This window comes from Cyclopterus lumpus, chromosome 1, assembly GCF_009769545.1.
Source record: "Cyclopterus lumpus isolate fCycLum1 chromosome 1, fCycLum1.pri, whole genome shotgun sequence".
Classification (NCBI taxonomy): domain Eukaryota; kingdom Metazoa; phylum Chordata; class Actinopteri; order Perciformes; family Cyclopteridae; genus Cyclopterus; species Cyclopterus lumpus.
The window spans coordinates 1,652,794-1,713,741 of NC_046966.1; the positions used below are offsets into that span (position 1 = coordinate 1,652,794).

General features: G+C 43.1%; 4 protein-coding genes across 10 annotated transcripts; 1 reads left to right on the forward strand and 3 right to left on the reverse strand.

Annotated features, from left to right (window-relative positions):
- Positions 1 to 1,813: 1,813 nt before the first annotated feature.
- Positions 1,814 to 4,169, reverse strand: LOC117738717 (GTPase IMAP family member 9-like). Its single transcript, XM_034544786.1, has 2 exons — positions 4,046 to 4,169; positions 1,814 to 3,362 (listed from the first exon to the last, which is right to left on the reverse strand). The coding sequence occupies exons 1-2, from the start codon at positions 4,059 to 4,061 to the stop codon at positions 2,266 to 2,268; spliced, it is 1,113 nt and encodes a 370-aa protein (XP_034400677.1). The 5' UTR covers positions 4,062 to 4,169; the 3' UTR covers positions 1,814 to 2,265.
- Positions 4,170 to 7,266: 3,097 nt separating this feature from the next.
- Positions 7,267 to 25,130, reverse strand: LOC117737521 (dual specificity testis-specific protein kinase 2-like). Its single transcript, XM_034543559.1, has 11 exons — positions 24,977 to 25,130; positions 23,739 to 24,448; positions 16,663 to 16,784; positions 16,262 to 16,310; positions 15,646 to 15,792; positions 14,213 to 14,295; positions 13,327 to 13,417; positions 12,696 to 12,779; positions 12,270 to 12,356; positions 11,977 to 12,070; positions 7,267 to 9,741 (listed from the first exon to the last, which is right to left on the reverse strand). The coding sequence occupies exons 2-11, from the start codon at positions 23,943 to 23,945 to the stop codon at positions 8,528 to 8,530; spliced, it is 2,178 nt and encodes a 725-aa protein (XP_034399450.1). The 5' UTR covers positions 23,946 to 24,448; positions 24,977 to 25,130; the 3' UTR covers positions 7,267 to 8,527.
- Positions 25,131 to 29,449: 4,319 nt separating this feature from the next.
- tmx2b (thioredoxin-related transmembrane protein 2b) lies at positions 29,450 to 34,746 on the forward strand. The gene is made up of 8 exons (XM_034541270.1): positions 29,450 to 29,765; positions 30,501 to 30,561; positions 30,866 to 30,979; positions 31,652 to 31,728; positions 31,817 to 31,923; positions 31,994 to 32,059; positions 32,151 to 32,280; positions 32,952 to 34,746. Exons 1-8 carry the CDS (start codon positions 29,577 to 29,579, stop codon positions 33,129 to 33,131), a joined length of 924 nt encoding a protein of 307 aa, XP_034397161.1. The 5' UTR covers positions 29,450 to 29,576; the 3' UTR covers positions 33,132 to 34,746.
- A 1,622-nt stretch (positions 34,747 to 36,368) lies between these two features.
- On the reverse strand, positions 36,369 to 60,553 carry zdhhc5a (zinc finger DHHC-type palmitoyltransferase 5a). Of its 7 annotated transcripts, XR_004610029.1 has the most exons (16): positions 59,996 to 60,553; positions 55,481 to 56,017; positions 55,332 to 55,403; positions 53,904 to 54,106; positions 51,880 to 52,001; positions 51,327 to 51,484; positions 48,873 to 49,045; positions 48,117 to 48,219; positions 47,552 to 47,643; positions 46,811 to 46,937; positions 44,345 to 44,453; positions 44,093 to 44,202; positions 39,775 to 40,895; positions 38,393 to 38,523; positions 38,036 to 38,079; positions 37,787 to 37,899 (listed from the first exon to the last, which is right to left on the reverse strand). XR_004610029.1 is itself a non-coding variant. In XM_034542825.1 (15 exons), exons 3-15 carry the CDS (start codon positions 55,499 to 55,501, stop codon positions 37,671 to 37,673), a joined length of 2,640 nt encoding a protein of 879 aa, XP_034398716.1. In that variant the 5' UTR covers positions 55,502 to 56,017; positions 59,316 to 59,621; positions 59,996 to 60,553. The 7 variants fall into 7 exon arrangements, 5 of the variants coding, with proteins under 5 accessions (XP_034398882.1, XP_034399053.1, XP_034399142.1 ...); XM_034542825.1 differs by lacking the exons at positions 38,036 to 38,079; positions 38,393 to 38,523 and adding an exon at positions 59,316 to 59,621 and having other exon boundaries at positions 37,671 to 37,899; XR_004610028.1 differs by lacking the exon at positions 38,036 to 38,079 and having other exon boundaries at positions 37,789 to 37,899.
- Positions 60,554 to 60,948: the final 395 nt, after the last annotated feature.

Consider the following 60,948-nt stretch of genomic DNA (forward strand, 5'->3'; position numbering starts at 1 on the left):
TGGTGGAACGAGCTCCCCATTGACATCAGCAGAAAGTCTATTTCCTGCAGTCTGCTGCCATTTCTTGTAAATGGTGGAGGGGGGGGGGGGAGCAACGGGGGAGGTGTGGAGTTCTGCAGGGGGAGAGGATAGAGCAGCTCAAGTCTGACAACAGACTCTTTTGAAAATTACTTTCATTATTATTAAATCTGGTAATTAAAAACAGGGAATAAATTCTAGTTCTGTGGATGAAATCATTTTGACCTCCTAATTGCATCAGATAAAGGACTCATCTCTGTACTGGTCTTGTTAGACCTGGATCGTGGTCCACGCCTACTAATTATTAATACATTTCTGTCATATTCATTGATTGTGTTGTAACTCTGTAACTCTGTTCATTCTGTACACATGACATCTATTGCTTCTGTCCATCCGGGGAGACAAATCCTCCTCTGTTGCTCTCCTGAAGGTTTCTTCCCTTTTTTCCCTGTGAAAGGTTATTTTTGGGGAGTTTTTCCTGATCCGATGTGAGGTCCTGGGACAGGGAAGTTGTATGTGTACAGATTATAAAGCCCTCTGAGGCAAATTTGTAATTTGTGATATTGGGCTATACAAAATAAACTGAATTGAATCAAATTTTTATTTTATATATTCATGTGAGTGGGAGCTTCTGGAGGCTTCCTCTGTATTTCAGATGCCGGAGACAATCAGAGTATAAACAAGCTCCCAATTGCTCTTCCTAATTGTTTGATTCATTTAACTACCGCTTTTTCACTTACTTAACAACTGCTTCTCCAGCTTGTATCGTCTCTGGCCTCATCTTCATGCTTTGACTGCACCTTTTCTATTCCTTCTCTAAGTTCTGTTTGATGTTGTTCCTTGATTGTATTCATCACGTTTACCATCTCCTTTTCTTTCTCCTCTCCCTCTTCTTTCCCTTTCACTTTGTAGTTTAACACTTTGGTAGCACTTAAGTGCCATTTAAGTGCTACTAAAGTGCTAAACTACAAAGTGCTATCGGTAAGGGACATTTAAGTGCTACTAGAGTGCTACTACGGCTCTACCTTCCCTATTCAATGTATAGTCGAAAAAGATGTGTTTTTAGTTTGCGACGGAAGATGTAGAGACTTTCTGCTGTCCTGATGTCAATGGGGAGCTCGTTCCACCAATGAGGAGCCAGCACAGCAAACAGTCGTGATTTTGTTGAGTGTTTAGCTCGAAGTGAAGGAGCTACAAGCCGATTGGCAGAAGCCGAGCGAAGTGAACGAGGTGGGGTGTACGGTTTGACTATGTCCTGGATGTAGACCGGACCCGATCTGTTCGCAGCACGGTACGCAAGTACCAATAATTTGAAGCGGATGCGGGCGGCCAACGGTAACCAGTGAAGGTTGCGGAGGAGCGGAGTAGTGTGGGTACATTTCGGGAGGTTGAAGACTAGTCGAGCAGCTGCATTCTGGATGAGCTGTAGAGGTCGAATGGCATTAGCAGGTAGACCTGCCAGGAGGGAGTTGCAATAGTCTAGCCGGGAGATGACCAGAGCCTGGACCAGAACCTGTGCCGCCTTCTGAGTGAGAAGAGGTCGTATTCTCCTGATGTTGCACAGCATGTACCTACAGGAGCGTGTTATTGCGGTAATGTTGTATATAGAATATAAATGTCTCCCTTTTGTTTTTTGGTTCTTATATATAAAGCAGAACAGAGAGAAGGTAATTTTCAAAACACATATGTGTGTGTAAAGAACTACTGTTTCATATAAAGTAATCAGTGAAACTTTAGATGAAGACTTGTGACTTTGAACTCTTGGTTGAACAGTTAATTATGACTCTGAAAAGGGTTCTGGTGTTAATATCACATGTTTATTACTAATTCAGTTTAGCATATGAACACATACAGCATTACATAACTTGTGGAAATAATGCTTTGATGACTAACTGTAATGTTGATTAAATGTTAATGAAATCATATAATATAATAATGAACATGTACTATTTTAAAATGTTAACTTACATACTAAACTAAACTAAACTTACTTACTAAACCTCTTTAGGCCTTATTAAAAGTAAATATAACAAATATATATCAATCATCATATCAATTATATGTGAGAGTATAATATGATGCATGATGACTCAATAGTCTCTAGCTCTACTTCAGCAGAATTACTGTCATTGTCATTATTCCTGGTAATTAAAAACAGGAAAATATTATAGTTCTGTTAATGAAATCATTTGTATTTCATATATTCCTTGGTGAGAGCTTCTGGAGACTTGCTCTGTATTTAGACAATCAAAAGAATTTCCCAAACAAGCCCCCAATTGCTCTTCCTAGTTGTTTGATTCCTTTAACTACCACTTCTCCAGCTTTTACCAGAGGATATAATGGATTAAACTCCTCAGCTTCGTTTCTGGCCTCATCTTCATACTTTGACTGCACCTTTTCTCTTCCTTCTCTCAGTTCCCTTTGATGTTGTTCCTTGATTGTATTCATCACTTTTACCATCTCCTTTTCTTTCTCCTCTCTATCTCTCTTCCTTTCTGCTTCTCTCGCGTCCCTCTCCCTCTTCATCTCCTCATTCATACACTCCCTCTCCCTCTTCATTTCCTCCTGTCTCTCTTTCTTCTCCCTCTCTCTCTCAGCCTGGAGTTGGTCATTCATTTTCTTCATCTGTTTTTCATATTGTTGTTGTAGTTTCCTCTCCATTTTCTCTTTCTCTTTGCATATTTGCTCTTCTTTCTCTTTCAGGATGCGTTGTTTCTTCTCTTCGATGATACTCTCTGCCTCTTGGAACATATCAGTAGTGTAGTGGCTTCCTCCGTTCCTCTGGACTACATCTCTGATCTTCTGGAGCAGCTCAGTGACCTGAGAGCGATCGTCCAGCTTATTATTGAAGACATGGTACTGGCCATTACATCTGTCCACAAGTTGCTTCAGGTCTGAGCAACCCTGCAAGAAGTCCTCAATGGTGTCTTCAAGAAGGTCACCATGGGTAAAGAGGACCATGCTGTATCTGTCTGCCGCTTGGCCAAAGAGTTCTTGAATTCTCTGCACTGTCTGCTTTTCCTCTTCAGTGTATCTGCCCAGCCTGATGACCACCAGGAACACATGGGGTCCCGGAGAAATATAAGAGATGCACTGGGTCACATCTTTAGTTGTTTTATCCATGCCAAACCTGGTGTCAAACAGGCCCGGGGTGTCGATAACAGCAACCTTTTGCCCGTCCACCGTACCTCTGCCTTTGGAACAGTCTACAGTCATCGACGTTCCACTGAACTTTGATTCAAAGCACTGTCGTCCCAGAATGGTGTTTCCAGTGGCACTCTTCCCAATCCCAGTCTTCCCCACCATCACTATCCTCAGCTCCTCATCATTGTATCTGCTGCTTCCTGTGTAGAAGAATGAGTGACACTGAATAAGAATCTACATCAGGTTGTACACACATTGTAATCAGTGCAACTTGTACAGATATAAAAGTAAAGAAGCATCTTTCTGTCCGTGATCTAATGTGGCTTCCATATATACTGTTCAGTTCACCACTTACAGGAAAAGGCAGCAGGGCTTTTAAACTACCCCCTCCCAACCTGACCACCTATACACACTGACACATTTATTTAAGGGGGTCTCACATTTTAACAATGAACATTTTTCTTGATCAAATAAAAATGTTAATAATAAATCTGATGTGTCACTTAATACATCAAAGACAAGGTTCAACTGAACCTCCCAAATAACAATACAATGACAAAAACAGAACAAATCAACTTTTGACTCACATTCGTAAGAACCAAAACTACATTCATCTGACTCAACTATGCATCTTTTACATTAAAAAGAAATATTTTAGTGATCAACAAATTATGAGTGTTTCAGAATTTGTAATCAGGTTATAATCCTGGTACAGTCAGAAACACTAGATAATGTATTAGCAGTGTGACCCAGTAAGTCTAATAAAGTATTAGTTTATTGAAGGTACAGAGGAACATCTCGTGAAACTAGATACAGCAGTGAGCACTGCTATATCACCAAACAATAACTATATTTTAAAACATGAATACAGATTCCGACATACCTGAGTTTCTGGCCATGTTTGGGTTAAAGAGTGGAGAAGAGCTGCAGCTGAAGTTCAGACGGTTCAGAGTGTCTCCTGCAGCTCTGGTAGAACCACCCTATATGCACTAAACCACGCCCACAAATAGAAAGTGAAACTAAAGCTTTATGATGGTTTCTGTTGTGGAATGATTTTTTTTGTGTATAGCCTAGTACAAGTGAGAATCTACACACAATACAATATACAGTCTTGAATCATTTTGGATAAGTATACGCACGTAGTTGAACAAAGAAAGCAGGAGACATTAGTTATTCTAGATGAATTAATCAAGATAGTATTATTATTAGCTCAAACATATCACACAAGCTTTGACACATATCACATTCAGTTATTACTAGAGGTTTAGTGTAATATACATTTTTAAGAACACTTTCAAATGTTTGTTTCAAAACTTGAGCCCTTTCGAAAACCAGTACATGACCTCAGGTTGAAAATACTGATACAAAAGACAATCCTCTGCATACAGTCATGATAATGACTAGTATATGATAAATATGAAACTTGTGGAGAAAGGTTTTTCTCGATGACCACATGCTGGTTTATTTGTCTCAGTGTTTTCTAAAACCAATCTTTCCTTTTTAAGTTCCCATATTGTCTGAATTCATTCTTTTAAAAAGGGTTATTCAGCATCACAGTTTGTGTCTTGTTCATCTGACTTGTGTATCCGGCCCAGCTGTATTTTACAGAAAGTCCCTGTTACACCTTGAACATTGGTCGCCCCTCCCTCCACCATTTACAAGAAATGGCAGCACTTCTTCAGAGCAGCACACAGCTCCATTTTAATGTATTCATTAAACATATTTACTACAATGCTTTCAAGATTTTACAAATGTCATATGTATATTTGTCTTAGATAAGACTGTTGGTAGATTTTAATGTCAGCCACAAATCAATTATCAATCAGAGTAATTTGTTAAAGCAGCAACTATTTAGTATTTGCTGCTTTAACAGCAACTACTAAAAGGGGTTACAAAAGGGGGTTAGAACTGCAAAAGTGTGTCAGACTTGAGCTGCTATATCCTCTAACCTGCAGAACTCCACACTTCACCCGCTGCTCACCCCTCCCTCCACCATTTATAAATGGCAGCACTTCTTCAGAGCAGCACACAGGTATATTTCTATCGGATAAGAGTGTTAGTATATTTTTACCTTAGCCACAAATCAATTATTAAATCTGAGTAATTTGCCAAAGCAGCAACTATTTTCAAAAACAGACTGTTATTTTAGGGTAACATAGCCACAAGAAAAAAACTCTAAATAACAAAGCTCAATAAAAACGGTAGTTACTGTGTCTCTACATTTTTATTTTAGGGTAACGCCTCTTTAGATTCAAGTGTTAATATGTTGTACATTTGGGATAACAGTGTAAATACTAGGGACAAAAGGGGGTAACAACTCTGCATTTGGAAAACACCTCAAAAGGGTAATCAGAGCTCCAGAGATGGTTTGTGCACATATGAGGTTTATTAAAAGACAGATTCATAGCAGAACGGTATATTGTCACATTAATATAATAATAGGAGTAAAATCATATAGAATATAAATGCCTCCCTTTGGTTTTTTAGTTCTTATATACGGTGGAAAAAGTAGACCATTAAAACAAGTTATAATAAATAACTCTGTAAGATAATTAACCTGAAAGTAAATTAGTTTATTTCGTGGTTAAATTAGATGATTTAGTCTAAATAAGGTAGGCAGTAACTAGTTAAAGTGATGTAAATAAACAATCCTAAACCATATCGCAGGTACAATTAAAAGCAATGTGTTAAATGGAGTTATAAGCATAAGTGATAGATTTCTGAATTAATGAAATAATTAGTTTACTTTTATGAAAATAAGGCAGGCATAATCCACCATTTGGCAGCAAAAGGGTCTGCTGTTTATCAGACTTGAGCTGCTATATCCTCGGTGTGACACTCGACAGTCAACTCTCCCTGACTGGCAACATTACCGCAATAACACGCTCCTGTAGGTACATGCTGTGCAACATCAGGAGAATACGACCTCTTCTCACTCAGAAGGCGGCACAGGTTCTGGTCCAGGCTCTGGTCATCTCACGGCTAGACTATTGCAACTCCCTCTTGGCAGGTCTACCTGCTAATGCCATTCGGCCTCTACAGCTCATCCAGAATGCAGCTGCTCGACTAGTCTTCAACCTCCCGAAATGTACCCACACTACTCTGCTCCTCCGCGACCTTCACTGGTTACCTGTGGCCGCCCGCATCCGCTTCTAAACATTGGTACTTGCGTACCGTGCTGCGAACAGATCGTGTCCGGTCTACATCCAGGACATGGTCAAACCGTACACCCCACATCGTTCACTTCGCTCGGCTTCTGCCAATCGGCTTGTAGCTCCGTCACTTCGAGCTAAACACTCAACAAAGTCACGACTGTTTGCTGTGCTGGCTCCTCATTGGTGGAACGAGCTCCCCATTGAAATCAGGACAGCAGAAAGTCTATTTCCTGCAGTCTGCTGCCATTTCTTGTAAATGGTGGAGGGGGGGAGGGGGGGGAGGGTGGGGGGGGGGGGGAGCAACGGGGGAGGTGTGGAGTTCTGCAGGGGGAGAGGATAGAGCAGCTCAAGTCTGACAACAGACTCTTTTGAAAATTACGTAAATTAGTACTAATTAAGTAAATTAGTTTATTTCGTGGTTAAATTAGATGATTTAGTCTAAATAAGGTAGGCAGTAACTAGTTAAAGTTATGTAAATAAACCATCCTAAACCATATCGCAGGTACAATTAAAAGCAATGTGTTAAATGAAGTTATAAGCATAAGTGATAGATTTCTGAATTAATGAAATAATTAGTTTACTTTTATGAAAATAAGGCAGGCATAATGCAAAAGTGTGCAAGGGGGGTGAAAGGGGCCTAAAGATAGATTCAGGTTGTGTCATTGGATGACATTTTTTAAATATCTATATCTATATATATAGACATATATATATATATATATATATATATATATATCTTTTTAATTAGTATCTTTCATGCTTTTACCTGAAACCGATCAAAGAAATCTTTTATTGACACATTTATCCACCTTGTGAGTGACAGTGCAGGTGTTGTGATTATTGGTAGATATGTGGCAGGGTTGAGAATTTTTACTTTTGTTTCTCAACACCTCCTGTTCACATTTAACTATTTAGTCAATGTTTGAGAATAAAATACAAACACCATAGAAGTTTGTGCACAACCATATTTCTTTATTACCAGATTATTGCACGCAGATTTATGGCTGTATAGAAGAAGAAAAGAACATAAAGCGAGAACCGGTTTAACATCAAAATGACGGGATGAAAAAGTAATCCTGCAAGAATCTGTCACTCTACTCTCCGTTCAAAAGCACTTACACACACAGTGTGTGGAATGATCTGTACAATACATATGCATACCGGCTTCACATATCACATTTAAGTTAAATCGGTGTAATAAAAATGCACATGTAAACACACAAGATACATGTGAGGGGGAGTGGATGTCAAAGAATGAACGGTGTGTATAGTTGGGCCAGAAGCACACACACAGACACACACGCATTACAAACATCGGTAGCAGATTTAAATAAAGCATCGTCAAGTAAAAGCCTGGTGTCTTACTGCAAAGTACCCCAAAGCAACAGATATTAGCTTGTTCTCTCTCTCTCTCTCTCACACAAACACACACACACACACACGGGCAGGTCAACTGCTATAAAAATGTAGGATATAAATCATCTTTATTAATTTTATAAATATTGCCCCTGTAGCTACTGTCAATTACATATAATCACAAACAGTGTTTAGGGACCAGCAGTGATGAGTGTAGTTGACCTTGACTGTTCAGTGTTCAGTTTGTAGCCCGGCTCAGCCCATTGTATTAGAACCCTGGTAGGTTCAGCACTGCTTTACCTCTTTAGGCATCTCAGCATTGGCTTCACAAAGTTAGCACAGCAACATTTAGTGTTGCTTAGCCCGAGCGCTAATATTTAGTGCTGGTGCGTGTCACGTGTTCAAAATCTGCAGGCTCAAAGAGGAACAGCACAATTAAGTCCCGCCCCCACCGGAGAAGTAAACAGTTGATGACTCTCCATCAACTTTGTACTGTGTATTTTGACAGTTTGCAACTCATGTCATTGTGGAATGTGGATACATCAGAAAGCAATGCCCTATTACGTTTGCCTTAGCGTTGCTACAGCAACTTGCAGAAACATAGATAACATTAGCTTGCTGACAGCTAACTTGTTCCATCAACATTTTAGTTATGAGCTACACCCCTGGTAGACATAGGTTGATAAAAGCATCCTCTGATATGCTGAAATCTATCATTTTAGCTAGTTCCTAGCATTTTGTTAGCCCTTCAGACCTTGGTTTCATATTGTGTTGCCGATTGTTTTCCCCTTTAATGGGCGTGGTTTTCACAACATGATGCGTTGCATTCCAACATGACGCGTTGCACTCCACCTCTATGTCTGGGCCTCGGGCAGGGACCGGCCGGGTTCACATGGCACCGAGGCCCCCCCAACTACTAGTCCATTTGTGCTGCGACACAGTAGAGCTTTGGCTGCTGTGGAGGCCGTTGTTGACAAGGAAGTGCTGCCACCAGTTATGGTACCGTTGAGGTTGCGGTAGGGTCGCTGCCGTGGTAACGAAGCCCTTCGGCGGGGGGCAGGTAGAGCAGCTGAACCACGGAGGCACAGAGAGGGAAAACTGAGACCTACCAGACAGCAGCCTGGACAGGAAATGACCTCATCCTGCTCAGAGTGGCCACTAGGGTCAAAGGACTGGACCTGGGCTCCGCTGTAACCGTTAGCACGCCCTCCTCCACCCCACTGTACCTGCTGGCCAATTACAAGGGACGAGCCGTTGTTGTTGTCCAATCGTGGCAGAGCAGGCAAAGAGGGCGGTCCGTTGGAAATGGGAAGTCGCCAGCCATTGGTCTGTAAGGAGGAACAAGCGGAGCTGAGCAGGGGTCTTCTAGGTGTGGAGTCCATGACTCCATTGGCTGGCTCTGGAGATTTGGTACAGTCCATGGGTTCTGTTAGACATACACCCTCCTCTTCCTCCACCTCCTGTAGCTGTTTCAGAGACACCATCTCCAGCTCCACAGGAAGCCCTGAATCCTCTCCCATCCCATCCTCCTCCTTCAACAACTCTCTCTTCTCAGTTATCTTCATTTGCTTGACCTGCAACCTTTCACCTGTCTTCTCTGACAGCCCTGTCTCCTTCCTCATGTCGTCCTCCACTGTCCCTCTTCTAAGCGCCGCTCTGACATCATCCTCCTTTTCCTCCTCCTTCCCCTCAGTCTCTCGTGGCAAGGCTACAGTCCGGCTGAGCTCTGGAGTACAGGGGAGCGACTGGCATCTCCTCGGCAGAGCTTGCGTCCCAGGCATCCCTCTGAGAAGTTGAGGGGAGGAACACGGGTCGCGAAGCGCAGGGAGGGTAAAGGTCAGGGAGATGACGGACTTGCTAGGAGTGTCTAAAAGTTTACAACGCCCCCCATTTAGGTCCTGTCTGAGAGAGAAGGGGTTGACTCGCACGGGGGTCCCGAGGAGAGGAGGAGTCAGGGTGGCCGGGGGTAACATGTCTGACTGGCTCCTCGCCAAGCCTTGCCGTTGCTGGCTTCGGTCACAAGGAGAGCTGCAGCGCCGATACGGGCTAGCTTCTACCGCCACTGGGTCTGAGACAGGGAGCGAGGAAGACATGTAAGTGGAAAAGTCACAGAATGTGACAGAGAAATCTAGAAAATACAGATAACACAGGGAAGATTTGTGTGGTGTATGATATGGTCCTATTTTCTAGAACAATTCCCTTTCAATATACACTACTAAAAAAACTATCCAACACGGTTTCAGCCTCTTATTTATCATATGCGCTTCGCAGTGTTAATCATACGCCCATGGTTTTAATTGTATGCCACTGTTAATGAGGTTTGGTAAAGGTACATTCTTGGTTCCGGCATGTATTTCTATCGGTAAAAGAAGGTTGATTCTGGGTAGAATTTCCAGGCAATACAAGGATCTCATTACACGGGATTCAACCCATGTTTGTTTGTGAATCGGCCTTGAAGTAAGCTTGGGCAGTTGTTCAAACATCTCTGAATTAATTTTCGATTTGGCTATGGCTGTAGTGTTTTGACAGCTAAAGGTAATTCCGTATGAATGACCAGCTGAACAGTTAATCAAAGGAAATGCCCACCCTCTGGTTAAGCTATCCATCTAAAATGTCAGAGACACAGCCCACATTTTGTATCATACACATTTTGTAACTGATAGTATGGTTTTTTAAGTGTATAAGTACAAATGAGAATATACACAAAATACAATATACAGTCTTGAATCATTTTGGAGTATACGCACGTAGTTGAACAAAGAAAGCAAGAGACATTAGTGAGACATTAGTTATTCTAGATGAATTAATGAAGATAGTATTATTATTAGCTCAAACATGTCACACAAACTTTGACACATTCAGTTATTACTAGAGGTTTAGTGTAATATACATTTTTAAGAATACTTTCAAATGTTTCAAAACTTGAGCCCTTTCGAAAACCAGTACATGACCTCAGGTTGAAAATACTGATACAAAAGACAATCATGTAACTCTGCATACAGTCATGATAATGACTAGTATATGATAAATATGAAACTTGTGGAGAAAGGTTTTTCTCGATGACCACATGCTGGTTCATTTGTCTGTGTTTCCTAAAACCAATCTTTCCTTTGTAAGTTCCCATGTTGTTTGAATTCATTCTTTTAAAAAGGGTTATTCAGCATCATAGTTTGTGTCCTGATTATCTGACTTGTGTATCCGGCCCAGCTGTATTTTACAGAAAGTCCCTGTTACATGTACACCTTGAACATTGGTCGCCCCTCCCTCCACCATTCACAAGAAATGGCAGCAGTTCTAGATTGTTTGATGCTCTGCTGGTTTATTATGTTAGGTGTTGCATAAGATCACAGGGCTTCAACATAGTTAAAGTATGTGTTTTTAGTGAACATTAGGGGTAAGATAGGGATCTAGTTGATAGGGCCAGGATCCAGAAACTGCCCCACATAATCCAGCAGGTTCCCAACCGACCCAGGGTTCCTCTTCCAGTGATGGCCCTTTAAACAGGATTACATTCGCATTCTGTTGCTATCCGGCTATCGGGGAGACCGGCGTGAAAGGCCTGAAAGAAGTGATACAACTTCTTTGTTTCATGGATTGTGGAGGTCTAGATCGTGGTCCATGCCTACTACTCATTATTCATAATTTCTGTCATATTCATTGAATGTGTTTATGTAACTCTGTAACGCTGTTCATATGTACACATGACATCCATTGCTTCTGTTCATCCGGGGAGAAGGATCCTCCTCTGTTGCCCTCCTGAAGGTTTCTTCCCTTTTTTTTCCTGAAAGGGTTTTTTCTGTTTTTTTGGGGAGTTTTTCCTTATCCGATGTGAGGTCCTGGGACAGGGATGTCGTATGTGTACGGATTGTAAAGCCATCTGAGGGGATTTTGTAATTTGTGATATTGGGCTATATAAAATAAACTGAATTGAATTGAATTGAATTGAATACAACGGCGGCTAATGTTTTAAGCTAAGCTAAAATTCCCTAAACAGGCTCGGGGGGTCTGTATGAGGACGTTCAATACCAGGTCAGAGATTACAAATAGCCATCTTCCAGTGCCTTACTCACATTAGGAGGGGGCATCGGTTGAACAGAAAAGCTGTACACCATCAGAATGTTGTCCTTCTATGCTATTTTATATCCATTTCCATTAGCACTAGAATAACTAAGACAGGGGACAGATCAGAGTATTCAGGGGGAAAGCCATGCAGACTTGTGGGATCATCCACAGACAGTGCTGTAAAAAAACACATTTTACATTTGAAGACGTAAGACAATGTGATCTATTTAATCTGTTTTACCGAGTGCAATGGCCGTCTCTCTCTCTTCTTCTCTCTCCATGCCCTCCAATGTGAAGACAATGTCAAAGAATGAGGGACGCCTCTCTGCACTCATCTGAAAACAACACAAGGACAAAAGATCCACAGACAAACAATGAGTTAACATCAATAACACATTCACTTTGGGAACGTAGTAACATGCTGTCAACAAAGACACAGTAGCTCAGTGAGGTCAAACTGTCCAAGGTGGTGTCAGACGAGTGAAACTGACCAATGAGACGTGTGTGTGTGTGTGTGTGTGTGTGAGCACTTACATTACAGCAGGTGACAGCGAGGCTTAAGAATGCAGCTGGACAATCCCCAACCATGTTCTCAAACGCATCCACGTCCAGACCAAAGTCCTACACACACACACACACACACACACACACACACACACACACACACACATAGCCCAAAATCACAAATGACAAATTTGCCTCTTTGGCTTTACAATCTGCACACATACGACATAATAATTATGAATTGATTCCTCCACATCTTGTTTCAAATGTGTTGTAAATGTCAAACTGCAATGAGTTTCCATGGCTCTCTCCAAAGCGGTTTGGAACATTGACATAGACAATATTGTTCTTCCCACCATGAAATATAAAAGTAGCGACATGTTTCTGTCTGTGAAGGAGATACACACTCCTTTACGTTACTACACCACCCAACGAGATCACAGGCATCGAGGCTACCTCTGTCCTGGGTAAGAAGTCAGGGTCGGCTTCAATCCGAGCGATGATCTCACACAGGATGATGCCGTACGCAAACACGTCCACCTGAGCAGAGGAGTGAACTGCATGTTAGTTCTGACCATGCACACACAGACACACAGTGAGGAATGGAAACCTCAGTTTCTGATAATGAAATCATTAAAAAAGTCTCCGATTGAGTTTTAGTGCTCGATGTTGCATCCAAATCTCCCCCAAGCTCACTGTTGATGTGTAAAACAAAGATTACGGTATTTTAAAAGTGTTTTACCTACTTGAATTTGCAAATTACACATTAACAACAAGTCTTTTTGACTGGACCAATGGGCTACCTGACTGAAATGGTTATCCTGGTACTGTGTGTTAAATATTGTTTAATTTCCTAATAAAACCATTGGAATGTTCATCAGACTGCTATAACATAGCATGAAGTAGCACCAGAGAGTGGGAGCCAGTAACACATATCTGTAGCTAACATTAGGTGAATGTAGCCACTGATCCTACCAGAGTGTACTGAAATGTCCAACGGGTGGGTTTTATTGTCAACTTTTCATTCATAAGAGGATGATCGTGTTGTGCTTTAATAGTGCTCTGTAGTGCAGCTGTGCAGCTTTACCTTCTCATCGTACAGCTCCCCTCTCAGAACTTCAGGGGCCATCCAGTAGGGGGAGCCCACGATGGCCAGAGGCTGCTTCCCTACTCCATCACTGCAAAGAAAGCAGGCACTCATTCAGTCACCACACAAGTCTGAATTAGCTGTGAGCTGGTGCTACCATTTTATCTGTTACATTTGGTATGTACCAGCCGCAGCCCTGCAACATGTCTTTATTGAGCTTGTAATGCTCAGTTGTGGTTCTTTTCAACACTTTGTTGTTGTGTTGGTTCATATTATATTGATTTGTTCCCATCATTGTTCCAACGAAGAACAAAATATTAGCAACATTTCTGTACCAAGAATCACCAACTAAGCATGTCGTCATCTCCGGAGTCGGATGAAGACCTGGATCTGCACAAGGAATCATTCATTGGCATAAATAAACTCTGATAATGACAGATTGATATTGGGCCCTCAATGGACACAGATGTGTTGGTTGAAATAAATCAGCTGTCAGCTCCCAACACTGGAACCTAAAATAACGATTTATGAGTCATCTTTTGGCAGCTGTGGTTGCACATACAGCTATGCTCACCAGCTAGCTAAGAATGACATCAGACTATATTGCTGACTATTTATTATTTATTTATTTATTCATTTATTTTGCAGGGACAATGCACACCAATCAACAGTTGGACTGTAAGTGAGCCAGAGTTAGCCAGAGAGGCTAATTTCCATCTGCTGTCCCTGGCCAGATGTTTTTAAGGCAGCCTTGCAGACTACAATCATTTCAATTCAATTCAGTTTATTTGGTATAGCCCAAAATCACAAATTACAAATTGAAGGGTTTGTTGTTAGACTGCAGCAGGAAGAAAAAACTCTAGATTCTGGATTTCCCTTCACTGACCTGTAATCAGGGATCTTCTCTGCTAGGCCGAAGTCTCCCACCACAGCAGTAAACATGCCGTTATCACAGCGAACCAGACAGTTCTGCACAGGGAAAGTGAAATTAGCCTATTAATCAATGAAAATGTAGTACAATGACCCTCTAGTCTAGCCATGCAGATAGTTTGGGTTTTATTTATCCAGGCTGTGTTGAAATAACTCCTGTGTAACATGAGCCCTCTGTTCTGTAAACCTCCGGTTACACCTGCAGCATCATCTAAACATGGACCTGTTTACAAGAGGAGATCAGTACCAAGGACCGCACCTGAATGTTGACAACTGTGTGTGTCTCAAGCACCCAACTCTTGTGCTGCTTTGCTTCTCCTCATTGTGCCTGCCCGACAGGAAGTGGAGGAACTGTCTAGGTGGAGCTAAGGCAGGTGTTTAGGCTATCAGATGCGGGACGATCCCATCTGTTTCTCAGATCAAATCTTTAGGACTGACTGTACACACTGTTATGGGATCTGAGACCAGCATGGGATGGGTTTCTTCGTAGCTACACTGGTGACGCGGCTCTCCAATGCGGGAGCACCTTCAGTTCATCCTGAACAATCTCCCTTTCTAGTCGGTATGAATTGTGATGTTGCCTGCTGAAATCATGGCGGGCTTCACTGTGCAGGAAGAGATGTGGTGCCTTCCGCAAAGTACTAACTGGTGTCGGACATGTAGTCCTTGCAATGCAAAAGACACTTTGAAATTCAGACAATGCTGTAGAAGTCTAATTGGACTCGCATTTCAAACCACTTCTTTCTGTGGTTTAGTTTCTATTTGCAAAGAAATCGCATTTCATGTGTTTTTTTTGCTGTCCAGACTTTCTAAACTCAATCTAGATACAATCTTTATATGCCGGATTTGAGCTGTGAATCATTGGCCTTAGACTCAACTTAATTAACAGAAACCAAAGGGTGGTCACTTCAGGTACGGTGAGACATGAAATACAATCCAGGAAGTCCAGTTGGAGTAACGGATCCGTGAATTAATCCACCCGAAAATCTGTGCCCGCAAGCAACTGATTGGCCACTGTAGCACCTTGCTGGGTTAGGTAGCGCTGCGCTGAGGCTCGTTCAACTATTTGCCAGAGCCCCCCCCACCGCGCTGCCACACTGTGGTTAAGCAAATTAATGAGGGAGTTGTGATTTTTCACACAGTGCTATTGCCGGCCCTACCAGCAGACACTTTCAGATGGGAAACACTTCTCAGGTTGTTTCCTGCCATTAATCTGCTTTGAGCCTTCCGTTTCTTATTTGTGTCCACAGGCGACAGGATGAAAGACATCCACACACAGCAGGATGTAGGACACTGTTCCCTCTAGAACGTCTCAAGGTAAAAGGTGTCCATAGATTCCCACCCATAATCAATGATCCAAGCTATGCATCTTATTCCTGCCTGCTGTACCTTGGAAGTGAGGTCTCTGTGGAATATGCCCTTGTTGTGCAGGTACTGCAGCCCTCGGGAGATATCCAGAGACAGACCAATTCTGACGCACCACGACAGGAACAGATCACTGTCCAACAGCTGCTCCAGGTTGCCTCCATTTATATACTACAGGGAAACATTAGCATGTCAGTGAGATGCCCAGCCAGTACGCGCGCACACACACACACACACACACACACACACACACACACACACACACAAACACTCACACACAGACACACACACACCATTGAGGCTCATAGTTTACTTTAGCACAGGTTACAGTAAACAGAGACCTCTGCTGTAGGGGGCAGGTTTAGCGATACCTCTGTGGTAACCATGTAAACATTGGTGGCTAGGAAGAACCCGTGTAAACTACCTGGAATATTATTATTATTATTCTCTCTCAAGGAGCTGCATTTCAGTTATTTCAACGTTCAATTATTTGCCATGTAGTGTTTCAGTTATTCTATTTTATTTTATTGTTTTAATGGAAATGGGAAAATGGGAGACAAAAAGAAATAAACAGAAAACAATTTTCAACACATTTCAAAAAGCTGCAGAGATCTGACAATATTAAAATAAATGGTCTTACCTCAGTCAGGGCGTGGAGTTGACCTTCATGCACACAAACCCCAAGAAACCTGCGGAGAAGGGAAGAAATATGATGGAGCTCAATTGCCAGAAAGAGAAGATATTGCACTTCTGAGTTTGTAAAGAGAAGAAGACTAGAGGTGGATTTTGATTAGCGGCAACACCAAAATCATAAGACAACACAAAATCTAAGGCAGGCTAGTAACAGGATCAGATGTTCACAGTACGAAGAGGAATACAATTAAACTTACAAATCCGTTGGAGTTCTAAAATGTGTCGTGGTGTCATAATTAAACTCAATGTTAACTTTATGGCACACTGAAAACAAGGAAAATGTAAACATGGCATTTGAAATCCAAAAGGTTGCCGATGTAAGGTCACCTAGATATACGCTATTACTACCTGAGTATGTTGGGGTGGCAAAGCCGGTTCAAGAGCTGCACCTCTCGGAGCATGTTAGCTTTGTTGCTCGCCAGAGTGTTCATCTTCAGCGCCATCACCTGCCCCGTGATCCGGTGCTGCACCTGGAGAACAACCAGAGAAGGCCGATGGGAGACTGAGGGCTCAAACATCTGTCTGAGTTTAACATCAATATGTGAGGCAGCTTTCATTTGAAATAACCCAATTTGCATTTGTATCAACCAAAACTCCACACACGCATGGAAATAAATAAACAATTGTTAATGCATCTTTAAAATAGAACCTTCAGTTTGGACAACATAATTGCATCATGATATTCAATGGAAGTCAATAAGTGATAATACTGAATTTGTCACCAGGCTCACCAGTCATATCATTCATAGCACTGATATATGATGAGATACAGAGTTAGGATGTTGCGTTGCTAGCATGTGTTGGCAATGTGAGGCTCATAGTAACATTTGTTCAAAGCTGTTGATTTATTCTGATTACTTGTAAACAGACAACAGGCTGCTTTTCACTTGTCAAAGGTTGGACCGTTATTCTGTACAGAAGGGAACCACAGTATCCCAGTACATGGCCATATGATGCTGCAGGTACACTGGGCCTAAGGTCATGTGTGTGACTGGACAGGTCATTGCAAAGTTCAGCCAGTGTCTGGACCTTTAAGTGCATGCATCTGTGTGTGTGTGTGTGTGTGTATTAATAGCGTAGCACTAATAGGCTTTCTGGATTTCCCATCACTCCTCTTGATCTGCACAAATCCACTGGTCCATTACTGAGGCCAGTCCCAGCAGCAGACAGGAGGCAGCAGGCTGGCTTTAACAGGAATAACAGACCTAATAATAATAATAATAATAATAATAATAATACATTTATTCATATAGCACCTTTAAAAACAGAGCTTACAAAGATACATGTCTACATAGAAGCAAGGTAAAAACATAACATCAATAAAAGTAAACATTTCAGAAAATACATGAGGCAAAGGAGACAATGCCATATAGGCAATGAACACAATAGAGGAATAGAAAATTACAAATACAAAATAAAGCAGAACAGACAAACTAAAATAGGGGAAACTGCATAAAAGGACAACATCACTTAAAAGCAGTTCTATAAAAATGGGTTTTAAGAAGTGATTTAAAAGAAGCTACTGATTCTTCTGCTAGCCTTCAATTATTATCCCCTCAGGTAGGTTGTTCCAAAGTCGAGGGGCTCTGATGGCAAAAGCACGGTCACCCTTTGATTTAAGCCTTGACTTTGGAACGGCCAGAAGGGCCTTGAAGGGCCTTGAAGGGCTCCACCGGAGGATCTAAGGCTGCGAGCTGGCTCATATGGGGCTAAAATTTCAATGATGTAGCTTGGGGTCAGACCCAGGCGCGCTTTAAAAGTGATCAGCAAAATCTTAAAATCAATTCTAAAACTAACAGGGAGCCAGTGGAGAGAGGCCAGGACTGGAGTAATGTGATGCCGTCTGTTAGAACCAGTCAGAAGCCGAGCCGCTGCATTCTGGACTAGTTGGAGGCGGGAGATGGATTTTTGATTTATGCCGGAAAGGAGGGAGTTGCAGTAGTCGAGTTGAGAGAAAATGAGTGCATGAATGACTTTTCCAGATCTGAGCGTGACAATATGGGTTTGATTTTTGAGATTATTCTTAATTGAAAGAAGCAGGACTGGACAATTTTTTTTGATCTGTGATTAAAAATGTAAGTCAAACATTAGACCCAAATTTCTGGCAACAGGTTTTAAATAAGCAGCCAGGGGACCAAGTTGACTCTTGATGAGACTGGTGTTATTGTTTGGAGAACTGAATAATATGACTTCTGATTTGGAGTCAGAGAGACAATCTAAGACAGCAGCCAGGCTCTCTGGGTCACCAGGTCTCAGCGGAAGGTATATCTGTGTGTTGTCTGCATAGCAATGAAAAGATATGTTGTGTTGTTGGAGGATTTGGCCGAGTGGAAGCATGTAGATAGAAAATAAAAATTGACCTAAAATTGAACCTTGTGGTACACCACTGGTAATGTGAGTCGTGGAAGACGAGTGATTACCTATGGTGACCGAGTACGATCTTTCTAAAAGGTAAGAATAAAACCAGCCTAGTGCAGGTTTTGAGGCGATCGATTAAAATGGCGTGATCTACAGTATCAAAAGCTGCACTAAGGTCTAAAAGAATTAAAACGGCGCTCTCCCCCCTGTCTGCTGCTAAAAGGGAGGTCATTAGTTACCTTGATGAGGGCAGTTTCTGTGCAGTTCTGTGCAGTTTCCTCCTAAAACCTGACTGAAATTTCTCAAATATATTATTATGATTCATAAAAGCTAGGAGTTGTGTTGAAACCACTTTTTATTTTTTTGATAAAAATGGAAGTTTAGAAATTGGCCTAAAATTGGAAACAACAGAAGGATCAAGCTTAGGTTTCTTTAAAAGAGGTTGTACGATTGCATGTTTAAAAATCGATGGGAAAGTACCACTTGCTAAGGAGCTATTTATAATTAATAAAATACTGGGCCCTAGAGTGCCAATGACCTCTTTGAGAAATTTAGTAGGAATAAAATCAAGGCTGCATGTGGCTGAGTAGCACTAAAATGTCCCTTACCGATAGCACTTTAGTAGCACTTAAATGGCACTTACGGATAGTACTTTGTAGTTTAACTTTATTGAAGAAATTGTACTTGCTTGATTCTTGTTGTTCTGAGTTTGGACTCACGGTTTAATGCACTTATTGTAAGTCGCTTTGGATAAAAGCGTCAGCTAAATGACATGTAATGTAATGTAATTTCATGTGTGATATAAGTTGGGATAAAAAGGGCAATGATACAGGCTGAAAATGACTAAAATAGTTTTGAATGTCCCTACTGGTATGTAAAACTTGGGTTGGGGGGTAATTTGTGGTCTTATTTCATTTACCTTATTATTAAAATAATGTAAAAACTTCTCACACATCAGGCATCAATAAAATGACAGGGGGAGGGGTTTATGACCTTGTCTATGAACGGGTTATGGGGATGTGCAATGGGAAGTGAAAGACTAAAGGACCTTCCTCTCCCTTTTGTAGCGTCCGTTTGGACACTCGGCCTGCTGGTGGCTTTGAATACATTTGGAATTTCCACAATTTGACCTTTTTCAGTAGTCTAAGTTTCCTTTTTGGATATCTGTGTCTGGCAGTTGCTTCTGAAAAATATCCATCTTTAAAAAAAACACTGTATAATAAGAAACAATGAGATTTAGTAAAGCACTACAGTATATAGTGTGTATCAAATAGAGGCATTGGTGTTCTTTGATGCAAACATAAACTTCAAGGTCTCATCTGTTAGTGAATGTATTAGACCATGTCTTTGTATCTGTGTGGTTATTGTGTTTAATATTACTGGGTCTTAATAAGTTTTTCGAGTGTTTTGTGGTGAATAAACTATAATTAATGATGGATGCATTATGTTGGACGGTGGCTGAAGCTTGATGTTCACAAAGCATCTATCAGTAAATGGACCTGTACTTGTATCGCATTTCTCTAGTCTACCGACCACTCAAAGCGCTTTAACACTACTGGTCATCATTCACCCATTCACACACTGATGGCAGTGGGTTAGGTGCCACCTGCACATCTGATCCTCTGAATGAAGGACATGTCTTGTTGTGTATATCGTGTACTTTGTGTATTTGATATGCTGCTTCATGTTTCCTGACTGTCTCTATATAAACTATCTTTAGTGTTCTGCATTCAGGCTAATCAATAGGTTGTGTTGTACTGCTGCATTCACTTGCTTCCAATGGTTGCTTGAAAAAGGGTATTTGACTAAAAGCTCGCTTATTAAGAAGACTTGAGAGTGTGGATGATTTTTTTGAAGACAGATGGTCTATGGCTGCAGCTCCTCAGCTAAGTCTGATGCTGTGTGAGTGTTGTTTTGTTTCCTGTTATCAGAAAAGAGGATGATGATGAGAGAAGGCAGGAGGAAGCAGAAGGGCAGATAGCATGATTTGTACGGTGTGACTTTGTAGTCTGTGATTTCAAGTTGTCGCTGTTTTCTAGAAACAATGTTTATAGTTCATTGCTCATGTGTTCCTGCTTCTGGTGGCACTGCTCGTTTCTGGGTTGATTGACCTGGCCGTCTAAAAGGAACACTTGTAGTGCAGATGAAGGGTCACCAGTGGCCTGATGACTACCTTTCTCCTGTTTACATGACCACGTTTTCCTCTCCCATCTAACAGAAACAGGTGCACTTGAGAAAGCTCTCTCTACATACCACATGTTTTTATTAAAGGAACAGTCAGACATTTTCAGGAAATACCCGTTTTCACGAGAATATCACCATTAATTTTTCAACTGTCAGTGTCACGGCGGCACTTTGAGTTTAATGTGAGCGCTAGAATGGTACCGATCAGACATTGAGGGTGGGGCCATTCTGGAGTTCTCTTATCTTAGGCCAGCTCTCTTATCTACCATGTGAAAAAAAACTGAAGAAATGGAAGAAATATTACATTGTTAGTGTTCCGGAAGTAGCTGGCTTAGTTTGTAGACACATCTACAAAGAAAAAAAAAACATGAAACAGAGCATCTCCTCATCTACTAACTTGAGCATTAAACCCACCTGGATCTGAATAGAAGCAGTCATGCCATTTCAATCATATGATGGAGGGAACAACTAAGTATGAAGATTGATCAAATAAGTATGTTTTTGATTTGGTGTGTGTGTGTGCGTGTGTGTGTGTACTTATGTAAAGCTTTGGCCATATCAGAATGGAATGCAAAGGAATGTGCACTGGAATACACTTTGTATAAACCCTCACTCGCCCTGAGCACACAACCCCTTCAGGTGACCGTGGGTGTGTGCGCACTGAGTGGACGGGTGGGCAGGAAGCGATCATTGACAAATGTACGTAAAGGTTACCTAGGAGAAAAAATGAGGATGTCCACACACTTACAGAGACACACACGGTGTGACAATAATCTACACACACACACACACACACAGACACTGTCTGTGCAAAACACACACAACACACACCAATGAACACACGCACACACATATCCATCCACATGTACGACAAACATCAGTCCACTATGTAAGAAACTGATGACATAAGCATTAGTATGACGTGTGGCCAAAGCTTCTGCTGCTCTGCTATCCTCAGAATCCACAACCACAGTGTTGTTCTCCGAGTTTAACGTCAACCAATGCTGGAACTGAAAGCTGCCACAGCAGTATTGTACCTCGCCCTTTTTGATCCGATTAAGTCCTGAGTGAGTATATGTCTTGTTTTCTATCAAGGAAAAAGCAGAACATTAGGTCAGGTGTGGATTTTAGACTATATGTCATTCATTCATGAGTTGAATCAGGCATGACGTAGACGGCTTTGTGTTTGGCTTCTATGTTGTTGTTTGTTTGTATAAAAGTAAAGCTGTTTGCATTCCATTAGAAACATCGTTGGATATCTTCACGAAGGCCACATGTTGGCTTTTCAAGGCATTTTTCATTCAACACATTGGAAGTTTGGGGTTGGTTTACTACTGTGTCTGAATACTTCCATGGTGGGATGGGTCATGTAAATTAAATCATTCGTCCACATCCCAAAGTAATCCAGCAGGAATGTGCACATCTACATATCTTTGACTGACTAATGTCATATGCACTGCCCCATATTGTTGTATCGCATCGTGGCAAACGTTGAGCCAAGGTTGCACTTTTGTGTGCGTCTGATGTGCGTCCTGTCTCCGTTGGCTCACACAGGCCTCTGCCCTCTCCTCCACAGTCACTAATCTGGGAGTTAGGTTTGATCATCACCTGACCTTTAATGACCATATAAAACACCTGTGCAAAACCTCCTTTTATCATCTCAAAAACATCTCCAAACTCCGCCCCACTTTAACCCTGTCAGATGCAGAGAAGCTCATCCACGCATTCATCTCCTCTAGACTGGACTACTGTAATTCACTCTTCACTGGGATCACTGGCAATAACATCCAGAAACTACAATACATTCAAAACAGCACTGCCAGGATCCTGATGAGAGTCCGGAAATATGAGCACATAACACCCATTCTCCACTCACTCCACTGGCTCCCTGTCTCAACCCGGATTGATTACAAAGTCCTACTCCTCACCCATAAATGCATAAATGGAGATGCACCTCCCTACCTACAAGAACTCATTACTCCCCAAACCTCTACCCGCACCTTCAGATCTACAAACAGCTCGCTCCTCCGGGTCCCCAACACCAAGCTCCGCACCATGGGCGACCGGGCCTTGTGCTCAGCAGCGCCGCACTTATGGAACAGTCTCCCTGACCACCTAAGGGCAACACAGACACTGGACTCTTTTATGACTGGCCTAAAAACCTTTTTAATCAGGAAGACGTTTTTGAGTTGAGTTGTATGACTTGTCAACTATTCCTTTTTTAATTTATTTTTTATTATTGTTAGTGTGGCACTCTGAGATTCTTGGATGAAGAGTGCCTTACAAATAGAATGCATTATTATTATTATTACAGGCGCCGACGCTTCCATAGAGTGCCATTGTTCAATATCATATAGGCCCACTTGATATTAAACGTAAAAAGATTCTTTTTTGATGTAATATTTGATATCATTTTTGGTATAGTGGGTAATGTCAGGCCAGGGATTGCTGAGGCACTAAAATGGCTGAATGTTACCGTGACACAGACAGAGAAACTTCATGTGTATCTCTTCCATCATGACCGATAGCATGAACACCGGTAACATTGTCTTGTTGGTCAGACCAGCCATTTGAAGACGACCTGTCACAAGGCTTAGCTACCAACATGCAAACCGGGCCCCGGGCCTCCTAGGGCTCCACAAATCAGAGGTTCACACTGCATGTAGATTGGTTTCGGTGATATTTGGTGAATGGACAGGTGAACCGGGAGATGAATGGGATGTTGCGGATGAACATATGTTCTACCAAGTGAACTATTCTGGACTGGACTTCTGCATGTTTGAAACTGCCACACAGAGTTGACCCAACACATGTCATGACATTGTTTTATCAGTGTATTTCACCCACTGAGAAGTTGTCGTTTAATCAGTACGTCTACTGACCTTGAAGACCTCAGAGAAGAAGCCCGAACCTATCTTCTCACAGAAGAAGTCGTCGATGCGCGCCAGACTGGACACAGCGCTCCTCAGGGCTCGGTAGGAGGACGGGCGGATCCGGTTGGGTGCGTGGATGCTGTGGAGGGGCGGCTCGTCCGGGCCGCCCTGACCCTCCTCGAAGTCGCTGAAGCAGCACTCGGCATGGTAGTCCATGGTGCCCTCCAGTAGCTCCGTTCTTTCCCAGAATGTCTGTTAGGCCGCTGTAGTCCTGAGACACAAGGTGACGGAGACGCCAACCGTCATGATGACAGATTAACCATGATATTGATGGCCTGATAATCCAGCTGTTTTACATCTGACGAGGCCTGCGGTAGACCCGATTACACTAATAGAGAGAGACTATTATCTACTTGAGTGTGCCACATTTCTCAGTGTTTCAGCGTTGTGATCTAGTTCAACCGCCTCGAGCTAAAGGGTAGTCCACCAATCCCTCCAGCTTCATTCAACCACGGGTCCAAAGTTCCTCTTCAAATCTCCAAGTCGCAGCCTCAGTGCTGGTAGAAATTCCTGCAGCCCGTGAACGTTGCCTCGCCGTGCCAGTACGTGGGGAGGCTGGTTCTCTCCGTCATCCCGTTAGTTTTGAGGCTGAGATGACGGTCGCTGCAGCCGCACGGTACCGGGAGAGGGTGGGCGGGCCGGAGTAGCCGTAGAGGTCTCTGTAGAAGTATTCAGGATTAATGTTGGGACATTATATGAAGCGATATACTGCTGCTACGGCGTGATTACCACACGGATACTACCGGAATGACCGAACGGGCGGTGTTAACACAACTGTGGTACATTAGGACACATTAGGAAGCGCTGATGATGTCGCATTTAATGATGGAGACCGTCCCTTTAAGCCGGGAGCGGGGTATACGGTAGCCATGAGGCTGTATGGTAGCCACGGAGAATCCCCGCTAGCAGGGCGATAAGCCATCACCTCCTTAGAGCCCAGTGCTCATGTATAGACATCATTAAAGGCCTCATTCAACCATGTTTTTAAAAATACATTTACATTTTTTATTTTTTTAACAACTGCGTATAGTCAAGTATCGTGTCATTTGGCCGAGGCTAAGAAAACCGCGTTTCGAAATCTCATATTTCTCCTGGTCAATAAAATACCCTGGCTCGCGTGCATAACGGGAGCTGTCAATTACAAGCGGGCTGCAGATGCACAGTCGACGGCTTCCTGCTCTACTCACGTCGGTCTGGATGGAAATGTCTGCGCGGTCCGAGAAGAAGTAAAGACATCAATCTTGGACGGCAACTCCGCGGTGTCTGCTGTTGATAATTCCGTCTGGGCTCCTGCTTCACGAGCCGCTAGTTGGGACGACTACCGTAATGAAACGTAGCACTGCCAAGCTAGCGAGAGTGATTCAGAGCACTTCCTGTAGTTTCACAATAAAACCATGAAATAAACGCTGTCGATTCACAGGCGACCGTATTGCACGTAGACTTAAAAGCTGTATTTTAATCATCAATCTATAAACACAGAAAAAGAAATCTGACGAGGGCAGTTTGAATTTTCGACGCGTGACATCGTAATTATTTTTAATACAATTATGGACACATTGTAATAACATTTGAACTACATATTCAATTCAGTTTATTTTGTATAGCCCAATTTCACAAATTACAAATTTGCCTCAGAGGGCTTTACAATCTGTACACATACGAAATCCCTGTCCCAGGACCTCACATCGAATCAGGAAAAAAAAGGGAAGAAACCTTCAGGAGAGCAACAGAGGAGGATCCCTCTCCCCGGATGAACAGATGCAATAGATGTCATGTGTACAGAATGAACAGCATTACACAATTACATAAACACATTACATGAATATGACAATGTATGAATGGAACTCCAACCCATGCATATGTATGAAGGTACATGTGTGTCTTTATTACGCAAACCAAAACAAATATTTTGAGACCAAATTTATCGTGCGTAAGTGAATATATATAAACTGAGAATAAAATATGTGTTAGTTTTGCTTATGAAACTAGAACTAGGAGTTTCTATTGGTGGGTTTGGCTCACTGACGGGAGGTCACGGTGAGGAGGACATGGAGGTAAGTTGACATTATATTGCTCTGTTTTGTCCAAATTATTTTAAATGTAGCAGCACTTCATCAAGCCCCACTTGGTCGAACACCAACAGAAACTCCAGGTTCATTCAGCAGCGTATTCAACTCAGCCATACATTCTAGTTCCATAAGCAAAACTAACACATAGTTTATATATTTTTTACTTACGAACGAGAAATTGGCTTTTTTTGAGTTTGTGTAATAAAGACACAAATATACCTTCATACATATGAGTTTACTACTATGTGAAATCAACACTATACTTGTTGTATTCTATTATTCATAACATCAGAGCACTTCTTAGTCTTAAGTGAATGCACATTTTTAATTAGAAAAAAAGACTGAGAAATGCAATTTACAAAACAAATTGAATTGTATAGGCTAAGAATGTAATATATTATATAGCACATATATAATGCTATGACCAAGCAGACCTTTCCCCCATCATGTATAATTAAATGGAAATTGCAGAGCCAGACATGAGTGACTGCATGAGATGATGTCATTCTGTGAAATTAACACTATTCAGTGACTCGTCTGTTGACTTGATTGTGTTTCTCCGGAGGATCGTTCTCATTTCACATTTCATCCTGTAAGACTCTTGTGTTGAACACCAAGTTGAACTTCTTGTACGTTATTCTCTAACTCTGTTGAGTGTGACAACTTGCTGCACGCGCTGACCGGCTCTTATTGGAGCAGATGTCAAAACCTACTATTAGATCTGTCCAACTGCCAACATCTGCCTGGGAAGACCAGAGATTTACAACAACAAAAAACATCCCAGAGCAGCCACTGAGCCTGAAGTGGCGCACTGGCGATGACAAACATGTGGTTAAAATAAAGAAATAAAGAAATAAGCCAGCAATTATATGTGTCAAATGATAATGATAACAATACCACAGTAATGATAACGTAAATGCATTGCACTGGTAACAATAAGAATAACAAAAGATCATTTTGAGAATAATTTCAAAATAAAGGTCATTCAAATTAAACTCCTCTTCCTCCTGACAGGCTGGAGGAAGTGATGAGGGACCTCTGTGCAATATGTTTGATGTAACGTTGTAATATCCGCGTTGTAAAACCCAGCGATAACAATAAAACCTCATTAAGAATCGTGGGTGAAGTTGTTTTGAATCGAGGATGACGTCATGGTTTGGTTTCATCTTAATGTGGCTCATGATGACGTATGCCTGTGATACACTTTGTGATCACAGTAACCTCGAGCCGAAATTCCTTTTCAATTCCAATCTTGGTGATGCAGTCATATTTCTGCAATGATAATATTGATGAATAATGAACACCTCGTAGGGCATTAGAACAGCCACTTTTGTATTTGTATGTGTTTTGCAACCAAAATCTCAACTTTTCCCCCAACCTAATTAACTCTGTTTCCCTGGTCCTGTCCTGCTATTTATTTGTATTGTGTTTTATATATGTAAACATGTTTGCTGCTGCTTCACAACATAGAGTAATATCCTATCCTAACTAAGTTCAGGAGGGCAGTGTTACTTACTTCTTGCAGCTTGTGTGTTACAGTCGCCACCATGTGGTGTTCAGAGGATGGGGCTGAAAGACGACCCTTCATTGTTAAATAAGATACATTAATTACGTGTAGCCAGCACATTTATTTAGAACGTTGAACAGATTAACAAGAACTACCAAGTAGATGTAAAATGAATAATGGACACTCTACAGCCAGAATCGAGGATTCAAAAATACCATGGTATAATACAAAAAAAAATTAAAAATAATACTATGTCGTAAAAAAAAAAAGAAAGATATATAGTATATCATAGTACAATATACATTTTTTAAATCATAAAACAAGTCATAGTATAATATGCCATACAACTATTATAGTTCAATTCAATTCAGTTTATTTTGTATAGCCCAATATCACAAATTACAAATTTGCCTCAGAGGGCTTTACAATCTGTACACATACGACATCCCTGTCCCAGGACCTCACATCGGATCAGGAAAAACTCCCCAAAACTAACCTTTGACAGGGAAAAAAGGGAAGAAACCTTCAGGAGAGCAACAGAGGAGGATCTCTCTCCCCGGATGGACAGAAGCAATAGATGTCATGTGTACAGAATGAACAGCATTTACAAAGTTACATAAACACATTACATGAATATGACAATGTATGAATGGAACTCCAATCCATGAAACAGAAGGAGGTAGAGAGGAGGGGGCGGGGCATCAGCAGGGCCAACGCGGGAGGCTCACCAGGTATCAGACACCTCCAGGTCCAATGGACCCTATGAGACGTGAAGTCACAATGACTCCGGGGAGGAAGCAGAGTTAATAAGGTGCAATGGAGAGATGTAAATTCATCCATAAGGAGAGAGAGAAGATGAGATAGGTGCTCAGTGTATCCTAAAACATCCCCCAGCAGCCTATAAGCCTATAGCAGCATATCAAGGGGCTCGACCAGGGCAAACCTGATTCAGCCCTAACTATAAGCACTATCAAACAGGAAAGTCTTAAGTCTATTCTTGAATGAGGTGACTGTGTCTGCCTCCCGGACTGAAAGTGGAAGCTGGTTCCATAAAAGAGGAGCTTGATAACTGAAGGCTCTTGCTCCCATCCTACTTTTTAGGACTCTAGGAACCACAAGTAGCCCCGCATTTAGTGAGCGCAGCTCTCTAGTGGGGCAATATGGTACTACAAGCTCCTTAAGATATGATGGTGCATCACCAATCAAGGCTTTGTAGGTGAGGAGAAGAATTTTAAATGTGATTCTTGATTTTACAGGGAGCCAGTGCAGAGCAGCTAATACAGGAGTAATGTGATCTCTTTTCTTAGTTTTTGTGAGTACACAAGCTGCAGCATTCTGGATCAACTGGAGGGATTTAAGAGACTTATTAGAGCAGCCTGATAATAAGGAGTTGCAGTAATCTAGTATGGAAGTAACAAACGCGTGAACCAGCTTTTCTGCATCTTTTTGAGAGGGAAATGCCATCTACAGAAACCACATCACCAGATAATTGATCTCTGAGGTGTTCAGGGCCCAGTAAAATAACTTCAGTTTTGTCTGAGTTTAACATCAGGAAGTTGCAGGTGGGATAGGCTCCAGCGCCCCCGCGACCCTAATGAGGATAAGCGGTATTGAAAATGGATGGATGGATGGAAGTTGCAGGTCATCCATGTTTTAGTGTAGGTATTCACAAAAGATTCAACATGAACCTATCAGCGGTGACCTGTTCTCTGCCCTGACCAATCAGCGCCAGCTACAACACATTTGTCCTGATTGACCTCTGCAGGCTGCGCCTCTGTCCGCCCCTTTTAATCAGGATTTCTATACAATTTTGCCGACTGCAAACTACAAAGCCTAAACAAGCCACCAAGAGTGAACCAGTTAAACAGGAAGTCAGGGCTTCCATCTTCAAAGTGGTTGTGAAAGCTCGCCCGTGGGTGTAAATTAATACCGAAAATGTATTTAATATAAATCACAATAGTGCGCATTCTTGAAATACACTTTACAATACAATACAAGTAATGTTAAATTCACACAATGCTTGCCATGTATCATATTATAATTTTTATTTTGTAAACATCTAAACCGGAAGTTGTATTTCCGCCAGCTTTCGGAACGTAACGCCAAGACGTCGAGCCATTCATATTAAGCTAACAGCTCCATCGCTGGCTACCTCGGTCTATTCGGGGTTCTTTACCAGTTGTAGTTTTCGCACGACAGTGAAATAGAAACATGGCGCTGCTGACGGCGCTCTTCGCCTTCCTGTACCACCTGCCGCAGGTGTACAAGTGGCTGCTGAAGCCCTACTACCTCGCCTCGATCTTCATGTCGGTAGCCTTTCTTGCTATCCGCAAGACGCCTGGCATCTGCGACTATTTGGCCACGCAGCGAGAGGACGGCAACTCCTGCGACTTCGACTGGGTCCGTAGAAAACATGAACAAATGGCTGCTTGTGGGAGTGCTATCGAACAGCCAAGAGAGCTGCTCGGTGGAGCGGCTGACAGCGAGGGCCAGCGCTAGTTGTGACGGTGGCGGCTCCTCGCTTCAGGGGGAGAGAGACGGGCCGAACCTCGGTCCACAATCTGTCTATTCATGCTGTTTCGGTAGTCAGCAGAGATGCTCGAAACACGCAGCTTAATTCATAACTCACGAGAATAATAATAATAACAATATGATGTGCACCCGGACTGTAAATCAGCGTGTGTTCCGATGCAGAACGGATGCTCCGCTAGCGGTAGTCGCAGTAACCTTAACGTCGCTCTGTCCGGTGTCGGTGGAGCGTGAACGTGATGCAGCGGAGGGGAAGCATCCGGGTTCCACGAGACCAGTCTTCTTTTAAATTCTCTGCTGAATGTCACAGGGGAGCCTTACTAAGCTGTTAAATTGTGTATATATATATATATATAAATCTGCATTTTGTTCCTTATTAATATAACAAATACATTGACAAGAGGGATATTGTGTACATGTCCATTTACAAATATTGGTTGGCATTGCCTCCATTCTCCTTGTCCACTAACTGACACGCGTTATAAGTATGCTGTCACTAAATGTACAATGTGCAGGTGGTCTGACATCACGGTGACCCTAAATGACCCAGGGGCTCTCAATATGAGCCGCCTGGTTAACGTGGCTGGACCGTGTTTGTGTTCTCAGAGGGAGGTGGAGATCCTCATGTTTCTCAGTGCCATCGTCATGATGAAGAACAGGCGAGCCAGTGAGTTAACGCCTTCTTTTCTATCTGGTTCTGAATGATTTGTTTCTCCTGAGCAGCGCCATGGTGAGATGTTCATGTTCTGATCAAAAATCTGTTTCCAAGAAGTGTAACGATCCATCTCCTCCACCGGGACCAGAATGAAATTAAGAAACATTTAAATCTCTTAACAATTGTGCATTTAAGGGCCACTGAATATTAGCTATTGTCATATTCAGTTTGAAATCCACCCCGTACTGGTTGACTCTGAGAAACAGGGCTGCTCAGGATAGTACACAACAGCTCATCTCATGTCTGTTCTCTTCAGTCACCGTGGAGCAGCACGTGGGCAACATCATCCTGTTCAGCAAAGTGGCCAATGTCATCCTGTTCTTCAGACTGGACATCAGGCTGGGACTGCTCTACCTGACCCTCTGCATAGGTCAGTCCAACCATCACACACACGTACGTTCATCATACAGCTTATGAATCAAATGCCAAAAAACCCGGTTCTGATTAGTCAGATGGGTTTTGTCCGATGACATTGTAAACAAAACCCAGCTAAAATACCCAAATCATCACAGACCGTATCTACTGACCAATGATGGTGTGTCTCAATACCTGATATGTCATCTTCCTCACTGTTAGACTGGTTGACACACACACACACACACACACTTTTGCACCCTAAACAACAGACGAGCTGAGGGTTGAGGAGAACTAATCCTCTCCTCAAGTAGCTGCTTCAGAAGATGAAACTGCCCAAAACAAAAATCTGTTTCAGATATTTTGTTAACATTTTAAAATAAAAGCAAAATGTTACATATTCAAACCAAAGATTAATGCCTGCCAACATCTCTCAGGACCCATGCTTGATTAGTTGATATCTTGTTTTAGAGAGATGCTGAAAAGCCAAATATAAGTGAAAACATATAAGACAAGTACATTTTGGCATGGTGTACAACATTATTTGTGAACGTTGTACTATCCAAATATTTCAAGTTCGGTTGACTTAATGAACTAATCTTCAGCACTCCTGATGTCTTAATGTCCTAATGTCCTGATGTCCTCATGTCCTGATGTCCTCCTCCTCGGTTGGTCCTCTGTGTGTCAGTGTTTTTGATGACCTGTAAGCCGCCTCTATACATGGGACCAGAGTACATCAAATATTTCAGCGACAAAACCATCGATGTGAGTACAAATGGTAGAATTTGTTGTAGCACAGAGATGTGTACAATGTATTTGAATTCAGTGTGTGTGTGTGTGTGTGTGTGTCCAGGATGAGCTGGACAGAGACAGCCGTGTGACGTGGATTGTTGAATTCTTCGCCAACTGGTCCCCAGAGTGCCAGTCCTTTGCTTCCGTCTACGCTGATCTGTCTCTCAAGTAAGACTCGTCCCGCTCAGTAACCATAGGCACTAACCTTTGACCCTGACCAGAGTTGTCCTTGTTTCAGGTACAACTGTGCTGGTCTCAAGTTTGGTAAGGTGGACATCGGCCGTTATGGAGAGGTCTCCAAAAAGTAAGACATTCAGTTTCTCTCCTGTCTCTGTGTCCTGGACTGGTGGGCGTGACTTGACACGTGAGCGTGTGCATTTGTTTCGGCTCTGTAGGTACAAAGTGTCGGCTTCACCCCTGTCCAAGCAGCTGCCGTCCTTGGTGTTGTTTCAGGGAGGGAAGGAGGTGCTGCGGCGCCCCCAGGTGGACAAGAAGGGCAGAGCCGTATCCTGGAGCTTCACGGAGGTCAGACTGGATAGTGCACTTCAGGAAGGGACAGACTGTCACATGTTTACAGATAGTTCTGGAAAGAGATTCTTTTTTTAAAACCTCATACGGTGCAGATGTTCGTTGGCTAGTGTGTGAAACCGAGCAAGCAATGACGTCCTCAGTATTGTCCCTTGTTGCTTTGTTTACTGAGCACGCCCCACAAACAACAACAGGTTTTTGGGCCGTGTACTAGAAAGAGTTTCAATAAATGGGTAACAAATATGTATACAGAAAGGACTAACTGGCTACTATTGTTTGATTTGTTAAACTCACCAAAGGTCCAGGAAAAAAACATCTGTTTTCATTCAACAAGTAGATTTCTTAAAATGCAAGTGATCTCCACAGCTAGTTGACGAAACCCTGTAATAATGAAACCTTTCAAAATGGTATTCATATTTATTGTGGTATATTTTGAATATTGTATATTTAGGAAAGTGGTTCATATTTTTAACAAGAACATGAGTTCACTGCACCTTGTGCTGGGGTGCCATTCATTGAACACACCGACATGGGGGGGGGGCACACAACATGGTGCAACCACAGAGCAGCCTTGTGGGTTCCAAAAAAGTACTCTGTGCCAAATACAGAATGGTTTCTTTGAATCCGATCTGAACTCCCGTCTAACGGTCTCTGCCTCCCTCCACCAGGAGAACATCATCCGAGAGTTCAACCTGAACGAACTCTACCAAAAGTCCAAGAAGCTCAACAAGACCAAAGGAGACAAGGTCAGCCAATCCCAGTTCCCGCCGGTCCCCGAGGAGGACGAGTCCGAGCAGCAAGGAGCCAACGCTGAGGCTCCGGAGACGGAGTCCAAGAAGGACAAATAAGACGCTTCCCATCACTCAGCTTTCACTTCTGGACCGATGCTGTGGGTCCAGGTCGGCTCAAACCCCCCCACCCCCCCCTCAAAGTTTGTTCACAAGACTGGTGTTGCTGTGGATCACCGTGAGACTTGAAGTAAACACTAAGCCCCAGTTAAACCCAATCATTCTCGTGTGGTTGCCCTCATTAAGCGGGCAAAGAGCACAAGTGTACACTTTGGCAGAGGAGCAAACTGGGAAACCGTGAACCAGCTTTTGGGGGTTGTAATGCTAAAACCTGGTCCAGTATTTGGGTGGAAGGTCTGGAAATGTGGCGTGAAGACCTGCCATGTGCATCGGGTTCTCCCAGTCTACACCACACATTTCAAAGCTGAGTGACTGTCAGTTGAGTTCTTACTAATTAAGGAAGGGAGCAGTGAATGTGATGCTACTTTGTTGTTTTGGTTGTTTTTTTAATTAAACTAATTTAATGAGATTAGAGTAGATTAAAATGAATATATTCATGTAAACTAAGTTCTAACTCTGTAGAATGCGTTTGCAGTGTTAATTGAGAGCTCCGATACGGGAGCGCTTGTTTACCAACAATAATCATTATTCACCCCGTGGACAGACCGAGCTACTTCTGTCATTCCTTTGTTTGTCGTTGCTTCTTGTGTTAGTGTCTTCGGCTCTAGGAGCGCCGCATTTCCTTTTTTGAAAACACTTTCAGGTTTTAAACTGATTGTTTTTGTTTTTCTACTATTCTTACGTTACCAACAAGGTAACCAGTGTTTGAATGTTTTCAGAAGCCGTGCTCGAGATTCAGCGTCTGCTGGCTATCCATGTTGCGCCAGTTTTGTTACTTCCACAGTTCCAATAATGTTTGTTGTTTAAAAAACAGCGAAGATGAAAACACAGGAAGGAGTTATTATTCTATGAACAGTAAGCAGATCTGTCTCAGTCCAGACTACAATTTACATAGAATAATACTCCCATAATATTCAAACAAGCTCTCTCCAATTTCTAACCGGTCTTTTGACAGCTCGATTGCAGATGGCGCATTTAATAGCACGTGGTGAGCTCGAGCTGCAGGGCGCTGGGTTCTATGTGGTTCTGTACCGTGCCTGCCGAGCTTTGGTCCTCCTCCCAGCTGTCAGAATAGAACCCTCTACTGGAACAGGATGGGTTCACGGCCTTCCAAGGATGAACCCCACTAACTCGTTAATGGTCCTCTGACTTCCTGTTGACCTACCAAAGCAGTGCTGTACACCAGACCTGTGATCGGCGTGATGACAAAGCGAGGGCAAGTTTACTAAACATGTGGTCCTGATGAGACCACGTCTTCTTAGGACCACATCAAACAAGAGTTTAATTTCACAGCACTATTTCTTGCTAACTGTCAGGATTCAGAGTTTTCTTTCTCTTGTACTCATAAACTGATAAATTAGCTTTTTGAAGACTGACTTTTTTTCCCTTAATGATTTCATTACTAAAACCGTTTTTGTTTTGTACACTTCTTGTGACATTGGTTTGACCTTTTGTCATGTTGCATTTGATTTGAGCTGCATTCCAAGGCTTGTATGTACATTTGCTCTGTGGGCCTGTTCTTGTTATCCATGCAATAAAACAATGTGAACATGAAGCAAACCTTCAGGGTTTCATTTCCACATTACACCAAGAGAAACAGACTCTGGACATGTGACCTATCAGAATTGAAACACTTTCAAATATTGTGTAATGCATCCAATGAAACAGCAACAATAACTGGCTCCTGATCCCAGTGTCACCTTGATTCTCACAAGCTTTCGTCATGGCGACGGCTGAGCAGTCACCGCTTGCTTAGGTACTTTACTCTTCTATACCTTTACATAAACAATAGTTGTTTGAGATTAATTCTCTGAATATCATAGAGAAGCCCTAATAAAGGATCACTCCCTTTCAGTGCACACGTCTGCAGAAATCCCCTTAAAAGGAAGAAAGTGACTGCTCCACCACTTTGTTTGAAGTTTATTATCAACCCTCCAGCCCTGCACCACATCCATACACACATACACAAAGCTGTACAGTACACATATTTGTCATGTCCTCAGACCCCCAAGTGAAGAAGCCCACCCACAGCTCGTCTCCATCAACCCCCCATTCGGAGTTCCTGTCCTCACATTACAGCCAAGTAAAACCAAAACAAGCAGAAATTAAATACAGAATTTCCCTTTCTCGTCATGTCATAGTTTAGACTCTCGAGACAGGATTCTCATTTGATGCTACGTCCCGTGTGCTTCATTTATTCAACTATGACTGGTTCTGATGTGGTCCTGTGGTGTCCCAGACTGAATTAAGACCACATGGCCAAAGAGACAGGAGTGTGACGTGTTAGCATTACGTCATGACAAAGTGATGACATGGCCTGGCTTTACAATGGGACACACCAACTGTTGGATGGAGCTCCCATTGGGATCCCAGCTGAGACCTGCAGACAGCCCCGTTAAGCTGAAGAAAACACACTTTAAAATAAAAACTTGTTAAATAACTAAATAACAGGGGAATTGTGAAGAATTGGGACATGAAATGTGTTTATCCACCATGTCACAGCCACTCCTTGACTACCAAATAGATGTGATTACCAGCCTATGAGGCAGGTCGCAGTGACTCGCAAAAGACAAGTGGAACCCAAATGTCACCCTTCTGAAATGAAAGAAGCTGAAGGTGTGATGCTCTCAGGAGGGCGGTGAAACAAGACGGCCCAACAAAGGGCGGGGCTTCACCCCATGCAGTTTGGAATACCGGTTTTGAATCTAAAGATATTTCTTGGGACAGGAAACCTGAAGCAAACAATGCACAGTTGATGTTGAGCAGGAAGACGTGCTGCTTTACAAGAATCCACTACATAACAACTTTTTTGTTCTTCTGTTTTTTTTCCTCTCCATTAAAACACATTTTCTCAGACTAGCAGCCTCATTTCTGTTTGAACTTCATCTTGAAATCAATTCCCAAGCCACACTTCAGCTGAATTCTTATGAATTGAGACCGGAAGGACTTTCACTGATGCCGTCTCTAGTTTGAATAGTGAGACAGCGTACTGGGACCAGCGGCTTCATCTTTAGCGAAATCATGACTGAAGATGCAATCGGACTGTAAAACCATGTTTGAAATAAGGCATCTGGTCTGAGAGCTCACAATTCAACCCTCTGAGTCAATATTAAAAACTCTACATTTATCAATAGCTATATTTTCATATGAATTCATATAAAACAATTTAAAATTAAATAGGAGACATAAAAAACAACAACTTTATTTTCAAGGCAATTGCTCGAGGAATGAATGTTCTGGAGATCCTTAAGGACCCTTTGACAACAAAAGGCTTCCACAGGATTCCCTCCCATCCCATTGGTTCAAACAGACCACCGGGCCTATAGTGGCCAGTAGTAGTAGTGCATGCTGCAGTCAGAACGGCCGTAAAAAGCAAATCCACATTTAAAATCACATCATTCTGTACAAACATGGAATCATATTCACATCTAGAGGGAATAAATCAACATAGGGACAAAAGAAACAGGGAATCACCTTTGTGACACTTGATCCTCCTCCTCCTCATCTTCATCATCTCCCTGCATCAAAAGGCAAATCAACTCACGCCTCAACATGGATGGAAAAGTTAATGTGTGGCGTTCCTTCCAGCCACTACTAGATCGTCATAATGCAGAAGAGATCCCACCACCTCCTGTCCTGTGGAAAGGAGGCGTCGGCCTCGAGGAGAGCGACTAGAGGTTTCAGGGACTCTGCCTGGGCTGCATCACTGACTACATGGTCCAATGAAATTGCTCCATTTGGTGGATGCTGTTATTAAAAGTAGGGTTTAACTGGGGCCATAACTGGTAATAAGAACTAGCTAATCACACATGTAGTCTACACTAAGTCTATGGGGGAGCCCTTAACTTTAAATGGATTAGGACCGGGTGCCACACACTGTTTGAATCCTCCTGGGGCGTTTGTGTTCAATGGCGTTCCAAATGTGAGCGGAAAAATTGTGAAATATTAAAACATCGGCACCAATTTCTACCCACATGCGGCTTCAGTCCAAAAGTGTTGATTGGACTCCCAGCTGATCCAGAGCTCACTTGGGCCCCAGTGGGGATCGAACTCCTCACCCTGGCAGTGGTAATGCCTTGCGCTGTGATTCTTGTACGATGCAACACCCACACTGCTGGTGCCTCGTGCTACCTACTGAGCTACAGTGAGAATAAAACCTACATTGTGGGTCCCGTTTGGTCCAGTGAGATCCCAGAAAACAGACTCTTATGACCCAGTGCCAGGTAGTCCTGACTGACATCATTCAGTACAAGTTACTGAGGTGGATGTCTAGAGGCAGGACAGTCCAGCAGTGTAGCTCTACAGTCAAGCAGCCAACGATGATTGAGATCTGGACAACATGGTTCAGAAGGTCCTCAGATGTCCAGGTCTACAGTTGGCCAGTTGTGTGGTGTCTTAAATCTCTCCCTCACTGGCAGAAGGAGTCAGCAATATCTCCTCTACGTCTCATTGGTCGTCAAGCGGGAGGCTGGATGACACTCAGACAGAAATCTCATAGGTAGTGCCCCCGACGCCAGTCACCTTCTTCACCCCGCCACCCTGAGGATTGTGGGCGGGACTTTGCGTTAATGGCGAGCTGGGATAGGCCCCTCCGGGCCGGGCGGACACGCCAACTGGGTGAGAGGGAGAGGAAGGGGCGGAGCAGGAGGAGAAGAAGAGCTGGCCGCCGTTGGTCCGACTTGGAGGTTTCATCTGGATCAGCTCATCCCTGATTAGAGAAAAGCCCAAAGATGATTAGCGTGACGGTTTAGGACAACACATGAGACGCGACTACAGGTCTGAAGCATGCTATGGTCATGTGAGGAGGGCTATATGACATCATGATCAGTCACCAGAAGCATTACCGTCACATTGATGAACTGCTTCTGACTGACTGATGATCCGGGTGCTATCAGATGGAAGTAGAAGTCCAGTTTTAGAAAGCATGCTAATCACATAAAGACGAGCCATAAAACCTGCCCTCCTTTCATTTCACACAAGCACAAACTAACCAACATGCACCAGGGTTTGTTTACATTTATCCTCCTGGTCTTTCACAAAAATCAAACCTTTTTATTGAAAAATAATACAATATATTGACAATAAATACATGTTTTTTTCCCCCAAAACATGTGCCACAATTATTGGCACCACTAGAAAATATCATGATTAAAATCTAACTGAAGTATAATTCCAGTCATATTTTACAATCTTAAATTCACCTGTTTGATTAGGAGTGGTCAACCATGACTTCCTGTTTCACTTGGGTATAAATATGAGGTGACACAGGCCAAATTCCCTTAGTCATTCATCACTATGGGAAAGACCCGAGAACAGTGACGATGTTGTTGAGCTGCACAAATCAGAAAATGGATATAAGAAAATCTCTAAACAGTTGAAAATACCCATTTCCACCTTCCGGGCAATAATTAAGAAGTTTAGAGCGACAGGAGATGTTAAGAATCAGCCTGGAAGAGGACGTGTTTGTACATTGAACCCACGCAGCGCAAGGAGGATGGTTCGACTGGCAAAATAATCTCCAAGGATCACAGCTGGACAATTCCAGAGGTTAGTTGAGTCTCAAACTACCATCAGACATCTACATCTCCACAAGTTGTTGCCATAGCCACCACAGTCCCCCGACCTAAACATCTGTGGGATGAGCTGAAGAGGAGAGTCCATGTGATGACTTCATTGGTTCCCTCCACAAACAGCTAATTAGATTCTTAAATTTTTGCTAAAATTAAGCTATGTGCAAACAAACTTTTATGATGACATGTCATCATGTTTAGCAAGATAATCCTCACATATGACGTCTGAAGTGTAAAGTAAGAAGCTAATGCTAGACTATGAAGGAACTCCACCACTAAGCTAAAAGGTGGTTGTCTCATTTACACACTTAAAGGGACGAGGGAACCAGAAGTGTAAAAATACTGACTCATTCCTGCAAAGCTCTGAAGATATCTTTTACGTTACATATGTACAAATATGAAAAGATGGTATAATGTTACCCTATTTACTACTGCTGCTACTGACGTAGGTTTATGAGCAGGAATAGATCAGTCCAACACGTTCTGGGTTTTCCTCATTACTCTAGTTTAACTCCACATTCCAGCCGTACAGCCAAGTCCACCTTCATTTCTCTCTCTCCCCACACTTTTACCCCATCACCTCCAGACGCCCGAACAGCGCCGACTAGTGGTCATACTCATCATCATTTAATTTATAATTCTAAACCTAAAATGCGGAGTATAACCCTCTTGTCATGTCTTTTATATTGTCACACATTCATGTCGTGGGTATGGAGAGGTGTCTGTAAGGCACTGGCACAGAATTATGCACGGAAGGTGGTTATAACAATTATAAGAATAATCTAGAGGACAGGAACAAACAGGCAGACCACAACAGCATCACACAAATAAAAGAGAGAAACAAGGAAAGGGAAAAGGAGGAAGAACTCACAGGAAATCTGGCAGGAGGAAGAGAAGAGGAGCAGGAGGAGCAGGAGGAGCAGTCAATCAGGTTGTCAGGTTTTCAGGCGGGCAGGTGGGTTTTTCTCAGAGTTAATAGCAAACCAATCATCCTAATCCTAATTCATACTCACTTTGGCGCTTGTATTCCTCCTCCTCCCATTCCTCCACCACCTCCTACCCCCGCCGCATTTGCTCCGGCTGACGCAGAGGCCTTTCGGACCAGCCGGTACTGCATTTCGGCAGCAGCGGCACTCGAGTAAGAAAGCGACTTGCCCAGAGGTGGAGGGTGCGGGGAGCGGGGAGGGTGGGTCGTGGAGGTGGAGGAGGATCCCAGAGGGTTGTCAGTGGAGCGGGTGCGATAAGGATAAGCGTGATGGGGTGGTGCATGAGGGGCAGTGAAGCGGGGATGGCGGGACGTAGAAGAAGAGGAGGAGGAATGGTGGTGGTGATGATGGCCGTGGTGGTGGTGGTGGTGGTGATGGTGATGTGGGGGAGGCGGGACAGAAGAGGATGGGGGAGCCGAGGAATGGTTGGCGGGCAGTGGGTGAGAGCCCGGGTGGAGCTCGCCCAGCAGGCGCTCCCTCTCTGGAGGCGGCGGCGGGGAGGAGGACGTGGAGGAAGAGGAGCGATGGAGGAAGGAGTGGTGGTGGTGAGAGGAGCGGTGGTAGTGATGAGGCGACTGGGCGGACTGGGAGTGTATCTCAGCATCTCTCTGTTGGGATGACATGAAGGCGGAGTTGTAGCCGCCTGCTGCTGGAGTGCAGGGTCTCCCAGAGGAAACCTCAGGGCCTGCTGAACCCATCACCATCCCTTTGTCGAAATCATCACCACCTGCCAGTAAGCTGTCATATGACAGGCTCCCGTTGCGGGAAGGGTGGTGGGGCGGGGGTGTTCGATTGGCCAAGCTCTTGAAGCTTGCCGAGGTGGTGGTGGCCTCCGAGATGTGGATGGCGCCTGCTGAGGTGTGCGTGGAGCTGGTTGACCGCGGGGCCACTCCTGATAGGACCGTGGGGTCGGAAAAGGAGGGGTACGAGCATCCACCCAGGGAGTAGCCAGGGATGCCCCCTGCCCCCACCTCTCTTCTGCCCTCCCTCCTCTCCCCACCTCCTCCTACTCCCACTCGGTCAGGTGGAGCATCCCTGCGGTCCAGGCTTGGCTGGGAGTGGAAACCAGGCTGCTGGCTGGCCTGAAGGAGGGAGGAGGTGGAGGAGGAAGAGTCCCTGGCACTGCCAACACTTTCACCTCGACTTAACTGGAGGAGGCACGAGGAGGAGAAAGAGGAAGGGAGGTGTAGGAGGGGGAAGAAACAACAAGAAGCTGAGCAAATCAGAGTAGAGACTAGGAATCCCTGCCTGACTGAAAGTCCCTCTCGTGTTCACATCCTGACAACACCTCAACTGTTGCCAACATCTCTTCTTTTCACAGGTCAATACTGATGCTGTTGGTGATATAGATATTCAAAGTGTTAACTTTGAGAATATATCACCATACAATGCCAAGATGAAGGCTTGTCACACGGATCCAAGTGTCTAAAAAGAAGGCTAAGCGTTCTCTCGCTGGACATTCATTTATCCTCCGATTTATGGTGCAATCCCAAAACCCGACCGGCACATGGTCGGGTTGTGCCAGTTGGCCGTGGTCTATGCTCCATTTTAATACCATTAACTTAATACAAGTAAACGCATATTTCTCATGGCGTGGAGTTGTTGAATTAAAATAGAACAGCTTTTGTTCTATCCTTAAATTTAAAAAAAAGGTGAGCAATGAATCCCTCCCATCATACCTGTAGCCGTAGAGGCCGCCTGCACTCCATTTACTGGAGCTATGACATGGGAGGACAGAGTTCTCCATTTGATGTCATTATGAAACAATACATTAATGTCAACCATTTGCCCTGATGAAGGTCTAATGACTAAAAGCTTGTCTTCCTGTTCAAAAGGTGAGAGTGCCGAGTCTTCCCTTATTTCTCCATGTTGGATTTTCAACATGATCAAACTAAATATAAAAACTAAATAAAAAATTTGCGACTTAATGCGTTTATCCTGACTGAACGGGAACGGTACATGGTTACGGTATGGTCATGTTGCAGTATACATCCATGTCTGTCCAAAATGTTATCCTGTTACAATTAGCATATTCATTCTTGAGTTCATTTCATGAGTTCACAGTGAGCTTTGACCAACAACATATTTTCATCAGTGAGTTCAGGTGGACGTGTCAAATTTGAGGAAATGGCCTCAAGTTGTTCCTGCGATATGAGAATGGACTGGACGTATGGAAGTACAAACGGACAACTGCAAAATATGACGTATCCTGCTGTAACTGTTTCCGAAGTGGAGGCATAAAAAGGTTTATGTGTGACAGATCTTTTTCTTACTGAATGAGTGAGTGAAGGGGGAGAGGCTAGTCCTTGTAAAGGGAAGGAAATATTCCTCACTGATGCTTCGAAGTCCCAACAATAGTATTCGGTTTGGTCATAATGCATCGTCAGTCAAATAATGACCAAATATACATATTATTGATAAGTATTTCTCTCCCTTGACAAGAAGTAGTTGAAAGAGTTTTGAGGTTACACAAGTCATCATCATCAAGTTAGACAAAGAATCCATCATGAATGTAAAAGTAAACCATTGTCTGAACTTAAATATGGAAAACAATTCAGTGAATTGAAAAGACTTGTTACCGAGATTCGACCTGGATATAAACTTTCTCCTTATATATTGTGGCCTTTTTTCGAGAACAGGAAATGTTTTCTCCATGATACCAACTCAAGTGACAAGTGACATGAAACATCACGATGACATATCAAACTACTTGTAGGACAGACTTCAAAATGGCAAATGGAGGTCCATTTGAACTTTTACTTCTGGATCTGAGCTACAGGGGAGTCATTGATTTTGACAAACACGGGAGGGAATCTATAGGAGACACTTTTCTAAATCAGGGAGAAATGACGAAGAATCAAAACAATATTGTGCTGGATAGACACGTGGGAGGATATGGGCCAGACATGGGTACAAATACAGAGTAGAACTAACTCATCTGTATGAACCAGATGGACTCGGTACAATCCTTTGATTTGAATCAATCAGCCTTATAGCCCAGATATGGATGAATTTAATCACCAACCATTTCAAATGGGGTCAAACTGTATTTCACCCATGTCCGGAGCAAACAGAAAGGAGCAGGACAAAAAAATTGAAAACGATGCTCTCAGAACAATCACTTACTGATACTGATCAACAGAAAGCCACTGAGAAACCAAACCCAGATGACCGACGGGAATTCAAAAGGAAAAACATAAATTAGATACTGTACATTAGAAAGAAATCGATGAGCGATAAAAAGAAGCACAGGCAGGGACAAATGGAAAAACTACTACGTATATACACACCATGCACCTTTTAAATATGAGTTAGTCTGAGGTTTATAGTGCAGATTTTGAGTCAATATGTCTGGACATATTGACAACCTATAACGGTGAGACACCATAGTCCTTTCACAATAAAAGCCCTAGACTTCTAAACTATGCAACTGTTTACCAGTGATGAATTCACTCTGAGCATTTTTCTAAAAGGAAACTCAATACAATAGCTTACAGTAGTTTAGGCTATTCAACAGTTTCGCTAAGACAGATGTGTCTCAGACTGGGAACTGTTGTTACTTTTAAAAACTTGTGCTACACTTTGGGGCCTCTGCTACAAAACCTTAAGCCTCTTAAGCTAAAAAAAAGTGAACGAGGCAGCAGTCGTAGGTCGCTGGTTCGCTCTCCAGCCATGCAGTCTGCATGTCCTTAGGCAAGACTGGAGCAAAGTGCTCTCAATGGCTTTGCTGTCAGTGTGTGAATGTTAATTGCTCCTGATGAGCAGGTGCCTCCTTGTATGCTTGTATGCTGTAGAGTGCTTTGAGTGGTCCCTTACTCTTTAAGCCCTTTACAAATGCAGTCCATTTACCATTTTCCATTCAACGTATGGTCCTGTTCAGTGTGTGTGTGTGTGTGTGTGATTATATATATATATATATATATATATATATATATATATATATATATATATATATATATATATATATATATATATATATATATATATATATATATATATATATATATATATATATATATATATATATAGTGTGTGTGTGTGTGAGATTATATATATATATATATATATATATATATATATATTAATATGTCGATTAATATGTACATGCAGCACCTATTGCACATCTGTACATCTCTTCTGTTGCCTGTCCTAAGGTTTCTTCTTTTTGGACTAGTTTTCCCTTCCTGAATTGAGGGTTCAACGACAGGAGCAGGTTGTAAGCTGTACAGATTGTAAAGCCCCTTGAGGCAAATTTGTCACTTGGGATATTGGGCAAAAGAAATTGAGCTGACTTGTCCATGTCCATCACCTGGCAGTCTCCCCGGTGTATAAATGTGTGCATTACCTGGTTGGCATAAGCGTGTGTGAGCGCTGTGTGGTTCTTGCCGGGGCTGTAGCTGGGCCTGTATTTGTACATGGTGGGGGTGGGAGGGGCTTTGTTCAGTAGACTGCACTCTGCATGAGGGTAGAGAGACAAAGAATACCAAATATCACTGTGAAATCAACATAGAATCAGATCAGATCAGATTTTTACAACAGGAAGTTGAGACAATGGCCATGAGAGTCAGAGCTGAAGCATGGAGTTGGAAGGCATTACCCTCTGTGTTTCCTCTGGTGATTCCAGGATAGCGAAGCTCTGGTTTAGGAGGAGGAGGAGGCTCAGCGTCACAGGACTGGCTCTCCATCATCTCCAGACTGGACTTAGACTGGATGGAAGTCAGATAGAAACCCAAAGAATCACAATCCGTTGACTGAAATGTGGTTGACCAATTGTTTTTTTCACTTTATATAGAATTGATGAAATACCTGAATGAATGAGTGGAGAAACATAATATATACACACACACACACACACGCACACGCACACGCACACGCACACGCACACGCACACGCGAATCATACATCACGGCCGTCAGTGTAGAGCAGCATGACGTTGTTTTATATTGCGATCTAAAAAACAACAGGACCGTATATAATAATTGTGGGCCTCATCTGAAAGTGAAATGGGCTTTGAGCACAAAAGGAAGAGGCTGGATGAACTGGGCTGATAGACGTGGTTGTCTTGCATTAACTGATGTGACCGTCGAGGATTTCTGGCTGTTGAATTTTAAAACAGCTCTTATTACCAATCCAGAATCGAATCCTCTTTATCTAACCCTAAAAAGCTCTTCTCAATGTTTTCCAAACTCCTTGACCCCCCTGGTCCCCCCCTCTCCCTCCACCCTTCTACCAAGCCACTTTGTTGACTACTTTACAAAAAAGATAGACGACATACGCTTTTCATTTACTAATCCATCTTCCATAACTACACCTCCAGTAACTTCACCTTCTTCCCCCTTGTTTTCCTCTTTTATCCCCCTGTCCCCTAATCAAGTTCTTTATTTGGTAACGTCTGCCCGCCCAACCACCTGCCCCCTCGACACCATCCCGTCTCACATTCACCAGTCTATTGCTCCTGACCTTCTTCCCTTTCTCACCCATCTTATTAACACCTTCCTCTCAACCGGCTGTTTCCCTAACTCTCTGAAGGAGGCAAGAGTCAACCCTCTCCTGAAGAAACCCACTCTCGACCCATCTGAAGTCAATAACTACAGACCTGTCTCTCTCCTCCCCTTCCTTTCCAAAACTCTAGAGCGAGCTATCTTTAACCAAGTCTCCTCCTTTCTTCACAGTAACAACCTTCTAGACCCCCACCAGTCTGGATTCAAGGCAGGCCACTCAACAGAGACTGCCCTCCTTGCTGTCTCTGAGCAGCTTCACACTGCTAGAGCAGCCTCTCTCTCCTCTGTCCTTATCCTTCTAGACCTTTCCGCTGCCTTTGACACAGTGAACCACCAAATGCTCATGTCCTCCCTCCAGGACCTGGGTATCTCAGGCACCGCGCTCTCACTCTTCTCATCCTACCTCACCGACCGCTCTTACCGGGTAACCTGGAGAGGATCTGTGTCTGAGCCTTGTCCTCTGACTACTGGGGTCCCTCAGGGTTCAGTCCTTGGTCCTCTTCTCTTCTCTCTGTACACCAACTCTCTTGGCTCTGTCATTCGCTCGCTGGCTTCTCCTACCATAGCTATGCTGACGACACCCAAATGATCCTCTCATTTCCCCAATCCGAAACACAGGTAGCAGCACGAATCTCTGCCTATCTGACCGACATCTCTCAGTGGATGTCCGCTCACCACCTGAAAATTAACCCGGACAAGACTGAACTTCTCCTCCTTCCAGGAAAAGGCTCTCCCACCCACAACCTAACTATTAACTTCAACAACTCAGTGCTGGCTACACTACTCTGCTCCTCCGCGACCTTCACTGGTTACCGGTGGCCGCCCGCATCCGCTTCAAAACATTGGTACTTGCGTACCGTGCTGCGAACAGATCAGGTCCGGTCTACATCCAGGACATGGTCAAACCGTACACCCCAGCCCATTCACTTCGCTCGGCTTCTGCCAATCGGCTTGTAGCTCCTTCACTTCGAGCTAAACACTCAACAAAGTCACGACTGTTTGCTGTGCTGGCTCCTCATTGGTGGAACGAGCTCCCCATTGACATCAGGACAGCAGAAAGTCTCTACATCTTCCGTCGCAAACTAAAAACACATCTTTTTCGACTATACCTTGAATAGGGAAGGTAGAGCCGTAGTAGCACTCTAGTAGCACTTAAATGTCCCTTACCGATAGCACTTTGTTGTTTAGCACTTTAGTAGCACTTAAATGGCACGTACGGATAGTATTCTGTAGTTTAACGTTATTGAAGAAATTGTACTTGCTTGATTTTTGTTGTTCTGAGTTTGGACTCATGGTTTAATGCACTTATTGTAAGTCGCTTTGGATAAAAGCGTCAGCTAAATGACATGTAATGTAATGTAATGTAAAACCTCCTGCTGCCATCTGAACCGGCCTATAAGAAAACTTGTGCAGAAGTGAGAAGCACAGCACCCTTACATAACTTGTGTTCACCTACAGGCAAACACAAGCCTGTTTTTTTCTTTTTAACTAGTGTTTAAATCAAACAGAACGATTCAACTGCAGTATTTATGGCCTATGAGCAACCGTCCAGCTGTTCTTACCCGGTGCAGGTCTCCCTGTATGCCGTTGTCCAGGATCTTTGCAGCCAACTGGGCTTCTGTCAGCTGTGGCCGCAGAAAAGGAGGCTGCACACACACACTCTGCACACACTTCTTTCTGCCCAGATACCTGCAGAAGTACACAAGTACAGCGTTGTTACAAGTTAGAAGCCCCTTTTTGACTGCAGGGACTTAGAACATTTTAAAGGAACTCATTGCATTTCGACTGCATTGACCAGGGTCTAAATTTATCATCCTGGGACTCGAGAACGGCCCTGGTCTGTAAAAGAACTTTCAGGATGCGGTTTGCAGAGAAGACTGTTAATGATTGGTAAGACACAGAGCACACTGCTTGCTAAAAGCGAGACCAAACAAATTTTGATTTTCTTCTTTGACGTGTATGACGGTCTTCAGGTCTTTAGATCGCCGTGAAAACAAAGACAACAACAGGCCTTTTAGTTCATTAGACTAAAATAACCAGCAACCTCTTGGTGGAAACTATTCTTCGGTTTTGAATATAGTGATCGACTGCACTGAAATGTGCCATTTACCATCAGTGCTTAAATACTTGCAAATACTCCTAGCATTCTGTTACTCCGTAAAACAATGGTCTTTGACTGTATTATGTTGAGTATACTGAGACATGTTGATTTTAGGTTTGTAAGGCAATGCAATGCTGTAATGCTTATGACCGGACAACCAGAGACAGTAGCAGTTAAATAGAGAAACGTGTTAATAATGCACCTGGGTGCCTGTGAGCTGCAGAGGACATGAGAGACGTTTTTCCAACAGCCATTGGTGAAGGGGTTAACGCCCCCTCTGAACTTCCCTGTTACCTGAAGACAGAAAAACAGAGGGAAGGTGAAAAGACGAGAAGGAGGATAGTTAGAGTATAAAAGGTTGTTACCATGATACAGTATGATTTAAGGATTGGAATCCGAATACAAATGGAAAGCCCAGCAAAAAGTTTTAATGGTACTGAGAAATATATTTCTGGATTAATGCCTGACGGAAGGAAACCTTCATCGATTATTTATCATTCTATAATGTATGGTCACTTTTTGGATGCAATAGTTTTAAATGGTGTTTTGAGTGCTCTTGGTTCAAGAGGCCGCTATGTGGGGCTTGCTCTGCAGTTACCTAGAGTACAGGTATGTGATCATTTCGATTATCATCTAAAATGTGAAATGGCTCATTATGTCAAGTTGTGTATTTTTCTGGTTTGGCATTTGTTCAAAGTACATTTTTTAGATAATGTCCTATTAAGATCAATGAATATTCTGGGACTCAACGATTTAATTTGCCCTACCTGTTCATTGGTAGTCCTGCCTCTGGCCACAAGCACTAAGTGGAAACCAGTGAGACCAGCAACAGGGATGAAGAACAGGCCTGCAACACACATCACAGCCAGCCTGAGAGCACAGGGGGGGGGGGGGGTCAAGGAATATAGAGACCAGATTAAAACAGATCTGGCTGGACAAAGGGAGAATAATTTCATTTGGATATTTGTATACAGTTCGTGGACAGCTTGGCCTGGTGGTGTTGGGACACGCACTCTAGCTTGACAGAAAGGAGGCTAAATTACATTTCAGAGTGAAGCTCAATCTTGGCAAGGGTCTATGGATACCCACGAGTCTTTCCTTTTTTTGCATGCAGTATAAATGTGTTATTTTTGTCTTTTCTGAAAATGTATGAATACTGGGGTCCCTTAACCGTTGTGGGTTTGCATGACTTGGGTTTGACTTGAGAGCCGACTCTTGTGGCTCAAATAAGCCCAATTGTATTAATGGGTGATGATGTTGGTCCCCATCGTTGCCATTTCACATAGTGAAACAAGACCATTTTTTAAAAACTTGACATCGATGTATAAAATGAGTGTTGTGATCTCTAGAAATCTTCCCACGCCACACTGAAATACATTCTCAGGACATCTGACACAACCAGAACAACGGGTTGAAGCCAAGGAGGACCATATTGCAGACGTAGACAACACTGTGACTGAACAGAATGGGCAATCTTACAATGGACAGGACACAAAGACAAGGTAAAGATCCTTCAAGGATACGTGACGATGGCGTGCAGGCGGTCGACGTTCTGCCGATGGTAGAGGATAAAGAGCAGGCCAAAGCCAAACACTGCCATGATGTGAGCGGTCAGAGACAGAAGGAAGAGGAAGAAGTAGCGGTAGTTCCTCCTGCCGATGCAGTTGTTTACCCAAGGACAGTGGTGGTCGAAGTCCTATAGAGGGTAAAAAGACAAAAATGTAATGGAATTTGTCTGCACTCTTCAACATTAATACAGCTTTCAGAAAGTGTTGCATCATACCGTACTTCCAGGTGTAGCAGCTGCAGTTCACATCATGTAACGGCATGATAGCAAAGACAACTGCTGGGGAATTTGTTTACCCCAATTTTGTAAATATAGAAATATGCTTAAATGTTTCACACATGAGCTACAGTCTCCAGTACGACTCAAAGGAAGGGTTTATACCATTAGATTACTGCAGAAAATAAGCTGTGGCAAACAAACACTTTTTGCTGAACAAACAGGTTTTGTTCAGCAAGATAATCTTCACTAATAAACACAATTTTTATGATTTTTGAAGCATGAATACAATCAGCAGGAGTAAAAAGCTAATGTTAGGCTATAAAGGAAGTCCACAACGGTCACATGACTTCACGTCACCACTAAAAGGAGGACTTGTGTTCTAGTGGGGACGTCTAGTCGTCTCATGGGACATCTACTGAGATATTTTATATCGTAGAACAAAACCTTATAGGATAAGGTTATAGGACTCATTCCTGCAGCACTCTTTTTCATGACTAATTTCCCTGATGTTTTACAGGAAGTTTAAACTTAATGAAGGCATGAAGACACTCACAAAGCTGTCAAAATTGAGAACAATTTAATATATTAGCTTAAGCACTGCCGGAAAAAAAAAAAATCACTTATTTCAACAACCAAAATCATATTTTAAATGCTACCAAAATCAAAATGCACCCAGTTTCCGGTCCGGTTATGAATGTGCCTCTCAAACTGGGTGTGCTGTGTTACAATTGATGAAAGGCTTACACCATAAGTATCTTAGCATACAAGTTTGATTCGTTTAGCTGGCTGCCATTAGCTTGCTTCTTTAGCTTTAGTCTGTAGCATATATGCAAGCCGATAGCTAACTAATAAGCTATTATCAGCTAGTCCATCCAGTCCATCATGGGAGAACCAGACTGACTGCTGAGCCTCAGAAAGAAGACGTGGTTGCAGGCGTGTCAGGAGCAGCTGATGAGTGTAATGAGAAGTCATTTAAATATGTACATAAATAAAATAATAATAAGTTTAACCGACTAGTATTTCTGGTGCCACAAGCAAGGTCAGCAACGTTTAATGGACTAGTCGACTCATCGCAAACATTCCTAGTGTCTTTATTCTGTCACTTCATGTTGTCCGGAGTCAAAGACAGACATCCACAGCTTAGGGGAATAGCCAGGAAGATGTCGACAGCAGAACCAGCTCTTCAGTCATGCGAGTTAAAATGCTGCTTAGTCAGAATTCTGACTAAGCAACATTTTAACTCGCATGATGATGCAGAGTGGTCTTTTTTGTCCAATTGAAGCAGACTTCCGTCTGCATTTGTTAGGATCCCTGTCTGATGTTAGTGTTGGCTCCCCTCTTTGTTCCCCTCCTGTCTGGTTTGTTGTTATGTGCTTAATGTTTTGCTTTTGTCAGTCTACAGTCTCCACCTCCGGTTTCCGCCCACTACCAAGCCCCTCTCCTTTGGCTCAGCTGGGGCTCAAGTGCTGCCAGCTGTTTTAAGAACCATGGCATTCCCTGGCAGGTTGTCAGATCATTCCGGTCACCAGTCTGGTTCCTTACTGTATGTTGGGAACACCAGGTCTCTACCGATCCCGTTAGTATCAAGGACTAGAGTTCGGTTGAGTTGCCCTCCCGACTCCAGCGAGGGAACACTCGCTTCTGATCAGCTGGACTATTCTGATCATTGTTTTGTTTGTTTTATTCTTTGCTGTTTTTCCTCCCCGATCCGTTAGGGAAATAAAGATCCTCACTTTGAATCTTAAAAGCTGCTGTGTGAGTGTACGTTTGGGTCCTCCACACCACACAACCATAACAGCATTATCCTGTAACCATTGACCAAACGTGATAAGGATAAGCGCAGACAAGTGAAATGAAGAAAAGACACAAGCATCTTGTTTTAGTGTGTTCATGGTGCCAAGCTCAAAATGGGTCACCTTAAATTAAAAAGGTCTGGGGATATCCCATCTGAAAGGTTGTTTAGTGGACTGCCATCAGCTACATGAACTGATTTTGACACAATGCACATTGGATACGCTGGCTGTCACAGGAATATATTCCTTCAAGTGAATCGGAGTAACACTCTGCGGGTATATCATGTATCCAGCATGCTATTGCTGCTGGTTGCTTTGAAACACCATTCAGAGACGAGTTCATGAACAATGGCCTAATGTATGATGTGTAAAAAGTGAATGGGTGAGTGGGAGCACACCTCGACACAGTTGTCACAGACGGAGCAGTGCGAGCACCGTGGCGGCCTGTAGAAGCGGCAGGTTGAACACCACTTCATCCTGACCTGGATCCCTCTGATCTCCACAGTCTTGTAGAGGGGAGCACGGAAATCATCCTCTTTGTCCTCGTCCTCCTCAGCTGCAGGGACAGGACGGGACAGAACACACATGAACACACGAACACACACACACACACACGATGATGCAGCTTTATGTATTCTTCTCCTTATTTCCTCCTATCCTAGATCAACGACAGGTCAATTAAATAATCAAACAGTTTACCCGATACATTGCTGTGGATCAGGTAATATGACTGCTGTGTGAGCGCTGATCACATTTAAAATCTACTGCTTCAACTCCTTCCTTTACTGATCCATCAACATCTATCTGCCTGTTGGACAGAAGCAGATAATGTTTTTATCGATTTGAGGCTATTCAAATGTCAATGAGTTTTGTGGCTAACATTTTGTGATATTGGGCTACTTAAATGCATTTAATTGAATGTATACACTATAAAAATGAAATCACACATACCTCTCGGGAAGATGCCTGGGTCCATGAACGTGGCCATGGAGAAGTTAGCCAGAACAAACAGGAAGATGACTCCATTGTAGATGGGCACAGCTACTGAGAAACACTCAGAGAGCCACGGACACCTGAGACATGAACACAGTGGACAGTGGCAGGACAAAGATTCCGTCACATTAGACATTGTTCAGTTGTAAAGAAAGTGAGGCTGTGTTTCCTGAAAGACACTCTGTTCCTGCTGGGATGCTGGGACACTTTTTCTGCTTTAACATGCAGACTGATAATTATTATCAATATTGATAACAGATGATCTCTATATGTATATCTGGGGTTTGATTGGATTCCAGTTGCACAACAAATGTACGTACACTCAAAACTGTGAAAGTGACAGATGACTCAAAGTGAGCCCAGTCTTTGACCACGCCCCTAAAAAGGATGTGGCTGGCGGTTTCCTCTATTCCATTCTACTTTTTAACCATTCCCATATGTTGCTTTTAATTTCTACAAATGGACACAATGTGTGAAAACCATTCAATGGCGTGTTGATCTGTAGAGAGGTTTCTTTGATGTTTTTGGGTTGTTCACTCATTTTTGTGTGCCTTTTTGTATTAATTCACCAATAAGAGGAAGTGAGACTGCAGGGACACAAACACAACAGGCCAGGGAGACTGGATCATGGGCTTTTGTCAGAGTGACAGATGTTGGCCTACTTTCTCCTTACTAATCTGAAGCCCGGCACTGACAGGCACGAACCAACTCTCTCCACTAGGTTTTCCTTCTCCCACATACATTCACTCCAGAGTGAGGTGTCAGGAAGAGGAGAAATGACAACACCATTGACTTACAGCATTCTTATGAGGCTGAAGTCCACACTGAGGCGTATAAATCTGAAACTCTCTTTTACAAGTGAAACGACATCCGTTGAGTCCACACTTTTTCTGCTTGTTTATTTTTATTATAAAGGCTCATTATAGTCTGAGGACATTAAATATTGCTACCCGTTTCTGAGTGGCTCACTAAAGCTTCACAGAATGTGTACAGAAACTTGCCAACACAAAGTCACTTTGTGAATCCATTTAAATTGCTACCACATCACAGTCACAGACATCCCGCCCCCTTCTGACCTGAAATGTTTATTCTCCAATCAGGTGCCAATTAAATGAGTGACGCCGCTTTCACATTGGTTATACGAGTGACCAAGCACACACCAGATTTGACAATGAACGCAGAAAACATGAAGCCCAGCGATTCACTACTTTCACAAAAAGCCCTTTGCTTATGGCAAGCCTTCATCTTGGCATTGTATGATGCGTGTATATATGCATGTCAGTATATATATGAAGGGTGTATTGAATATGAGGGGTGTATTGAACTCAAACTCTGGAGTGGGGCCACCGTTATACGGTCTTGATGTGGCCACCTCGTCAATGAAAGTCTTAAATCCCACTCTTTTAAGTCGTATTTGAATTTCTAGCAGCTCCTGAGAAAAATTTCAGGCTCTTGTTGATGAATTAATTTCACTTAAAAAACAGCTGCATTCTGCAGCTGGAAGCAACGCTGACGAGACTGAACCAAACAATACAGTTTTAGGTCATGAACCCAAAACGATGAGCTGAAAGACACTAAACTGAGGGTCATGCAGTTGGTGGTAATTCTCTGTGGAAAACCACCAGCAACACCTCTCATTATACACAGCCATTTGATCAATTGTTAATATAAGAATATTGATTACTGCAACTTTAAGGACGTGTTACGCCTATTGGCTGCGTCTCTCAAGAGTGTGGTGCTGCTGCTGTTGTGATGCTGTTGGGTGCTGAAATGAAAAGCAAGCGGCCAAAGCTTACTCTGAAAATAATCACGGTTTATGTAAAAAAAATAATCACCAATCCAATCAAGCACACTCAGTTGTCCATACAAAGAACAAGGTGCTGTCCATTGTCCTTTATATTATGTTTGATATGAAATGGCTATTTCATTGCAGCTTATAGTCAGACGTGCATGTGTCTGAGACAATGCACAATGCTACTTACGTGAAGCAGAAAAAGAGCGTGGTGGAGCCAACGAGGAAGAAAGTGGCTGCCGACACTGGGACGTAGCGGGAGGGTCTCAGGGGTTTGGTGGCCGGGACCACGGTATGGGGCAGGGGTGTCGAGGATGGACCCCGCATTCCACTCTTACTGCTGCCACCTGGCATCACTTCCTTTGTGTAGTGGTGGGTGGGTCTGTTCCGCAGCTGCTATGCCGTGGGATTTATAAAGAGTTCAAATGTACCTTTTGGTCTGGTCTATTGTGTGGATTTGTAGTTTGGGTGTAGAAATGAAAAACATATATGTAAAAGGACAGATGGAGGGATAAATGAGAGGGGCTTTCTCTTTCACGTTGACTAGTGGGAAACACTCTTCACCACACGGAGAAGGGGGTGCAGCAATCGCTTGTTGTCTTAGGTTCTTAGGTCAATCCTGATCTACTGTGTGTGACTGTGTGTGTGTGTGAGATTAAAATAAGCCTACAAGTCGCTCTGCTGGAAAAGCCTTTTTTTTCCTGTTAGCCAGAAAACAGGTGGGAAGGTCGGGTGAAGAAATAAGCCACGGATTGTTAAGAGGAGGGGGTGTCTGGACAGAGTTCCCTTAAAGAGTTGCAGGTAAATACACAACACTAGTTTCCCTCTGTTCTACCCAAAATGCCAATCAATTACTAATACAAGCCTATAGAAACAGATACTTCCTCCTGGTCCGTTTCCACACAAGTAAAATGTGTCTAAAAAAAGGACATCTGCTTAATGTATAGCAAGGTGAATGAAGGCTTAGTGAAACACATGATAATTGTGCAATTTACAAAACATGGCTGTTATTGAGACATAAAAACATTATGTGGACCATTCCATTAAAACACACAAATTATTTGGTGCTGTGGAAGTCCATTCCAATCCTGACAAACAGAGAACCGAAGGTGAACTGAGCGCCCGATGTGAACTCGTCCAGTTGGACTTGACTGGTGTGTATATGTATGAGAGCTGAGTGAGGTACAAGAGTTGGCAGAGGTAGGCCTGGTTTGGTAGGAACCGGAAGAAATGAAATGAAATGAAGCTGAAAGACAAATGGAACGGAAAGAAAAGAAGCAAAAAAAAAAAGGATGGGATGACGACTTTCCTCAGCTTAGAAAAAGTGCAGGCCAAGACCTAAAATGTGAAACAGGCTTGTTTGTTGCTAAGTCTGTGCTAGCAAAATGTGTGGAGATCACATCAATTGAAAGTTTTTAGCACCCAGATATAAGCAGTTGGGGCAGCTCAAGCAATGTTAGAAAATGCTCTTGCTCTGTGTTAGAGAAGGAGACAATTTGCTTTCAGTCCAGGACTCTTGTTAGAAAAGGCAGTCTGTAAACGGGCCAGTAGAGTAGCCTGGTTTTCCTGTGTCGGGGCATCCCTAAACCCTGCCGGTGGCCAATTCAAACCACCTCACCTGCTGGCTGCACGAGGGATGTGATTGGAAGACAAAAGGCAGGAGGTGATGTTGTGGTTCTTTCCAAAACATCTGGGGAGAAATCCAGTAGAAAATCCATTGGTATCCATGTAAATTAAATGTTTGAAAAAGACGGTATTATCTCTTACATCAGCCAGCACTGGCAACATCGAACAACTCAGCCCCCCCAGTTTTCTTGTTCCACTGTGTTAGTGGACGGCTGTGCCTGTTAGTTATGTAACCGTCAGCTTTCCAGCTACGGTCCGTTTTCAAGTGTGCCCTCTTCTCAAGGGACTTCCAGGGTCTTTCCTCTGCTTCCTTCCCCAGTAGAGACCTCTGAAGCTTGGATAAAACCCTCCCACAGCAATCTCTTGGAGGATACAGCCTCTTCACAGCAACGTCCTAAAAAGGACCTCAACAAAAATGTGAAAAATGGTGGCTTTTAAGAGTGGAAGCCATAGATTTCTGGGGCCATTGGTAACTTGAGGTGTTTCAGGTTTGAAGTATCCTTCTCCAACCTCGAAAGCAGAATTCAGTGCTGATCAGCGGCCTCCTGGGTTGATCATTTGGATCGCTTCGTATATATGGATAAAACACAGAGGTGGCTGTGTTGAATATCAACCTCAACAGTTAGTCCTGGGTCAGAAAAAGAAGTGAATCCAGTCCGATGGTTGGTCAAGATGCACCTACAGTATCAAGGAGAGGATTGGGTAAAGATTAAATATTCTAACAGCATAACATATATTTTGCAATGCATTTACAGGTACAGGCACATTTAGCTGTTTTCGCCATCGTCTTTGTCAGTTCAGTTTAGCTAACTCACGTTAGATAGCATCACTGCTGGCTGATATATTGACAGATATCAGTATGTTGGCAGATAAGTAAATAATGTCTCCGCCAACCTTTTTAATTTTAATCAATAAGCAACAGGCCAGGCATGAACAGGAACTGTGAAGAATAATTTCCAATAGGGTTACAATTTCAATGCCTGTTCTTCATTAATAATGTATCCAATTCAGAGATGCACAAACACAGGGATTGACCATACATTGTTATGCATTAATGTTTTGGAAGCTTTCTTTCACTCGTTTTCTCATCACCACCTGTCAAGGTGGTGATGGATCGTGTCAACCATCACCACCGCAAGCGAAATCAGTTCTATACAACTCTACCTGTAGTGTCACCGATGGAGCGCTTTAACCTCCTGGTTAGTCTGCAGCACGCAGGCTCATTTCATTAAAGCAGCCCTTTTCCTTTCAAATTTAAAATGAAAACCTACACAAAGAACAAATATCCCAGTAACTAATATTTGGGTTGAGCGGTACTAATTTGTGCAATTTAAAAAAATCCCCCCAGTTCACATTGAGAAATCCATAGAAATAAATTCCTGAACTACGAAATGATTGTTCTGCAATTGTGTGATTATTCATTGTAATGTTACAGTGTTTACGTGTGTGCATTTAATGAATGTATACCTTTATCATGTGTCACATAATATAATAATAATAATAATAATAATAATAATAATAATAATAATAATAATAATAATAATAGTGATCATTTAGTCACGCAGTTCAACTGGCAAACCTCCTTCCTACATCAGATTTGGTTTACTACTTTTATTATTGGCCGATCTGATATGTATTTTCATTGGTATGGATTACACAATTGCTGATTAACTGATTTGGGGCAAAAGCTTTTGGTCATACCATCGTGAAAAGGCAGTGCCTGTGGTTACCCACTTCTTTGACGCTCAGTCTTTAGGTAGGGAGGGGATTTTAATAAAGCAATGTTGTTACCAAACACACGCACCCTGCCATGCAAACTAACAGGAAGACAAGATACCGCTTCTAGTTTACTACACAACATCTGCCTGAACAGTTGGCAGGTGGCCACGGTATGACATGCAAAGGCCGAAATAAAAGGTTTGTAACTGTCTAATAGACCTGGTACCTCCAAGCAGCATGATGTCCACACACACACACACACGATAGTTCCTCATTCAACCACGAGCCCTTTTCATGTGATCTCACAGACTATGCATCCTTACTCCGTCCAGCAGAATCTTTATTTTGCAATGCTGAAAAAGCTAGAAAATCCACACACACACCTTCTCCCATCTAGAAAGGAGCCTACAGCATTGCACATACACACACACACAGGCCCGTAGAGATCACCCCCGCAGCCCCCGGGGGGGCCTCGCAGTGACAGGGGGCCTCGCATGGCAATTTTTTTTTTTAATCCAACACTAGCCAGCGCACTCGGCCGTATTGCGTATTGTATAGTGTCGGCTGACTCGGCTGTGTTCCGGCTCGATGCGGCCAAATGTGAGCCACCTTTGGCACATTTCACTGTTGCCATGTCTGGCCCAGGTGTAGCTGTTACGGACATGGGCAGATTCTGTCTGAGACATGGCAACCGGTTTATTGGCTGCTGAATCTGGGCCGAATAATGTAATAAATAAATAATATTACATTACGCAATAACATTAAGATATCCCTCAAAGTTGTCTCTCTCATATAAAGCTACACAATAAAAAAAAGTATTTTAAACTGGCTTTATAAGTTTTAAATAATAGTTGTAAAGGCAATCGTAACAGGCAACCACTAGGGCCTCCTGCTACGCGGACTGGTGTTATTGTTGGGCCGCGGTGTATTCTGGGAGAACTACGAGGAAATTTCTCTTGAGGAAAAATGAAACGCACATTTAAAAGTGGTGCCCAAAAGCGGCAATCAAAACAGAACAATTCTGAATTAAATGCCAAACTTCCCAAAATTACAAGTCTTTTTCGACCAGCTGGTGAAGGATGCACTCATCTGCCAGAAGAGACAGGTATTGTACTGTTTGCTATAGCTAACATTACCACGTAGCTAACGTTATACTTTGACAGCTGTACTGCTCTGTCTATGTGTTGTGCTTGAAAATACATTAACCTTATTAAACCTATGCTCTCACTATACCCCCTGCGCCCATTATCGGACACGTTTCCTTAATTATCTCCACAACCACGTTCTTTAACTTCATTTCACGTTGTACAACACTGCAACCCTTTTGAGAAGACAACGGCTCTGTACAAAATAATAAAAGTAACCGTTAAGTAAGAAAGGTCATTTTCCAAGCTAAAACTGATCAAAACATATCTCAGAAGCTCCATGTCACAAGAGAGGCTGTCAGGTCTGGCCATCCTTAGCATAGAGAATAAACGTGCGCGCAGTTTAGATGTAAAGAGCGCGGTTAAAGACTTTGCACACAGATTTGCTAAAAGACGCGCACATGTGTATTCAAATGCAAACCTGTAGAAAGTAGTCTACCGGTGTATCGACTATATGTAGGCATATTTGTTATGTTGTTGTAACATATGTTCTGTTTGAGCTGTTTGATAGGCCCTAGCATATGTTTTGTTTCTGTTGGAATACATTTGTTCTCTGTTTGAGCTGTTTTTTCTGATTGAATAAATTTCCCTCAAAAGAAAAGCTTGGGTCTTGTTCGTTTATCTTTGGATAATGACCGCCGGACAATACATTATCCCTTACATATGGGGGGAAGGGGGGGGCCCTCTCAGGGTTATTCTGCAGGGGGGCCTCATGTGTTTCCGTTACGGCACTGCACACGCATGCTGGGTGTGTGGGGCCCGCTGCAGTCACGGCAGCACCAACAGCAGTGCAAGCACCGCAACATGCACCAAACCGGTCGAATGATGCCAACATCCCTCACTTCCCAACCACGAGTCTCCACGTTTGGATTGACATGTTCGTGACATTTCGCAGCGTCGGTTGCAACAGAACAGCTTCCTGGGGTCTCAATTGCAGACAGATGAGGCGTTCTAGCTCCAGCTCAGCCAGGTGACACGCCACCCCATCGAAGAGTCAAGCGACACAGCAGCGATTGGTTAGACAGCTTAGTGGACACGATTCAGCCCGTCCAAAAATATGTGCCAATCACTTTAAAAACAAGCGGCACGCCAAACTACATATGAATGCTCACAATTTAGTGTGGCGGATGTACGATGAGCACGCGTACACGTTTCATCACATTAAGCCCTCTCGATCATTGGGGGACCCACTCCTGTACATCGGCGTGCATGTAAAGGGAATCATCATCATCCTGCAGGTCTATCTGGGTTTGATTATCCGCCGATAGGCAAAACAAGCCGTTCCTAGGCACATTTCTGATGGTGATTTCGTTAAAACAATTTGGCCAAACGTCCTGTGCATACAAGTGCACATTTAGCCCTCATTGGACAGCGGGTCATATTGAAGCCGGGGTGGGGACGATGATACCGTTAAAGACCTGGACGAGGAGCACAAATGAGCTAGCGTTAGTTCAAATGCTGGCGTTATTTTGTAACAGCGAGCGGTTTACATGCTAGACCGCTGGCCGTAACGTTAGCGGCTGGCTGTAACATCACACGTCGTGATGAAACGAAAGCAGGGTGGAGATTACTAACGTTAGCGTTAACGGAAATGAGTCACAGTTACACTAGCTCCACCGAAGCAAAGACGAGTCGTGCTTCAGGCGATACGTGGTTTCCGTGTGACGGTCAGGCTCAGTGTACTGTGTGAGCTTAGGTTAACTATCACATTAATAGAAGCGACCGTAAACTAGCGCCACTCCGGTCTCCACCGGTTAGCCCTAGCTAGCAGCAGGCTAACAATTAACCTCACCTGTGATAAGGGGTGTTGCGCTCCTCCTGGGTCCACAAAAGGGGAATCGGACGTGCCAGTCCTAGTTCTGCTGTTTCTTCTCGGGATAATCAGCAGCAGCAGGGACAGCTCCTTAACGTTACGCCCATTAGTGTCCGTACAACTCATTCAGCGGTGCCAGAAAGCTGTGCGGGTTTCGCTGTGGTGGCTCGCTAACCCAGCGGCCAGCTAGTACGGAACACGTTAACGTAAACGTTTGGCTAGTTAGCCTGACACGAACACGTCCGACGTTATGTTACTAGGCGCAGCTAGCTTCACTAACGGTAACTGTTAAGCTAGGGGTGGACGCTTTTCTTTTCTTGTAACGTTACTTCTTTAAAATAGCTCGCCCCATGTCTTGCAGGACGCTCCACTAATACGGAAGTTAAAGAGAAGAAAAAACGTTGAATATTAATAACCAAAAAGATGCGGTCTTCTCATATGCCCATACTATTGGTGGCCAAGAGATTCCCAGAGGCCGACATATTTGTCGGTACTATAAACTCTAATGTCAGGGTCTAAACAGCAGAATTGTCGCATAAAAATAGCGCTGATTGGACGTCAAGGTTGTCAATCAAGCCGCAACGCGTATTCAATTGCGTCTCCCTTCCTGCCCCCCTCCCCTTACAGTAAACGTCATGATTGCACTAAATCGTGATTAAATGTATTCCCCAGCACAGCAAAACACGGTCCGGGGCTCGTTGACTGAGCTGCAATAGATAATAACACCTTGGTAATATATTTTGTATTGACAATAAACATGGTTGGCACATAAGCTGTCTCTGACATGAGGTTTTAATCCTCTCATGTGACACACTGACACAGTAATTTAAGATTGTGAGTGGGTGGGTGCCTGATGATTCCAATGATGTGGGCACACACATACACACACACAGTGGCAACACAAATAGGAGATTAAAATGACAGCAGGGGCC

Excerpts from the sequence above, each read along its gene's own strand:
- LOC117737521 (XM_034543559.1), bottom strand. The coding sequence starts at position 23,945 with ATGGACTACCATGCCGAGTGCTGCTTCAGCGACTTCGAGGAGGGTCAG. Across the intron at positions 16,311-16,662 it reads TGCCACCCCAACATACTCAG|GTTTCTTGGGGTTTGTGTGC; the intron begins GTAGTAATAGCG and ends CCTTCTCCGCAG. Across the intron at positions 12,780-13,326 it reads GGGAGCTGTACGATGAGAAG|GTGGACGTGTTTGCGTACGG; the intron begins GTAAAGCTGCAC and ends TCCTCTGCTCAG.
- tmx2b (XM_034541270.1), top strand. The coding sequence starts at position 29,577 with ATGGCGCTGCTGACGGCGCTCTTCGCCTTCCTGTACCACCTGCCGCAG. Across the intron at positions 29,766-30,500 it reads ACTCCTGCGACTTCGACTGG|AGGGAGGTGGAGATCCTCAT; the intron begins GTCCGTAGAAAA and ends TTGTGTTCTCAG. Across the intron at positions 30,980-31,651 it reads CTACCTGACCCTCTGCATAG|TGTTTTTGATGACCTGTAAG; the intron begins GTCAGTCCAACC and ends TCTGTGTGTCAG.
- zdhhc5a (XM_034542991.1), bottom strand. The coding sequence starts at position 55,501 with ATGTTGCCAGTGCTGGCTGAT. Across the intron at positions 52,002-53,903 it reads ACGCTCTTTTTCTGCTTCAC|GTGTCCGTGGCTCTCTGAGT; the intron begins GTAAGTAGCATT and ends TTCATGTCTCAG. Across the intron at positions 37,900-39,774 it reads GGAGGAATACAAGCGCCAAA|GGATGAGCTGATCCAGATGA; the intron begins GTGAGTATGAAT and ends TTCTCTAATCAG.